General features: G+C 38.5%; 5 protein-coding genes across 5 annotated transcripts; 4 read left to right on the top strand and 1 right to left on the bottom strand.

The window, feature by feature from the left end:
* The first annotated feature begins 2,081 nt into the window (after positions 1–2,081).
* Positions 2,082–10,508, top strand: LOC149819530 (adenosine kinase 2-like). Its single transcript, XM_089985382.1, has 13 exons — positions 2,082–2,257; positions 2,379–2,432; positions 2,908–2,954; positions 3,060–3,091; positions 3,237–3,338; positions 3,498–3,565; positions 8,433–8,509; positions 8,591–8,688; positions 8,774–8,844; positions 8,931–8,997; positions 9,075–9,197; positions 9,934–9,994; positions 10,076–10,508. The coding sequence occupies exons 1-13, from the start codon at positions 2,175–2,177 to the stop codon at positions 10,216–10,218; spliced, it is 1,026 nt and encodes a 341-aa protein (XP_089841508.1). The 5' UTR covers positions 2,082–2,174; the 3' UTR covers positions 10,219–10,508.
* A 3,273-nt stretch (positions 10,509–13,781) lies between these two features.
* Positions 13,782–15,801, top strand: LOC149819529 (uncharacterized). Its single transcript, XM_089984134.1, has one exon. The coding sequence runs from the start codon at positions 13,877–13,879 to the stop codon at positions 15,290–15,292; it is 1,416 nt and encodes a 471-aa protein (XP_089840260.1). The 5' UTR covers positions 13,782–13,876; the 3' UTR covers positions 15,293–15,801.
* A 15,712-nt stretch (positions 15,802–31,513) lies between these two features.
* On the top strand, positions 31,514–33,054 carry LOC149819528 (phosphoenolpyruvate carboxylase kinase 1-like). The gene is made up of 2 exons (XM_089985182.1): positions 31,514–32,348; positions 32,647–33,054. Exons 1-2 carry the CDS (start codon positions 31,571–31,573, stop codon positions 32,700–32,702), a joined length of 834 nt encoding a protein of 277 aa, XP_089841308.1. The 5' UTR covers positions 31,514–31,570; the 3' UTR covers positions 32,703–33,054.
* A 7,940-nt stretch (positions 33,055–40,994) lies between these two features.
* LOC149819527 (phosphoenolpyruvate carboxylase kinase 1-like) lies at positions 40,995–42,830 on the top strand. Its single transcript, XM_089985245.1, has 2 exons — positions 40,995–41,828; positions 42,369–42,830. The coding sequence occupies exons 1-2, from the start codon at positions 41,051–41,053 to the stop codon at positions 42,422–42,424; spliced, it is 834 nt and encodes a 277-aa protein (XP_089841371.1). The 5' UTR covers positions 40,995–41,050; the 3' UTR covers positions 42,425–42,830.
* A 14,864-nt stretch (positions 42,831–57,694) lies between these two features.
* On the bottom strand, positions 57,695–66,661 carry LOC149819526 (cryptochrome-2-like). The gene is given in 6 exon segments (XM_089985462.1): positions 57,695–59,721; positions 59,841–59,895; positions 59,897–60,214; positions 60,216–60,516; positions 61,330–61,497; positions 64,506–66,661. Coding segments are annotated over 6 exon segments (1,185 nt in total). The 5' UTR covers positions 64,816–66,661; the 3' UTR covers positions 57,695–59,688.
* Between the last annotated feature and the right edge of the window lie 5,428 nt (positions 66,662–72,089).

The following is a 72,089-nucleotide window of genomic DNA, read 5'->3' as shown; positions in this document are numbered from 1 at the left end:
TACCACCAGCATTTTATTGTCTATTACTCTGCCCAAACCAACATCTCTCAAAATATTTATGTTGTTATTTTTCAACTTGCCAAGAGTTTTCAGTTTTTTGAGAAAATCCTTTTTTTTTTTTAAATATCCCAAGATATTCATTTGTCAAGAATATTTCGAGAACAAGATTTGTGACTATGGTATAAAATCCTAACAGGTACAAAAGAAAAAATTACCAAAATAGACAGGTTCATACCACGGCCCGAGCCTTCCACAAACCTCGTTGAAAATTCCCATTTTACGGTCATCATAATATTTTCGGATCAGATTATTAATGGAGCGAGTTTAGAATTCAAGAAACCTACAACACAAAGTCTAAGTCTCGTCATGAAGATTCAACAATTAAAAAAAAAAAAAACTGGTGAAGGAGTTGAGAATTCTTACCCACTAGAGTCATTCACAAGTGTTGCAGTCGAGGGGGCTAACCAACCACCGTAACTGTACCAATATCTATATGTTTATATACTGCTTCGATCTCTTCACATATATAGCTTGTTAATTTCAATAGGATGATCGGTAGAAGACGGAATGCAAAGAATATATTCCCATGGGCTAATGCCAGCCACGTAAAGAACTAATCTGGCTTAGCAGGGGGCTCAGCATGGTTGGTAGGAGCTGTCAGTGCACGTCTCCTTGTGGTGGGACGTTGCAGGTTCAAAACCCAGTGGTACCTCGAATAATAACTGGTGGAGTCTGCCTAACCCCAGCTTGCCTTTCAAAAAAAAAAAAAAAACTTATTTGGACCTTAGACATAAGGTCCAGACCGTACCTGACTCACAAGTTCGAACACGTTGGTATCTAATAAACAAATCCTGGTCAGCCAGCCAGCCAGCCATGCCCACCTTCACCACTATGTGTACATGTTGATGATGTAAATAGGGAAATTCGAGCCTAGTTATACCACTAACAGAAAACCGAGAAGCCCTAGTCAAGTGGCGCCTTGACTTGGGTTAGAATCTAAAATCTATTTCCCTTCATGCGCGTATGGATTTAGGGCATGTTCGTTTCACCCCAAAATGTGACAATACGACCCTTTTTGGTATGAAAATGAGCATTTTCCCACCTTGGGCATAACAAACAGCTATAAGGTGAGGTGCATCAGGACCAATGGGCTCACACGTGAAACAATGCATTTCACAGGAAATTGTAGCTGCGCCAGTCTCATGGGGAAGTACTTTTGCATTCTCATGCCTTGTGTCAAAAAATGAACTCTTTGAGTGAGTCCCTTGTGCTTGAAACAAACAGGTTCTTAGGGACTCTTTGTTTAACGCAGGCTTTATTTCATAAAAAATAAGGCATCGTTCCTATAAAGAGTGAAACAAACATGTCTCTGTCTATGAGAAATACTATGCTAGAACCCACATAATAAATACAAAAAAGCAACTTTCTTGTTAAAGCTAGTTCATACCTCCCCCATCTAAGGAAAAACTTTTCCTCCAAAGCAGCAATTTCAAAGGAAAGCGGCTTTCCTTGAGGGATCGATTTTGTTTCACTCTACAGAAAGGTGAATCAATGGAAATCAAAATCCCGCGAAAGCCCCTTCTTGGGTAAAAATGCTTTCAGGAGGGAGGAGGTGTGACACGGGTTTCCCTTGATACCTTTATTTGAGTGAAAAATGTGTGGGGTGCGGGAAAGAGCGCCACTTTCATGTGAAAGATGAGAGTGTAACAAACACCCCCTTGAGAATCAAATGGAATTTGAGTCCAGTTCGACTAAAATCTCTCCGTAGCTGGAGGATGACCAAAGGATCCATTGGAAATTCCACGACTAATTCCAAATACATACCCTTCGTACCGTTCTCCCAGCCCCAGGAGTTTTTTTTGCAAGTGGCACCGTGTTGGCATGTAGGCTTATCCTTCGAAGTCAACCCATGTGTCGAGAAATCATTTTCCATGGGTAAATGTGGGTGGGTAAGTCTGAAAACAAGGGAAGTTGAAGCCGGAAAAGACTCTATTAACTTTTGCCGTTCTCTCGGAGTAGGGTTGGTGGTGGCACTCCCACCAACATCTCTATATAAGTTGCACTAGCACCTATACCAGAGAGACGGAGCTCTCTCTCCAGGTAGCGCCAAGGGAACCATCTCGCCCGTCCTTCCACCGAGCACCTCCTTCGTCCCTAAGAAGAAGAGAGAAGAAATGGCGTACGATGGCGTCCTCTTGGGAATGGGCAATCCCCTCCTCGACATATCTGCCGTTGTCGACGAGGATTTCCTCAAACAGTAAGAGAAAAAACACCGTTTCTTTGCTTCATCTTTTGTGTTCGTTTTGATGGGTCTCTTTCTCTTTCTCTGAAAATGCCTACGGAGTGAATATTCTGATGCTTTTTGTTTCAACTTTCAGGTATGATTTAAAGCCGAACAATGCCATTCTTGCCGAGGAAAAGCACCTCCCCATGTAAGTAAATTGTTTGAACACGCGAGATCTGGCGTTTTATGCAACATATTCGATAGATCTGTGGTACGAAATGTGTTATGTGAGCGTTTAGCTACATGGGTCATTGAAAGTATTGGTTTTGTTGGAGATCAAGTTTCGGAAACGTGTTATGGTAGAGACCAGAGAGAAATTCGAGATTTGGTGGTCTATTTTTTGGATGTGCAAGTGCTGCGGGTGTAGTTGGATAGTATGAGCTTTTAGCACTTTAGCTGTTTGGATCATTAAGTATTTCAATGGTAAACAGCTCATTGGCTGTGTGTTTGTTTATCGCTTAAGTGCGTTAGATCTGTACTTAATTGTTGCTTAAATATGTTAGATCTGTGCTTAGTCTGTTTGTCATGGTATTCTTTAAGCGTAGATCTACGGTACAGTTGCTCGAGTTGATTGATATTTGATAGATTCAGTTGTAAATATGACTGTCTTGATGGCTTTATAGGTACGAAGAACTGGCTTCAAAGGGCAATGTTGAGTACATTGCTGGAGGTAGTTATCTGTATTTATTGTTATTGTGATGTTTATATGAAAACGTTATATGTAGCCTAGATCTTATGGCCAAATGTTTGACGTCATGTTGTTTTGCTATTTTAGGTGCGACCCAGAATACGATCAGGGTTGCTCAGGTACAATGATGGTTCTTGATTGCCTTTTCTGTCAACCATTTTTTTTTGTATCGTTTTCTTCTTCTTGTACGTTTTTATGATGCAAATTGAGTGCTGTATGTATTCCATGCTTATACTGATTTTGGTTTCTGGCAACTGTGTTCAGTGGATGCTCCAAATTCCTGGTGCAACCAGTTACATGGGCTGCGTTGGCAAAGATAAATTTGGGGAGGAGATGAAGAAGAACTCAAAGCTTGCAGGGGTCAATGTATGAGCTACTCTAGCCACTCATTATGTTAGTCTAACATGAGAAACTAGAGAAAATATTGCATGGATGTTCTTTTGATAACTTTGATTGTTTCACTGAGATTTAATGTGATTAATCATCTGCTTCTGGTATCTGTTTTTTCCTCACCCCTTCCTACAGGTTCACTATTATGAAGATGAAGCAGCTCCAACTGGTACTTGTGCCGTCTGTGTTGTGGGCGGTGAAAGGTCTGTTCATTTTTTCTTTAAATATTCATGAAGAAGTCTGCTTAAATTCCACCTCTATCTGTTTTTTCTCTTTATGGTTTTCTGATGAATCATGTTCTTTATTTTTTTTCCATGCCTGTCTCCTCGTATTGGATAATTCTGCAAAGCTAGTTATATCCTGTATCCTATGGCTGCATCCTTTCGACATAAGAACCTTGTTATTCATAATTCCTATTATCAATGAGCATTTATTGGACTGCTTATCATGATGTAAATTGATATATCATGTCTGCTTTCTTTTTCCTAAGGTCTTGAGCTCATGAAAATTGAATTAACTATGTGTGTGAATTTTCTTTTGAACTTTTCACGTTGTGGAAACACTATTAAATCTTAAATTCTCTTTTAGGGCTAAGTTGGCTTCTTCAGTGTTTGTGGATTCTTTATGAATTTTGACCATGATGTGTACATTTTGTGTTCGCTCAACTATAATGAAGAGGCAGGACCTGATCATGGGTTGATTATAATGGTTGCAGTTGTTTTATCATGGTTTGAATAATATGGTGCTCAAATGGATAACCTTCAGTATTCAAAGCCCAAGTGCTTGTTAAACACGGATTTATTGCACTTACGATCGATAATCTGCTTGATGGATTATGAGGAAATTATTTAGTCAGGAACATTCATAAGTGAATGCCATAGATATTAGTTTGTTTATTTATATAAAAGAAGTTGGATTTCCATGCATATGAACAATTGAAGGCTTCAAGTGCTGGAACTCAAACATTGGAAGGTAACAAAGTGTCTGTAGGCATGCGTTGTAAGTGTATGTCCTTTCAATCAAAGAACTTGAATAAAGATCATGGTAAAATCAAAATGTGTCATCAGCTCCATGTGGACATACTGAAAAAAATTAAAAAGTATTTAATCTTGTTGCATATTCTTTTTTTTTTTTTGGTTAAAGTAAATTGCATAAAATCATCATTGCAATTAAAATGAGTTACAAGCTCTATATGTGCATCAATATGAGCGAGAATATTGCATCTTGATCAAACTTTTTCCTTTTGAATTGTCGAGTAGACTTGTTAAATAATTAATCCTCTGTGGTATTTGAACTAGATGCCTATTGGCCAAGATAGACCGACTTACCATTCAGCCATCATATTTGATGTCAACCATTTTCTTCCATATTTTTATGAGTCCAAGCTGTCTCGTTTTAGTTAAAAGATTAATATTTCTTATTATCTTTAATATCTGTAATATTTTAAGGTTGAGGGTGAAGTAGGAAAACATAAGGACTCAAACACTCAATCTCATTCATTACATGCACAACCACACAAATTGTTGTTCAGAAACTATATAATTGGACCCAAACTCAAATCCAATTCACATCCATTTGTGTTCAGGTCATTTTTCAGATCTGATTCAACGTTGGTTATTATGAAACACAGCCCAAACTCTGACCTGATCTATTGATAGATGTGGTTATAGATTGTTTTTTCATGGCAATCCTAAAATGATATTTTGATGCGAGCAGTTTTGTGTTAATGGAGCTGACCGCACAAAGCACTAATGCAGACATCTAAGTGTTGACACAATTTTGTTGCGGTGACAAACAATTACCTGAATGATGGATGTTAACCTGTTCTTTTCCTTTCTGTTCCCCTGGACTTTACTGAATCTTGTAACTTTCTTTCAAGGTATGTTGATCTACATGGAAGCGGGTAAATTTTCAAGCAGTAGATGAACAATTCAGGGTCTAGGGTTGTAGGAATTCAAATGTTGTAGTCAGATTGAAGGGTATCAAAGTGTTTGGTGGGCATGTACTCTATGCATATGGTTTTCTTTCATTAAAAAATTGGATAGGTCATGAAAATTGAAATTCACTATTAACTCTACATGTGCATATGGTAAATGAAAAATTTTATCTCTTTTCTTTATTTGTCAGAATAAGTTGCATACGTTACAAGCTTTATATATGCTTATTTGTAAGTGAAAATATTACATCTTGTTTAATCCTGTTGCTTGTGGATCATCAAGCAGATGGTCCTCTGTAGTATTTGAACTGGAATGCCCCTTGGCTAAGATGGGCCAACTTTGCCATCCAACCATTATTTCTGCTCCTGCCCTTTCTCTTTTGTCTTTTAGGGCACGTTTGCAATCCCTTGTGATTCTTAGATTTTCTTAGCTTCTTGTGATTGTAAATCACAGTCAACACTTTCTTAGTTTAGTGAAACATAAGAAAGTGCTAGTTGTGATTGTGATTCTCACTTGAGAATGCTTCTCCCTTGAATCCTGTGGGAGATGATCACAAGACTAACCTTGCGACCAACAATCACAGCTTTTGGATTCATAATTGTGATTGCTCATCCTACCTGTGACCAAAGCAAATCTGCACTTACTCTCATCAATTTTTAGAGGGCGTCTGATTTTAATGAAAAATGGGACAGTTCATTGGGAAAGAGTGGGTCGATGCTTCTCCCTCATGCCTCTCAAATACAGAGAAGAATCCTATGATGTGCGTATGTATCCATGTTTGGAATCTCACCTATTCAAGCATTTTCAGGGTTGATGCCTTTAGAACAACAATACATCTCATAAATCAGTTACCTAAGGGTGTTTTTGACTGCTTGTCCAAGCATGGACAGAACACATGTCCTGGTCAGGACGGAATAAACTGTCTTTGTCCAGCGTTTGCTTCAACTGTACAAGGACAATGTGTTCCTTGTGTCCTGCATTTGATTTGCACAGAGCAGATATCTTGGACACATATAAAATGGGTTGGATAGCTTTGTTTCGGATCGTACGTAATCCGCCCCACCAAATCATTGTTTGAACAAGTATGGATTGGATTCTAAACCCGTATATGGATCTTTGATTGGATCCAAATACCAAAAAATGTTTAAAATTTGGGTAATTATGAAAGAATGTCAAAAAATTATGGATTTTAGCCCCATATATGGGTCTCGTACTGGATCCAAATACCAAAAAATGTTTAAAATTTGCGTATTTTGGCTAAAAAATAATAAATTCATGTTTAAATCATGAAAACGTAAAAAAATAAGCAGTGTGAACGAAAAGGATTGTAGGTGATGAAATTGAGAGCAAATTTTGAAAGAAGGGAATGCTTTTCTTTGTAAAAGCATAAGAAGGACATATAAGGGAAGAAGTAGAAGCAAATAAACGGAAAAAGTAAAGGAAAGTTGATGAGAAAATTTTGAGGGAAAATTGAGCCAAACACAATTTATAATAGAAAATATGTATGAAAGAGGATGGGAATTGATCCCACTTCTGAGAATTTTGATGAAGTAATGTCAGCTTATGTACCAACCAGTGCATGATCATTGGGCACACATCAAACGGATCTTTCTATATCTCAAAAAATGTCATTACGTTTGGTTTTTGCATATGTTAATGCAATTTAGATGCTTTTGGAGCTGAGTACCAGTTGATCAAAAGTCCACCCATGGTTATCTCACATACTTTTGACTTAATTTACTTTTCTGGACCTCCATCAAGCAATACACTAGCTCGGTCTAGCACCAAGGCTGGATACAAGGCTCTTGCTTGTGCAGTATCTTAAGCCCGAGGCCTTGAACTCATGAGGCTTATTTATTTGTTAAAAAGCCTTGGTGTTTCTCACAATTCCACCTATTTTGTGGTGTGACGATATCAGAACCACCTACCTTGTTGCAAATCTATTTTTTCATGCTTGAACCAAACAAATTAAGATTAATTTCCACTTTGTTCAAGACAAAATTGGCCATCTGGAAATTTGTGTTGGCTTTATTTCAAGGATTAATTAGCTGATATTCTTACAAAATCTTTGCTTGCACCACACTTTTGTTTCCTTTGGTCCAAGCTCAATCTTGTTGATATCAAGATTAGCTTATTGGGGTTGTGTTAAAGCAGACCATAATGATCCAAATCATGATCCTATTGATCTAGGAGCTGATGAACATGAAAACTCTAAAAGGGCAGTTGGTGTAAATACTCTAAGATGAAAGCTGATTATCATGATCCTTATCTAGGATGGTTATCCCAATCTTGCTCCTTACCTTGCAAGATTTGGATTTCTAACTAGATATCTAATGTTGTGATATGTATCACTAAGGAAACTTGTAATTCTACTCTAAATTGAATAGGAGACTAGGTATCTTACCAAATGTAACATTTGTTACCTTATAAATGTCTCAAACTTTCATGGTGGACAAGTGAGGAACTCAATTCCCATCTCTACAACCACGTCCTCTTTCATCCATAGCAGGATTTTGTCAATTAGTGAAAATTTTGTGATGAATTAAAAATTGCCTTTAAGAAAATTTCAAGAAAATATCAGCAGATCTAAAATCTAAAAAGGATGTACAATATATAAAAAATAGAAAAGGTACAAAATTTAAAATAGATCACTTGTGTCATTGATAAAATTTTGATATTTTCTGAAGGGAGGTGATATTTTGCAAATATTGCAGACTTTTCAAACTTTTATCATTTTTAAGTTCACTTTATTTTCAAAATATCACTGATATTTGACTATTAAGTGAATCATGATAAATACATTTGTGCGTCAGATTTACTCAAAAGTATGTGAGTAGTTAGATTTTACTCCTTGATACCAATTTTCTGGTGCACAAATGCGCACCAAAGATTTTTCTCTACACATGCATCATGTACAATCAGCAATGAAAAGTATGAAAGCATGGAACATCAGTACATAATTTGTCATTGTGGCTTGCAATGATAGCATTTCTTCTCTGTTTGTGGGATTCAGAAATAACTTTTCCTCCTATGTGCTTTGCTGTCTCTTTGTGCATGCTTGATAAGTAGCTAGAGCTATACATGCTAATTAGTAATTACTAAAATCTAATGTCTTTCTTTTTCCAATACACAGGTCACTAGTTGCCAACTTGTCTGCAGCAAATTGCTACAAGTCTGAGCATCTAAAGACGCCAGAAAATTGGGTGCTAGGTGAACTACTCACTTTGTTTCTTTTTTTGGTTTATTCTGAAAAACTTTGGTACTTACATGTGCATATGGTACATTGGACAGTTGAGAGGGCGAAGTACATCTACATTGCTGGTTTCTTTTTAACTGTATCACCAGAGTCTATTCAGCTTGTAGCCGAACATGCAGCTGCTAACAGAAAGGCATCTCTTTGTAGCCTTTTAAATTCATGTGTTCTGTATTTCTGTTACCTCTTAAATAATGGATCTTGATATGTATCATTTGCAGACATTCATGATGAACCTCTCTGCTCCTTTTATTTGTGAGTTTTTCAAGGATGTCCAGGAGAATTTTCTTCCGTGAGTCTCTCTTTCTGTGTGTGTGTGTGTGTGTGTGTATTGCAGATAATGCAATATGACTATTGAATGCTTAATGCAATTTTTAGGTACATGGATTATGTATTTGGCAATGAGACAGAAGCAAGAACCTTTTCTCGTGTCCGTGGTTGGGAGGTATGACATTTTGATGTTATTTAGATTATCTTTCATGTGAAATTCTGATGTTCTTTCCTCTTTGTTTTGTGGTATAGACTGACAATGTTGAAGAGATAGCTGTGAAGATTGCAGCCTTGCCCAAGGCATCAGGAACCCACAAAAGGGTGGTGGTTATCACTCAAGGTGCTGATCCAGTGGTTGTCGCTGAAGATGGAAAGGTAAATTCTAGTCCTTGCATGGAATAATCTTGAGGGATCAATTAACCACAATAAGACTCAGTGATGACTGTGGGGTAAGCTGAATACACAGGCAATCCCGTTTACAGGTTCATTTCAACTAGGCGTGTCAACAGGTCGGGTTTGGTTCGGACTCAGGTGGAACCAGACTTGGACCAGATTTTTGAGTATGGTATCGGGTCCGGACCTTGGGTCTAATCGGGTCCACTATAAGAAAAACCATACCCGGACCTGATAAGAACTACATGAACCAAACCCGGACCATACCCGGTAAAACCATATTTTTATCACTTTTACATTGAAAAATTGCGGGTCTTAATCGGAACTCAGGTCTGGTATAAAATTTCACAAACTATACCCGGGTCCATGTATTAATCAGATCTTTGGGTCCGGACTGAGGTCTTAAGCGGGTCTTCTTATTTATCACCATACCCGAACCCTATAGGGTATGGTTCAGGTCGGGTCCAGGTAAACCAGGCCCTTTAACACCCCTAATTTCAACTAAACATTTTTTTTACCCAATTAAAGATTAGATTGGGAATTTGGGTGGACCTAGATTATGATTGGTTTTGCCTTCTAATTTTCTGAGAATGATTCCAGAATCAGTTTCTCTCTCTCTCTCTCTACCCTAGCCTTGAATGAGTTCATTTCAAGCTTGGCCTTTGAAAGTTGTCTTAATAGATGGCTAATAAGTGGGGTTTTGGTGATATTGTAACAGGTAAAATTGTTTCCTGTGATACTGTTACCCAAGGAGAAGCTGGTTGACACCAATGGAGCAGGTATAGTGACGTACCATGCAAGTGATGATAAAGATTTTATGTACATTTCTCTTTTCTTATGTACATAGCACTATTTTGCAGGAGATGCATTTGTTGGAGGATTTTTATCTCAGTTAGTTCAAGAAAAGCCAATTGAGGACTGCGTAAGGGCTGCATGCTATGCAGCAAATGTTATCATTCAAAGGTCTGGCTGCACCTTCCCCCCAAAGCCTGACTTTAAATAGTTTCCTTGCCGAAACCTGATTTTTAGTTGGAGCACCCCACCCACCCACCCGTCCACTCTCTCTAGCATTTTTGCATTTTGAGCTCATATGAGCTGCTCTATTTTTGTGTTATTATCAATCACTATCCACCAGACTCATGGTGCTAGCCTTTATTGCTTTATACATTTTTTGGGATGTGTACTGATTAATACATAATTTTTGTGGTTTTTAATAAGTCTCAGCATTGTCATACCTGAGATGCATACAAATTAGTATTCATAAACATGCATGTTATACATGGTTCCTGAAAACCCAACGGATCTGCACCTCATTGTTAAAATCTGATTGATGGTTCACATGTAATCCGTTATATGAAATCAACCAGGTCATGAATTGTGCTACTGCTGAGATGCTTGGCAATTGGTGCAATTACACAGTGTCTTCTCTCTCATTATAGGAAATGGATTATCACCATCAGCCTCGTTAAGAACATGAGGAAGGAACACTGGGAATTGAGCAGATCATCAGAGAGGGACTCTGTTTTATGGTTAAACAGGAAACAGAGATCCTGAAATTGATGCAGTGAATTTGATTTTTGTATGCATATTGCTCCATCCCTGTAACACTGATGAAATAACCTGAAGACATCCTTCCCGACAAAGCAGATCGTTGTTTGGCACTAGGGAAGACTATATAACTGACAATAGAACGAATGAAGATTAGTAAATATAAAAAAATTCTTTATATGAAAAAACAATAACAGAATTTAATGAGAAGAAGAATACTATTACGTTTTAGAGAATCTTTCTAGAACTTGTTAGTTATAATCAAAGTGATTGGTGTTTCATCCAGGAACACGTTTCATAATCCTCTCAGTTTCTCTGGATTGTCTGATCCTGAGCCATTCGTGATGCAGGATATATACTCATGAGGCCTCGAACCAGTTCGGTGGTTCCTATGGCACGCTACCTTGTTGATTCATGCATGTCTTGGTCGTGGCACTTGCTTATCTTCTATTGAGTTCCACGATATTCTGTGATTGCATGATTTGGAAGTGCCAACAATCCTATGAAGTTTCTTTGATAACTATTTCAGGGAAAAACAGGTCCGAAATCATTATTAAAAAGAAATTGAAACTGCAGCATGTTAAGTTCTCTCTGTTTTTCCCTCGGAATTTGTTCATTTGGAACTTTGCATTTTGAGAAATTTGAGATGTCTAAGTCATTTCATGGAGGGGGGACGGTTCCTCGCGGCCAATATGATGGAAGTTGACCCCAAAGATGATCCTGCCATTGTTAACTGAAAGATGAGGATTGAAAATATCCATAAAAGATGGGGTTGAATTTGTCTCAGGCCCATCAGTCATGGACCAATTGGCAGTAAAATGGAATTTTTTGATTAGTGAGGTTTCCATGAAGTACTGTGGGCCATGCAGTTTTCAGAAATTCAACTTACCACTTTAGGGGCTTTATTCAACATCACTTTGAAGGTTAAACTTTAAACATTTTCCCCTTTTGAGAAGTTAATGAAACTTGGACACCATTTCACGCCTTTTCATGTGGGCCTCGTCAGAATTCTTATTTGTAAGAATTTTCACATAGTACATCCGATCCGAACACACCCTCATTAAGTTAGTCACCATCAATTGGCTTAATGGGTTTTTGCTGAATTGATGTTGTAACTATTGCCAGGGACATTTCCGGGTAATCGTATTGCCACCTATTATTATTATTATTATTTTGAAGGATGACCCTCACTGGGAACCGGTATTGCCACCTAATATCATCAGAAGGTACGGTTCGGTTCGTGAGTAATTGCTCATAATGATTTGTTGTAAAATTGGGTGGATGCTGTGAGATGCAATGCACCAGTGGACACTGAAACTTTAATGGGTGCAGTGGAATTTAATGTGCTAGGTATATGTTCAAATGTCACCCATATCCATTATGGTTTTAGTCACGGATAAATATAAATTTTTTGTTAGTTATTGACAGGTCATCAGCTTGATAAGGCCCTAACCACTCACTACAGACAGAAATCTTGGCATTTTAAAAATCAATAGCAAATATTATCTTATGTTTAACATCAAAAATTTAAAAATAGATTATCACAAAAATTGAAAAAATTGCTAAGATCACAATAAAATCGAGATACAATGAAATAAACATGCTTGGAATTCACAATGAAGTACGTGGTAGAGACATGGTGAGACCTCTCTGACAAATATCGCGAGATTTATACAAATCTCGCTGGTCGATTATATCGTGAGAAATTGCCTGAAAGTTTAAAACGGTAATTTCTTGCGAGATTTTTAAACCGTGACAAATATCACGATATTTATATTTTTAAAAAATATTTATTGTGAAAACCCTGGAGCTTTTTATTTTTAAATGTGTTTTATTTATATTTTCTTATAAAATTTAATTTTTATTCTTGAGAAAAAAAAACGAGATTTATAAAAAAAATTCAAAATCTCCTGATTTTTTTTTCCTGCCGAGACTTTGCCTTTTTAAACTTTTGTCACTATGGGTATGGGTGAGACCCTTAATACACACAAGGCAGGAGCCAAAAATAGAGGATTGACAAGAAAGAAATAAGAAGCATCAAATTTATGGAAAATAGATGCCTGAGATTAGGTGTCCATGTTTGAAAATGAAGGACAAAAAAAAAAGGTCATGGCTGTAATTTTTAGATTTTGGTGGCACCGCTCTGTTGACCGTACAAATGTGTGGGTGAGCAGGATGTTTATGTATCTTGGATTGCCAAATGTTATGGCCAGAAAAAGCCCACAACCAACCACTCGTCTGCTGCTCATCTGGTAGGGGTGGGTGTTCACCAAGTTTACATGACCTCACAAACTCCAAACCTAAACCCCATGGGTGGTGGTGGTGGTATTCTTTGCCGCAAGGTTAAAGCCGGGTATTATACTCTTCTCTTCCGAGACCTAAAGAGATTAACCAATGGAACGATCGAGAGGTTTTTTCCAAAAAAAAAATAAAAAATAAAATATTTTGTTGTGACTAGAAAAAACGTTTTTGAAAGGTAACGTAGCGCTATCTAAGAGAAAAACTATGAAATGTCTTAAATTAGGTTCACGACCTTCACCATGTGATGGTTGGACACACAACACCGTGGGGTGGGACGGGCCTCTCCCTCTCCCTCTCCCTTTTATGAAATGATTTATCTGATTGTTTATATAATTTATTAAAACCAGAGACAGACCATTCTTTTTGCTCAAATCTACCCCGAGTTCAAAAGCCCCCACCATCCCAATGGGATTCAATATCAATACTGGTGCTTAGCTTTGTAATTTACAGGAGCTGGCTCGTGATGAGCTAGCGCTCCTCGTTAACCGAGACCGAGTTCCTGACGAGGAGCATTTTCAGTCGGGGGAATTAAAGGGAACTTGGGGAGAGTTTTTGTTCAACCAACGGCATACGTAAACACGTTTGGATCCAGCAATTGTTCGGCTTAATTTTCAAACTCACCATCAAACTTGAAGATGTATGAAAGTCTTTTTTGTTTTTGTTTTTTTATCATCGAGAATAAAAGCGAGTCAGCGGAGCAAGGGCAATTGAGTAAAATTCATCGCTAGGGCTTTGCAAGTTTCAGAGCGAAGCGCATCGATTCCTCGTGGGGAGGCGAGAAGCGACGAGAGAGGAACAAGTGAAGAGAACCCATGAATCGACCTCGACTCGATCTCTCCTCCGTGGGATCGGTGCTGAAGCGGTCGTCTCGATCCTTCCTCTCGAACTTCTTTGTCTTCCTGGTCGTCTCCCTCATCTTCTTCTCCTTCAGGGTCGCCCTCGAGCACGGCACCCTCCTCCTCTCCTCCTTCCTCGAGCAGCAGACCTCCTTCCACTCCCTCTTCCCTCCCAATTCCGACTCCGCCCACCCTTATTCCGGCGAACCGCCGGAAAGGAGGCCCGAGGCCGCCCGTCGCTCCTTCGTCATCTTCACGAGGGGCGGAACCCTAGACGACGATTTCTTCGCCGAGGAGCGTTTTGACGCCAGGAACGGGGCGTCCGTCTTCGGCTTCCTGACGGAAGATGGTTCGGCGAACGCCAGTCGATTCCTCAACGGGCCGTTGCTGCTGGGGAAGACGAAATTGGGGTTTCCCGAAGATGCCGGCGAGGGGTTAATGTATCGGACTGTCTTGGAAGAAGATGTTGTGGCGGTTGTGGATTCCGGTTCGTTTATCGTGATCCGGGACTTGTTTAACGGGGAAGATGATGGAAGCAACGGGACGAGATCGGTGGTTTCGGAGAGGAACCGGCCAGGCGGTATCATGTTCTACGATCAGCAGGGGCTGCCCTTGGACCAGGCGGACGCAGCCGTCTTGATTTTCCTCATCGTTGGTATGTCTGCGGCTTTCGGATGGTTGCTTTTAGGGTATCTGTTTCTGCATTCGTGTTCCTATGGGGTGGTCTTCTTCACCGTTGTTAGCGATCATTTGGCCAAGCATAATTCCATCGTGACATCATTTAGAGTCGGTTGCCGATCGGGAATTCATAGGCTCACTGTGTTCATACTTCTCCGATGGGCGTTCCGTGAAGTTCTCACGCAGTTTCTCTCTCTGTTTTTCTTCTCCAGCGTGAGCGACGAGTACACGTTGGTTAGACTGGTCATGAGATTGAAATTGATGCCCTTTTCTGTTGCAGTTCCCTTGACGAAAGAAATGGCAAGGGGTGGCGATCTTTCGTTGAGAATTTGGGGGTTTCTCTTCGTTTGGTTCCTGATCGAGGCACTCATTTCTTTCGCACAAAATTTGGATTGTTGGGTTGCACTTACGGAAGCGAGGACCAGCGTTTTGAGTGCTGTTATAAAGGGTTGTCGCTTGACCTCTGTAATGTGGAGCAGAGCGATATGCATAAAGATGTTGGAATTAATAATTTGTGGGCTTGGTGCGAGATTGGTACTTGCAAGATTCGGTGGCGATCTTTTTGCCATGTTCTTGCAGTCGATGGCACAGACCTATTTTCTTGTGGTTTGGTTGGTTTTCTACTTCGCAGCAAGGTCTAAGGCTGGTTCTGCTGTTGGCAGTCAGCAGTGGGGATATAGAGAATTGGAAGATTGTCTTGAAGTCCTTCATTGAACCAGTGACATTCTTTGTGGATGAATCATGGATCGTCACAATAAGTAGTTGTTTGGAGCAGAGGGAAAAGGGGGACACATAGGTGATGCTTTGCGACTCTGGATGCATTTAAGACGACAAAGAGGTAACAATTTTCCACATGGAAGCGTCAATACATTGAAGAGCTTTTCTAAACCTTCCAGGCCATGAAAAATATTGTTGTTTGCAGCTCTTTGTACATATGGGAAGTTTTCGTGTTGAATCATTAGACTACCGATAAGATAAAGTTTGTGTATGGCCAAATGGTTTTGCCTTTTTGATACACGATGTTGTCTGTATAGCTACTCTAATGTCAGAGACTCAGAAACGTTGCATGGTGAGGTGTTTTTCGATTTTATATGTCAGTCATGTAAATCCTCGTTCGGTAAATGTGTTGGATGGATCTTATATTTTTGCCAATAAATTAGCATTTGTAGTGTATGAACAAGGAAAAAATGTATTTTTTGTTGAATAACCATGACTAATTTTGATTTTTTTAATGCATACGGTGCAAATTTTTTTATTCCATTGGGCATTTTTAGAAGGAGAAGAGCAAAGGGATACTAATTTGGTTGTGAATGAGACCTTACAATGTGTTTGAGTCGTGAAGTGAGTCGATATTGTGCTCACATAATCACATTTTATAGTGGAGAAGATTGGCATCCCCATTTTTAATTTTATAACTAGAGGTATAATCCATTTAACATTATCTATTATTTCTAATGGTGCCATGTATGTATCTATAGCCGATGCAATACGGGTAGCCTAGACTAAATTCAATTCAGTCTTGCCTTTGGTTGAAGATTTACTTGGTGATTTGTATTGCTTCATCATGATGAATTTTCTACAAGGTTTCCATTTTTACAGTAGATGCAACTCAGGCTTGGTTAGGACCTGGGATGGACAACCAAGGGCCTGATCTGATCTATGGAAAGACAATCTTCAGAAGGCTTGGCCTGGATATTTGTGGCCTATTATAGAAAAACTTGTGCGAGTCATATGTAATATTGATCTGGGCTCTGAGGACTTTTTTGTGCGACCCGAGTATGAGCTCGTTTTCATGCTGGTTAGGCATGGGCTTGGGTCTAAATTTTGGTCCCAAGCCCAATAACTTCCTGGTTGCCGATTGGGTGTCCTGCATGATGTCCACCACTGTTTCCATGACTTAGTAAAGGCTTTGCTTTGCTCTTTTAATCCTCTTGTAATTTGCTTTCCTTCTGTTTATTTATTTATTTATTTTTCTTTTTGAGCTATTCTTTTCCCATTGCTACATTATGTTTCTATTTGTAATTTACAAAGTTGCAGGTTTCTTTATAATCCTTGTTGTGCCTTTTTACATCTAAGTGGGGGCTTGCTATATGAGTTTGTTCTCCCTATTTGTTACTATTTAAAGCTGTCTCCTCACAATCTCTCATCCACTTAATATTTCGTCAAATTATGCTTCCCCCCACCCCCGCATCCCACTTTCCTTTTCTCCCCCTTGATATTGACTTGTATCATTTTGCTCCTTTATGTTGGTGGTGTTTTAAGTTTGTTTACGACATGCCCATACCATTTGGACTATATTTGAATTTCATCATCTATGGCATGGCCATCAACCTGCCTCTAATGCACTTCTTCCAGATTTCGTAGTCCTTCTAACTTCAGGCATCCAATCACAGTGTGCATTTTAGTCATGCACTTTCTTATCCTTTTGCTTCTTTGTCTCCCAATGCACTGCACCATCACCTACACTACACATATCTTGCTTCACTGTCTTACAGAAATGCAAAAAAACCCAGCGGCTTTTCCTCAAAAAATGGGAAGAAAAACCTCCCGCCAACGCAACAAGCGAGGAGTTTTTTTCTTCCGTTTGATATTGCCCGCACAAAAACCGAAAGTCATCAAATGCCCTCTAAGAAGTATTGTTAGCTGGGTGACCTTAAGGGGGAGGTGACTAGGGATTTATGTGTTGATGCTAGAACTGTAGGGTGCCTTCTCCTTTGCCACTTCTCCTAGGATCGTTGGGTGCTCATCATTTAAAAATTCAAGCTCTCTGATGGTGCTTGCATGTATATTTCTTGGGGTGATGCCCATCTTTGCTGTATGGAGATTGGTATTTGATGCACAAGGTTGTTTCATTAAGTAAATGCTGGCGGAAATAAAGATGATTTTAAATGGAGCAAGCTCATTTCTTCCCTAGGAAAATGGTGTTGATATTTCACCATGGAAACTCGTAATGTGATATCAATTCTATTATGAGTCAAGAGTTGGTGTCTTTCTAGGTGGTCTTGCGGTGTATGCAGAAATTCCGAAATCTCTTTAATAGCGATGACCTGAATGTTGGGAAGAACCATTCTTTAGAGTTTATATAAATTATTCTGTTGGTCTCATACCCAGGGACAGACTAATCAATGCTTGTTCTGAGTTTGATTTGGTGAGTACTTTGCAGTAAGCTTCATGGGTGGGTTAAGAGATGGTGTCCTTATACTTACTAGTCTAGTGCTTCATAGAATCTAAAAGACATGATATCTTTTCTGTGACTGATAGCATGCTATTTCTCACGTTGTGAGTTTTATCCATATTGGACTAATAGATAGCCTCATGATCTGTGCTCGGTGGATGCTGGTTGGTTATGGAATCATGTGCAGATCGTGCATGTGGCTAGGTACACAAGTTCTGTACAGTTTAGGTGTCTAAAGTGATGGAATTTGGGGAGTTGGCATTAGAGTGCCTCACATTAGTTAACAATGAACATGGAGAGGAAAGAATGGCGTATGCTAGACTCTATCTTGAGATGCTCTGTCTGCTTTCACGGTCTCTGGAGTCTCAACTGGCAAGCCTTCCCATTGTTTCATTGGTTTGTCTCATCACTCGTTTACTCTATAACCACACACTATGTATCACACAAACGATAACATATACTTTTGGACTCGGTGGAGTAGACAATATAAGCTTGTAAACCAGAATTTGGGCCTGTAAAACCCTAAGATTTATATAGATCTTAATTTAATTTTTTATGAGTTGGTTTGAGTTACATTTGATACTCAAGAATTTGGAGTACCAAAGGGAATGAAGAGTTGTCTTCTAGTGGCAGCCTTGGTGGTGGTGGTTCATATGTCAATTGGTTGCTGAATGCTGATGGCCCTTTGATAGTCAATGTTGATGGTGTTCGATCAGGATTTATTCTTTTCATTGTTGGTATCTCATTGAACTTTCTTGTTGGTTACTGAATAAGGTTAGAAGATGTATTGCGGCTATTTGAACTGGCAAATAAATAGGCTTTAGGTAGACAAAAACATGAGTTATTGGAGAAGAGACCCTGCACGGATCCTTAATCATGGAGGTATGTTATTCCAAGGAGGTGAACTTAGAGATCCAATCTAGGAGCAGTCTGCAGTACTGCATCAAACTTTTTTAGTTTTAATGTGCAACAATCTTGGAAGAAATGCCAAACATGCACAGTATGCTCTGTGTGTATACGTTAGAATATGTGGCGTGTGGGGAGTAGAGGGTTGGGTGTAAGGGTGGGTGTGGGGAGTGTGATCGTGTTTATAGTCCCTCTGGCCTTGAATTCAACGAGAATATTCTTGTATTTGTGGCATTCTTAAATTCATTCTGGTCTCCTCATCACCTCTGCATGTCCTTATTCATTTCCTTTTTATTCTCTTATCTTGGATGGACATGCTAATCATCTATCCTCCATGTTTTCTTCTTTGTGAATTAGAGGAATGGTGTTTATGTTACATGGTATTTTTGTATTTTCTGTAATTTTAGGGTATTTCATATCTTTGTACTCTTGTGGAAATCAATATTCAAAACTTGATTTCTGCCGCCAGATGGGAATCTATTTTATTGTTATATTCAAAGATCATTGATTTTGTAGTGGTTGGATGTCATGATAGAACTTTGAGGCTCTCAACTACCATCATGTGTTTGTGCGTCTAGAGATGGAAAAGCTATTCAATCTTTCAGTCCTCAAATGGAGAAACTGAAATAGGGCCCTGGACTGTTCTCTCTCTCTCTCTCTCTCTCTCTATATATATATATATATATATATATACATATATATATATTCCTCCTGCCTCCCCCCATCCTGAGGATGGTGGTAAATTTAATTTAAGGTTGCAAGTATATCACTCTGTCCTGCCATATGGCAAGCTTGGCACCGCTTGGGCGAAGTTGACACACACAGGTAAATCGACATGATAACATGAGCTACAACCATAGTTTCATACCCTGCTTGCTTTGGATCGCCTGGTTAAATAGGCATCCGGTTTTTGATGTTTGGTGTCTTGTAGGCTAGTCCGGATTCATCTCTAACTTCTATGTCCTTTACGTAAATGGGCTGGGTTAGGCCACATTATGCTACTTCACCAATATGATTCAAATAGAGTGGTAGATCCTCATGGTGCTTAGAAATAATGGTTTTTTTATTAGGCATATCTTCTTTAGTTTGTGTTATACCTGAGAGAGAGAGAGAGAGAGAGAGAGAGAGAGAGAGAGATTAACCCTATGGTGGTCGAAGGGTATTTGAGAGAGAGCGAGAGAGAGAGAGAGAAACAAGATGGCAATGGAAGCTCCCTATGGTGATCGGAGGGTAGTGAAGCCTTCAGCGAGTTGCTAATGCAAAGAAGGGTGGTGAAAAAAAAAAAAGCATTGAGCAAGGGGTAATGAATCTCCTAGGAGTAAACTACAATAGAAACTCGGCAGCTAATCTCCAATCGTTATGCTGCAGTGGAACCCTCGTTTTAACCTGTAGGAGAGGAGATGGTGAAGACCTGTAGAAGTGGTAAAAATGTTAATTTACAGTAGGTAACCAGGGTTTGACTAGGGTTAACGGACTATGGTTAGGAAAAGCAGGTTTTCTAAACTCAGCTGCTCTCTGTAATATTTCAAAGGTTAAGCATGTCCTTGTAAATAGGGCAAAGGTTAAATTATAGACCACATTAGGTCACTTCATCAATATGATTCAATTAGAATAGTAGATCCTCATAGTGTTCAGAAATAATGGTTTTTCAAACATGCATATCTTTTTTAGTTTGTTATACCTGAGAGAGAGAGAGAGAGAGAGAGAGAGAGAGAGAGAGAGGTTGTATGTACAATCGACATAGCAAATGGGCAGAAGTCCCTTGTTTGTTTGTTTTTTCTCACATCTAACAACATAGATGTGATCTACATATTTTATTTAGTGAGAATTAGCTTTTGGATAGCGTATGCAGTTTTTTCCGGCGACCCAAAAATCAATGGCTATGAAGGCATCAATTTTTTTAGACTCATCAAAACATATTTTTTCAAGAGTTGATTCTTACTAGATCAAGTATGCTATATATATATATATATATATATATATATATATATATATATTGGCTAACATAAAAAAAATGAAGCAAGATAGTAACTCTCAAATATTTTATGGATGGTTGGCACTTGGCCACTTGTTTGAACTCAGTGCATAGTGTTCCTTGGTGTCGGGATGCAACCCAGCACACTTTCGTGTTTTTACTTAGTTTGGGATGTCAATGAATCAGATTTTATCTAACATCCAACCGGATTCCATTTAGTTGCATTTGGTAGGCCAAAAGCATAGCCAATTATAATCGGATGTCAATAAGATCTTGATTTTATGCTACTGAATCTGACAAATATCTGAATTTGATGAATATCCAAATCTGTTTGCATGTAAAAATAGTGGATCTGGTATGAGCATTTCACCAAGAATCTAAATCGGTATAGCCAATTAGTCTGTTTTTGTGGAATATGGTATTAGCCACATCTGATCCAAATCCGAACTGTTTACATCCCTATACTTAGTGTCCTATGGTTTTGGCCACTTGTGCCAGCTAGGTTCAAGCAGATGTCGTGTTGGGCCCTACTACACATAAATCTTACTTTTTTATATATATATTTACATGGAGAAACCACTCCCAGAATCAGAGACCGAGCTGTGCTGCCTTTGCCTGCTGTACTTACTGTCGTTATCTTTGCAGCGTAAAACTCAGTGGGTTTACCCCTTGTCTCCAAGGAGCCGCCAGGCTTTGGCTTGCACAAGAGGTGATGTCCATGAGATTTTAATGTAGAGCACCTGCCTAGCAGCCTAGGTCCCATCCCACTACGCCAACCCCTTTGGGGCATAAATCTGGCTTGTTCATCATGAAACTTCCATGATCCCATCTACGTTTCCAAAACTCATTTGGATACCCTTGCATAAAAGATGTTATGGAAACTCATTTGGATACCGTATGTTTCCAATGCCATGGATGCTTGAACAGATGATGTGAGCACTTAATAACATATCGCATTATTATTTTTGTTTTTTTATTGCAGCTAAGTATACATCGTGAATCCTGTCAAGATTATGTCTTTACAATTAGGTAGAACAATATGTCATGAAACCCAATATGTCTTTGTCTAAATTAGGTAGAACAAAAACAAAGAGAAAAATAATCCTCTTCCCCACATCCCAACCCCTCCCCACATGCAACTTTTATGCTACTATTCCAAACCGATGACAACCATAATCCACTATTTTATATTATATGCATTTGAAGAATGTATTTTATTCTAAAGGAGGAAGGCCCATTAAGTGATTCGGTTCTCGTCATAAAAAAAATCTTATATTATACTAAAGGCGGTTAGTATTGTCTGATTGTTAGATTTGACATCAAAATACTTAAAGGATCCCTAGCAGCATTGGTGGATTATACTGCACATACCATTTTTTTTTTTGAAAGGCAAGCTGGGGTTAAGGAGATCCCTACCAGTTATACAACTATACCATTGGGTTTTGAACCTGCAATGTCTCAACACAAGGTGACGTGCACTAGCTGCTTCTACCCAACAAGCGGAGCCGCTGTTGGTCGCATAGACCATTTTGTAACCTCTCCTTGAGAAAGTGTGAAGGTGGAGTTGAACTGAGTTATGTGAACCACCATTCTTACACGAAGCATAATTGATGCAAAACCACAGCATGACACGAACTTTAGGCCCATTTTGGATCCACACCTGAAACTGGAGCAATACAGAACAGACCTGAACTTTTAGCCCATTTTGGATTATACCCGAACTTGGGCCAGATGAGATAGTTCCCTAACAGCACTGGGTTGATCCTCTATAGATGGGATTCAGAATTTCTGTTTCATCTATATTTGCCACACAAATAAAAAACTTTGGCGGAATCAAACTCTAAAGTTCTCCTTTAGTAACACTACTTCAACTAATGACTCAAACATCATGTTTGGTACGTGTAACGTCTCTCAAAAATCCAACATTTTTAAAACTTTTTCAAACCCAAAATTTTGAGAGAAAAAAATCAATTTTTTTATTTATTATAAAAATTCACATGATTTTCGAAAATAATATGCTAACAAGTTCGTCTATGACCGCATTTCAACCGTTTTAAATACTAGATGGCTCACCTAAGCGTAAGCACGAGTGTATATTAACCTCTCAGTATCAGATTCAGTACAAAATCATCCATAAACACAACTCGATTGAGGTTATTACTCTAAGGATTCTCATGCATAGATAAATGTGAAAATCAAAATTTATTTAAGGTTTAGACAATTGAAGAGTTACGTAAAAATGTAAAGTTTTCAAACCATGAGCATAACCATTGCAGAAATAAAAAAGCAGAATTAAAAAAAAAATTCATTCCAAAATATTACAATTCATAAAACATAAAAATCCAGACAAAAGTTAAATTGTTACAAGTTTATAACTATCAAAAATTGCCTAGGTCCTCCAGGAATCGTAATAGGTAAGAGTGGAGCATTCAACCGCGCAACAATCCGCACTTCGCTTCAATTATCTACGAGGTTATCCGTAATATTATAGGGTATCAACCACTTGCCCGTAGAAAACTAAAACTAAACTTGATGAATACAAATGAAGTTGTAATGGTACCATCAAAGTGTGATTCCCATCATTTTAAAATGAAAGTTAAGAGAATCCACAATGACACATGCACTTAACATTTAACGAGAGTTATCTTTATCCATTGCATAACATTTATAATTGCGTAAATTGTAAGTAAAACTCAAACTCACATTGATTCTCATGCATGATATTAAACATCACATTCATGCATATCCATGACAGGTGTTCACATAAATGAACGAGAACTCATAATTCATAGCTTCCTTCGAAGTGGTGTAAAATACATTAGTTCATAAAAATGTAAACCATTACTTTCTTTATCTTCAAAAGAGCATACTCATGTCCAACTCATAGCTATAATGTGTATTATCTAAATTATTAATTCCAATATTCATTCTCAAAACATTTATGAACCTTTGAATTCATATATAAATATATGGAACATGCCCTAATTCGACCTTTCTCGTGTGTCTCACACACACGAGCACCTCACGTGCAACAATCATGCTCGTGACTTGTATCAACAAGTTAATCACATGACCAACATAAACATATCTTTTTCATTCACATGTAACAATTTATATGCAATAATCATGCAAACCTTAGTAGTATCTACATGTTCGCATCTCTATGTTTATGCATATGATAGCAGTGATTCTAAAAAATCCAATTCATTGTTTCTCTTATTTATTCAAACCCATATGATATAAAAGAGGGTATAAACATCCAGAAACAACCATATGAATATTTATTATTCTATGTATTTTAATTGTTCTCCTAGGACTTAATTGGTTCTTTCTCGAGCGATTCAACTCTATTATGCAGCGGTTGGGAGAACGGACTCATAGTCCCAGGTCTTGGCCTACGCCAAACCAAAATCGTTGATGAAAAATCGGGCATGCATCCCTAACTTTGCAGAGCTGTAATACTATCACCTATGACTCGTTGGTAGACCTGTCATCTAACCTCTGTGTGACGGAGATAAGAGGCGCCTTCAGCCCTCAAAAACTCAACATATCCCACAACCCAAGAGGACAAGAGATCAAGATGAACCCAGCCATCTCAAAGAGCCCAGCTTTACCGATGCCTCAAATGGACTTATGATGTAGGGTTATCTTTATTATTAAGTCATAGGTCAAAGCTAAGTATTATTATCTCACAAGATAACCCTCTTATGCCCTCAACGCAATTACAAGGCAAGCTCTCAAAAAAACAACCAGTATTAAACAATAAAGAAAATGAATAGGAAAACAAGAGGGAACCAAAACTTAAACGAAGAGGGGTTTTGTTCAATCCATAGGACAAATGGCAATTGTGCCCAAAAATTGAATAGCAAATAGATAAAAAATATGGTATACAAGGAATGAGAGAATGTAGGAGTAACTAATATTCAATTTGGGCACTCGTCTTCTCTTCCACACCAAACGACTTAATATTGGGAATTCCTTCTCAACCCCAAAACGAAAGAAGGAAACAAAAATCAATGAAAAGGAAAATAGCTTCAATGAGAGAAGAAATTTGAGGGTGGACTCACCAAGCGAACTTCATAGCCGACGGAAATGGCTTTGGCAGTGGCTTGATCGTAGACGGGTGGGACTCCGATGGTGGTGACCGTGTGGCTCTCGGTGGTTGGCACTCGAACAGGGAGAATAGCAGTCGGTGCTCGAACAGGGAAGAAAAGAAGGAGAAAAGAGAGGAAAAGAAGGTGAAGAGAGGAAAATGGTGTAAGTTGGGTTTTGGGGAAAAGAAAGAGAAGAGAGGGCACCCTAATGGCCTCGCCCATTTCTCAAACGTGTGAATCGCGTTGGGTCTGGATCAAGCCCGGTTTGGTCTCAAACCAAAAGGCATAAAAATAATAATAATAATAAAGTATTAAAAATTTTGACCTATTTAACGAATAACAATTTATTTTTAGAAAAAAATTGTTTTAAAACAAATCCATGATAAAAAATAAAATATAATACTTATTTTATTATGAAAAGTCCTTAAAATTTTATGTTCGGGTCTACCCAATCGGGTTCAACTCGTATAGAGTTCGGGTCCCTTATAAAATCCTTAAAAAAATTTAAATTTATTTCTTACATTTTATTTGCATTAATTACTCATCTAATTTTAAATAGTTCAAGGGTTTTGATACTTTCTAAAATAATAATTTATTTAATTAAAAAATTTCCATAATTTATTTTATGACCAAAATACCTTTCATTAGAATTTCTTTCGAAAACCACCAAATGCATTTAGTTAAGTTCAAAAAACATTGAAAACACCTAGATGAGTTTGTGACCCTCTAAAACAATTAATTTTAAACAATATTTTATTTAAAAATTTTATTGAAATGACCATTTTACTCTTATTGGTCAAAAAGATATAATTCAGTGTATAAAATACCCAAAATTGACATTTAAAAGCTAGAAGCATCTTTTTAACTCAAAGATATGGCTGATTCTTTATTTATTTAATATCTCGAAAATTTACGCATGATACCTAACAAATAGGTTGCAGCCAGTGTTATCTCTTATTCATCCTAAAATGTTAAAAGAATATGGTTGTAGTTGTTTGCTTAATTTAATATGGTTTGCTTAGTTAAAGACATGCATTATATCAGGTGTTTTACATGTTGAAACACATTCCTACAACAATAAAAGATCGACAACTCATATATTGCACTAAAACTTGATTATAACAATTGCAATTGTCTAGCTAACGTGGATAAACGTAAAATGTGTTTGTGTTTTTTTTTTTCTGATAATTCAAGGGAAAAAATTGGTTTGGATTTTTTTTTAATTGTGTGCTGACTATTTTTTAAGTGATTAGGAGATAAAATTGGCTAGGACCTTCCTATCAATGAGAACCACCCCTTTTTCGTGGAATCCTTTCCTGCGTGTGTGTGCCATGGAGCAGTGGCAGAGCCAGGGGTGGGCGAAAATTAGAAACCGGAAAAAAAAAATCAAACAAGTGTCATGTATAATATCAGTAATAGTTTTTTGCACATTATCCAATAATTTTGTTACTTTACCTTATATTTTTACATACATTAGCTTAAAAGAGTCTTTGATTAGCCCATAAACCTAAATTCACATGGGTCTGGACTGTAGTCCGACCTGTATGCAGCTTTAGACTCTCTCTTTCGCTCTCTCTATATGTCTCTCTCCCTCTGCCGCCAAGGCCGAAATAGAACAGGAGAAGACGACCATCTCTCTCTCTGAAACCGATGGCCTGCACCATCAATTTTCGGTGTCTAGATGAAGGGCTGGGAGACCAGAACAGCAACAAGCGGAAGAGATCGGCTGCCGACGACGGTGGTCAGCCCCTCGCCATGGAGATCGACGACCACCCATCTTCAAAGAGGGCGGCCCTCCCTTCCGCCGAGGACCCGAACAGACCCACCTTCGGCAAGCCCACCTATGATGGAGTCATGGCCCGGAACTTCTGGCATTGTCCCTGAGACCCGAAGTCTGCCCACCCAACGAAAAACTTCTGGCTGCCATGGAGCCCTCTTCTTGGGGACGCAAACAAATCCTAAACTGGAACAATGCCAAGCCACAAGGTGAATGGTTTATTTATCAGCCCTAAAATTTGGAGTAATTTATATACAAACACCTAACGTATGATTTGATTTATGTTTAGCTGCGAATTTTTTCAAATATTTAATATATAAACATGGGACAACATTTGCTACCTTTGTAGGTAAGGAACCCATAGGGGGGAGGATGTTTTGACCATGATGTGTTCAGCATAGGCAAAGTAGTAGGAATCAACTCTTGGATAGTATATTTTTTTAAGGTTTGAAAAATTGGTATATTATAGGCTGTTGTTTTTTTAACCTTAAAAAAATCTGACATATACATCATAAGAAACATCATGATCCAGATAATCCAGTCAACTTCTAAACTTGATATATATAGATCAGAGGGTCAGATGAATATTATATTTTTTCGCTAAAGGGTTCCTTACCCACGAGGGTAGCAAACATTACCCTTATAAACACTTATTCTTTTAATATTAAAGCTTTTTTTTATAAGGTTTAATAAGATTCTAGCTAAAAAAGTGACATTCAATAATTTAAAGAAAGAAAAGCTTAAAACTATTATTTATTGAATTAAATTTTTTTTTTAATGGTAAGGAACCTGCCAAGAAATAAAGGTGTCTGTCCACTTAGATAGTAAATCCCTGCAAAAAAAATACGTACCAGGAAAGCCACTAGATTGATCCAAAGAAGAATCGTCCTGTGCAAGATGGGGTTCCATCATCTTGTCAAGAGCCGCTCTAACCAGTTGGGCAACCACGGGGTGGGCTAAGAAATAACTAGTTTTTAGGTGACATAAAAAGTAACTCAAATAGTCATCTGGGAAATTTGTTCAAAAGATAGGTGTTTATCTTAAATATTTGAAAACTGAAGTGGCTGAGGGTAAAGTTTGTATAGGGTGTAGACGCTTGCAAATTACGTCCAATCAACAAGAGGCTTTCTTCTCGTCCTTGATCAGATCACCCAAAATTAGTAGATATTTCTAGTAAAATTTATTTTCTTCTTTTTTTTTTACGAGTTAAAAATTCAAAAAAAATAATTTTGAAATGCAGAAAAAGGAGACAAAATGAGAGGAAAATTGCGAATGAGGTGACCATTACGCGCACATTGGACATCAAGTGATTGGCTAATGTCGGTAAGGAAAAGTCTTCCCACGTCACCATTTTTGAATTTTGACCGCCAAAACAAAAAACGCCATAAACTTGGGAGAAAGCAATTCTTGAGGGGCTCAGCTTGTCTGGCAGGAGCAGTTAGTCCAGGTCACCTTGTGTTGGGACGTTGCAAGTTCCAACCCCAAATGGTATGGTTGTATAACTGGTAGGGGTCTGCCTAACCCCAGCTTTCTCTGTCGAAAAAAAAAAAAAGCATTTCTTGAGGGAATGGAAAACAACGTATTGAAGAGAAAATTATCTAAACAAAGCTAGTTTTCTGGAAGTTTCTAGAACTTCAGTCAACCAAAGCTAGCTTTTTATTTTTGTTTTTTGCCATTTCTCCTTATTTTTTCTTTAATTGAACTTTGAGAGTTTTAAAAGTTTAGTGGTGTCCCACCAAAAAGAACTTTAATTGTAGTAGTAGGAGTGTGTGTGTAAGGATGTAGATAATTAGTATTTTTCTTTCTCAAAATTGTAGGCAATTGTTGCATGCACGTTAGTTGTGTGACTGCTTATGTTGTGCCCATCATTATTATTTTCTCTACTTAATAATTTCAGTTCTTTCAGGAGGGCATGTTTGATGCGCCGTTTCCAACGGGGGATTCGGATGGAAAACCCTCTAAGAACAGCAAAATCAGACAAACGTTGGACGCGGCGGACGGCGTTCTGCACGTCCGCCGAGTCCATAATTGTATGTAATTTTTGATCCACCTCCCCCCTATTACAAAAAGAACAGGAACGGAGGGGACGAAAACTAAAAAAAATGCATCGACTGAAGTGTTGCGCCCGTCTCTCTCTCTCTCTCTCTGTGTGTGTGTGTGTGTGCAAGGCCTCCGTCGGGTGGCTCCTCCTCCTCATCTGCCGCTGGCCACGACGACTCTGCCTCCCCATCGACGCCCCTCGGCCCTTCCCTCCACGCCCGGAGCCTGCCCGACCCTCTCTTCACCGCAATGGATCTCGATCGATGGAGTCTGGCTTCCCAACCCCTCTCTCTCTTCACCGCAGCGGAGCATTCCCGATCGTCTATTCAAGGAGTTGGAGCTTGGCTACTCAAGAGTAAAAGATAGAGGAACTCCGAAGTGAGGAGAACGAGAAAGCACAATGGTTCCTCTGCTCCTCCTCTTCTGTAAGTGCTTTTTTATATTTGAGTGTTTTAGGTCATTTTCCCTATGTTTGAGGGTTTTTCTTTGTGTGGATAGATCTTGGTGAATAAGCATTGTTGGTTTTGTTTTGGGGGTTTATCTTCTGGATTTTTTTTTTCATTTGGCAGATGTACACGTAAGAGCTTCTACGTAGTTAATTTTCTTATGCTCTGTTTAATTGGAAATTTTTTTGTGTTCATTTCAATTGGAAATTTTGTGTTCTTGTTGGGTTTTGTTTTGGTTAGAATCATGTGATTGGTTTTTTCAATTCTCTTTCATCAACCTGGGAGGTTCTTTTGATAAAGATTCTTCTGTCATTTTGTTTCGAGGGGCTATGGTTTGCTTGGGTTGAATGAATATGGGAATCCACCCTTCTTACAGCAATAGGTGCAGGGAGCTTCCAATTCTTGAACACATGGATATCTATCACCTCAACAGGAAAAATTGAAGCTTCAGATATGTCTGCCCTTGAGTTTAGTGGATGGATTTGATACTTTATCTTGGTCATAAGATAGGGTTAAAAATATCAATTTCAATTCTGTGTTGGTGGTAGGAAAATGTTGTGAATGGCATTGCAATAAATTGCGGGATACTGTAGGAGTCACTTTTTGAGGATGTATCATTGAAAATAGCAGGATGAGAATGCATAGGTGCCAATGAACCGTCATTGAAATAACTAATATTTGAGTGTTATTGTTTTTTTATAAATGGGTGGTGTGGAGAGTTGGTGATATGGCAAACCTTTTGAAATTGTTTGGGGTTAATAATTGATTAGGTTGGTTGTTTGTCATTCTTACAGTTGCCAATGAGCCATCATTGAAATAGTTAATATTTGAGTGTTATTGTTTTTTTATAAATGGGTGGTGTGGGGGGAGTTGGTGCTATGGCAAACCTTTGGAAATCGTTTGGGGTTAATAACAACTCTGTTTGATTAGGTTGGTTGTTTGTCATTCTTACAATGAGCCATCATTGAAATAGCTAATATTTGAGTGTTATTGTTTTTATGAATGGGTGGTGTGGGGGAGTTGGTACTATGGCAAATCTTTGAAAATCGTTTGGGGTTAATAACAACTCCGTTTGATTGGGGAAGTAACAATATTTCTGTCTTTGAGCATGGTCGGATAGACCCTCTATAATTATGCTATAATAAGATATTTAATTGGATTTTAGATCTACTTTCGTAATTGTATTCATATCCGGGCAAAAAACCATAATAAACTTGTTAAAACATGTTAAATCGTGAACGGATCGGGTCATACGATCCAAAATAAAGTAATTCGACCAATTATCCATGACTGTCCAAGTTGTTCGCACATCATCATCAAACAACGGACATTTGGAACATAGCATTTGACTACGGTCCAAACAAACATTGAACTTGGAACAGTTATTACAGAACGAACAGAACCAATGTTCTGTTCGGTTCTTTTTTGCTCATTTCGTTCAACCCTGGACAAGTCATCAAACTTACCCTCAGGGAACACTTAGTTTACTTTGTTAGCCGTCATTATTATTATTAAGCACAAGTAGTAGTTGAAAACAAGGTATATCAAATTTGATTTATGAAGAAGTATCCTTAAACAAAACTGTTAAATATGAGAGGGTCGGTGGATACATCCCTTTGGCCAGCGTGTTTGAGGAGTCAAATGACCAGAAAACTTTGATAAATTCTATGGTCTTGGAATATCTGGTACTATTGGAATTGAAAGCACCAAGTGAGACCCGGAATTCACGACCCACTATAGATTAATTAGAAAGCCATCAATGAACCAAGGTATATATATATATACAATTAGCATATTGTAAATCATGTTTCATGACATTAAAGCTAACAAATTAAGATGAATTTGGAAAGGCTATTGAAGGCGTCTAAGATTTTTTCTATTTGTTAAGCCAAGATGCCCCAAAGACGGTGGGTGGGTTGAGTGACCCCAAATAAAAAGGGTGAGTCAGTAGCCAAGGCTTTGAATTTCTTGTGGGGGGCGTTAAACATTGAACGTGAGAACCCCAACCCCAACCCCATCATGTTCATGTTCATGTTCATGTCCACCCAGTGCCACCACAGGCAATTTTTATCACAATCAATCAACGCGGTGCAGCCAAGTTAAAGAACCCATTGCCGTACCATCGAGATTGGGCTCTTCTTTCACACGCCCCTTAAGGAGAATGGGTCGTGGGCTTACGCGACGGGGAAACGTAATCGTAATCGTAATCGTAACCGTAACGGATCCAACACTCTTAACTCGTCGCCCGTGTCTGTCTTTCCAACCAACCAATCAATCACTTGCTAGCTTTGTGAGCGGGGCCCGCAGTAAAAGAAACTTTGGATGGATGGATCATGGGGCACTGAAAACGGGTCCCCGGACGGCCCATCCCAGACGCGATTTCAACGCAAATGGACACGCGTGCAAGGCTCATTGGTTAATTCTCCGACGAATATGCTTCCCAATAAAAGATTCTCCGCCTTCTCCTCTTTAAAAGGAGAGCGCGGAAGGAAAATTCTAGAATCACTTCAGTGGATCGCAAACTCGATCTGCAGAAAAAAGAGTGGATTCCTTAGGATACAAGAGAAGAGAAAGAGGAGATGAGCGAGGCTCTGAAGAGGGACTACCAACTCCTCGAAGAGATCGGAAGGGGGAGGTTCGGGAAGGTCTTCCGCTGCTTCCGCCCGGATTCCGGTGAGTTTTTCGCCTGCAAAAGCATCGACAAGACTGCGATCACGGACCCCGTCGACCGGGAGTGCCTCCAGAGGGAGGTCAAGGTTCACCGGCTCGTCGGCGCCCACCCGAACGTCGTCCAGATCCACGCCGTCTACGAGGACGAGGCGTCGCTCCACCTAGTGATGGAGCTCTGCCCCTCGCCCGATCTCTTCGTGCAAGTCTCCAAGCGGTCCCTCTCCGAGCCAGAAGCCGCCGCAGTGATGGCTCCGCTCATGGAGGCGATCGCGCACTGCCACCTCCGGGGCGTCGCTCACCGAGACATCAAGCCGGACAACGTCCTGTTCGACGGCCGGAACCGGCTGAAGCTCGCCGACTTCGGCTCGGCCGACTGCTTCCACGACGGGAATGGGCTCAGGGAGGTCGTCGGGACGCCCTACTACGTGGCGCCAGAGGTGCTCAGGGGGAGAGAGTACAACGAGAAGGTGGACGTCTGGAGCGCCGGGGTCATCCTCTACGTCCTCCTGGGCGGGATCCCTCCCTTCCACGGCGAGTCGACGTCCGAGATCTTCGAGTCGGTCCTCCGGGCCAACCTGAGGTTCCCGTCTCGGATCTTCCACTCCGTGTCCCCGTTGGCCAAGGATCTGATTCGCAAGATGCTCTGCAAGGACGTTTCTAGAAGGTTCTCCGCCGAGCAAGTCCTGAGTGAGTCTCCACCCTCTTCCCTTTCTTTCCCTTCGATTCTTACTTCCGAAAGAAAAAAAGAAATCAACTCGGTCGAAACAATAGTTGATTTCTTTTGTTTGGATTCTCTAATCCCGCAAAGAAAATTATGTCATGAAGAACGCTAGGATGAGAGTTTTGCTTGGTCTTGCTCCGCCCTTTTATTTATGATTTAGTTTGTCATATTTTTCTAGATTTCCTACTTGATCTGGGTTTCCCTGACATTGTTTCTGCGTCGGTTTTCTGATTATTTCCGCCTTCTGTTACACTTAATTTTCAGGGCACCCTTGGATCACAAGGGGATACGAGCAGAGTTCGGTTGCAGATCTCACTTGAGCCCCGCCCCATCGCAGACAGGTCTCTGTGAAGGCCTAAGTTGATTCTTGCATCCGTCTGAGTGTGTACATGAAGTTTTTTCTTGTAAATGAGTCTCTCACCCTCCTGCGACTCTGCTGGGGAGCGTGAAGAGTTGGCTTGCCGATGTAATCAGCAATGCAGTAGGGCCTTTTGAGTAGTCTGTTTCACTGGTGCGGAACTTTTAGCTTCAAGGAGGGCACCAGGAATTTTCCTCTTTTTTGTTCTCCACTTTCTCCAGTGCCAAGTTCCTATTGGGAACAAGGGACAAAAAAATGGCGGAAACTTTTGTACAAATGATAAATAAAATGCGTTTATGAGTCATTTTCTGGAATTCATTCCTTTAGTTATTTTTTAATGTTGTAATACTGATACATAGTGGCGCACGATGATGAAGTTTTCGAAGATGGGGAAATGAAAGAAAAAGAAAAAGAAAAGGGAAATTGGTTCCCATGTATATGCCTTTGGTTTATCCCATCGGACCTTGATTCGATTATCTTCAAGGAAGGGATCGACCTGTTTCCCCCCTCAATTGACAAACAGCATTTATCGAGAAGATTAATGAAATTTAAATATGTATTAGCAAAGTCAAAATAAAATAGGTGATGCAAACTTATTTTTATTTTTACGCGTGGGTTGATTCTCAACTACCAGAAAATTGCGGCCAATTTCCTTAACAAGCCGTGGACGGAGGGAGGGTCTTGTGTGTTCTCCCCTGAAGACTCACTTTTGCTACAGTGTATTCAGGGTCCGAATGAGCGCCATGTATATATGCACATGGGGCTCGTCTTTTCGTGTGTCGACATCACTTATCATCGGAGTCTGGTGCGGTTGCAAAGACTTAAGTATCCTTACTATTCTCATCATGAAACAAGGGTTCGAGAAAATGACAAAAATATCTTTGATTCAAAAAAGAAAAACGACAATTCAAGAAAAGAACAAAAATGTCTTTCATCCAGAAAGTCAAGGATGCTAACTCTTTAAAGTTTAAACAGCGAAATAAACCTGAAGCGCACTCTCTTTTTCATCGTCATTTCTTCTTCTTTCTTCGTGAAACACTGTAAAACCCTCTCTCTCTCCCTCTCTCTCTCTAGAGAAGAAATTAAAGGAGCCAAAGAGATGGCGATCCGATAGCGATCGTCGTCTTCTTCCTGCTAGAAGTGGCCGAAATGTTGCCATCGTTCAGTGGGCAACCGACTGCGGCGACCCTTCTGTCGCCTTCGAAGGACACCTATAACGGAATCTTCTCTCAGTACACCTACAATAGAGTCTTTCAAAGTATAATCCGTCTACCCCTACGTCGGCAATACTTCCAATCAGGGCTATGCCTTCCAGGCCACTCTGACGTTGCTCAACACGGGCGTTCGCACCCTCAAGTCCTGGCGGGCATTCGTCGGGTTCTGGCACCGCGAGGTCCTCATCTCGACCTCTGGCGTCGTGCTCTACGACAGGACCCACCTCCTCACCAACATCGAGAATGGCACGTTCCTCTCTAGCTTCCCCGTCACGGACCTCAAGACTGTCATCGAGACGGCTGACGACTACAACCTGATTATGGCGAAGATCGTGCTCAAGAGGGTGGAGTTCGGCATCATGATTTACGATTTACACACAGTAGCAAAAAATCGCGTAGCAAAAAAAATGGCAAATCGCTAAATCGAGTAGCAAAAAAAAAAATGGCAAATCGCTACGCGATTTTCGTAAATCATTATATCGAGTAGTGATTTACGAAAATCGCGTAGCAAAAAAAAAATAGAAAATCGCTAAATCGAGTAGCGATTTATGAAAATCGCGTAGCGAAAAAAAAAAACAAAAATTTGCTAAATCAAGTAGAGATTTACGAAAATTGCGTAGTAAAAAAAATAGAAAATAGCTAAATCGAGTAGCGATTTATAAAAATCGCATAGCAAAAAAAAAAAGCGCAAATCGCTATGCGATGTTCATAAATCGCTAAATCGCATTGCAAAAAAAAAAGGCAAATCGCTACACAATTTTCCTAAATCGCGTAGCGAAAAAAAAATTGTCATTTTCTAGAATCATCGTTTCATGACACCAATGGCGGGAAAGGGTGTTACAAAAATCGTGAGCAAGAAACAACCAAAGAAAACAATAAACAAGAACGATCAAACAAAACACAACGACACACAAATTTACGTGAAAAAACTCTCCTCAAATTTGAGAGGGAATAAAAAACCATGGTTGCCGAGAGGAAAAACTTTATTGTTTTTTTTCGACAGTTACAAGAGGAAAAGAAAAAAAAGAATTTATACAAGGCCCCAAAAAAAATTCTTCTGGGGGGGTGCTGCCCCCAGAGACCCTCCGCCAGGGGCGCCCCCTTGGACCCCCGGCCGGTGAACTTGCAGTGGGACCCACACTGGGGGGAGCCCCTAGATCCCCCCTCCTGTAAGGGCAAAAACTCTAAATCAGGCTCCACAACTCATCAAGTTGAACCATGCTATAGTCAGTGTGCAGGTCAATCGGTGTTTGATGGAGCAGTGTAGGATCGTCTGCTGGATGTGCACAAAGGCAGAAATTGAGAAGGGAGAGAGAGAGAGAGAGAGGGTTGATGTTCATGGCCTTTTTCAGGAGGGATTCTTTTTTCGAATAATCCTGCAGTGCAGGGACTGGGTCTTAAATAACCATCTCCGGGGTACTTAAGTCTTTACAACCGCTCTTTTTCTAGAATCATCGTTTTATGGCACCAATGGCAGAAAGGATACTTAAGCCTTTGGTGATGCTGACAAACATGGGGATACGAGCCGCACGTGCTTACATACGTGGCGCTCATTCAAACCCCCAAACACGTATTGTAGCAAACAGTGCATCTTCGGGGGGACATATAAACCTGCTTCGGTGGACAGAAGAGTCCAAGCAAACAGTTGATATACTATTCTGATCACGATTCTCGTTTGCTACCTCTTCACTCTGGTGCATTGCATCGGTGGTTCCCGTGCTCGTGCTCTACGGGCAGTGGATAAGACAACATTTGTGTGTTCTGGCTAGGTTGCCATTATCCTACATGACAAGGTGAAGCATGCGAATTAGTGGCTATCGTCGATGGTCATCCTTCTTCTTATATGCTTTTATATGGTCGATAAGTGGGATCAAATATTTGGTAAACAATTAGTTAGAACAACACATTATTAGTTAGAATGGCATGAAAAATAATGGAGAGTGTGTGATAAAGTAACGAAATATGTTGCCCAGAGATAGAGATAGGTGGTTAACTTGGAGCGGGTAGGATATATGTGCCTTTAGGGCATGTTTGATGCGTCGTTCTCAACAGGATTTGGATGGAAATTCCGCTGAGAACATCAAAAGTAGACAAACATTGGACATGGCTGACAATGTTTCGCGCGTCCGCCGCATCCAAAATCGTATGTAATTTTTGCTCCACCTCCCCCCTGTTACAAAAAGAACAAGAACGAAGGGGACACAAAAAAAAATGCATCGATGGGCGCACTGCAGCCGTCGATGTCTGTCTCTCTCTCTTTGTGCAAGGGCTTCCCTGGAGCGGTGGGTGGTGGCACGCCCGTTGATGGAGACTCCCTCTGTATTTCTTCTTCTTCCTCCTCGAAGACAAACCCTAAAAACCAGAGATGGAGACTTCGCTGCTGCGTTCACCTTTTCGAGCTTCATCAATGGCGTCCGACGCCGAGTCAGAGGAGGCCATCCTTCGAGTCTCCGAAAATCCATGGGATGATGAGAACTGTGGGAGTGGAGTGTGGCTACACCAGCAAAGAGTGCACAGGTTACCACCCAAAGTTTATTGGAAGGGTATCACCAGGAAGGCCTTCCTGGAAAAGAAGAACACCTCTAGAGAATAAAAATGTGAGGTTTGCAACATACATGGGTTTAGTTTCAGGTATTCTGGTGAAGCGCACCTGCACAAGCTAGTATTATCATTATTATCGTGTAACTATTTTTTTTCCTTTGGATTAGCATCTTGTTGCTATTATTATTTATATTATAAAAATAAAGAATGATATTATTATAATCATAACAAATAAATTGATCTAGTGAGGAAAGATTCTCGACTAGATTTAAAAATTAGTTAAAGCTATTTATTACTTGGACAGGTTTTCGGTGGCACAAGTCGACAGCCAATACGACAATCAATGAAATGCTTTCTCATAAGCTAACAGGTCATGAACTTCATCCTCCTTATACAATAAACTGTAGGGTCACGATGGTATTAAATTGCAATTATTGGAGGTCATTGGACAAGGACAACCCGGGTCACAAAGACACGGCGCACTTCGGGACTTGGTATTATTAGTACGAGATGCAAATTTTATAAAAGGATCATTCAATGAAAGTGAGGTACATACCAAACCACTATTAAAAATTACATTTAAAACCGTTATTTGTTAAGTCTTACCATATGGATGTGGCTTTCATGATAAAAAAAAACCCTAAGGATTGACTTTTATTGCAATTTTTTATGTATAAATTAGAATTTATGATCTAAAAATTTTCAAACCGTTGTTTTCTAGCACATTATAAGATCCTATATACATTACCATGGAAATCACATTCATATGTTTCAATTTGCTAAACACTTCTTAAATTGATTTGTGAAAATGGTTTGAACGGTCCCTCTCTCTCGCGCGCGCTATATATATATATATACCTGAAGGGTGAGCTCATTAAGGGTGTGTTGATTACCTCTGATCTAAGATTCTAGGTATTTTAACTAAAGAACATCGAATTAGAGATCCGAGGTTCTCTAGTTCCACCCTCCCCCATTGGATTTAAAATCTGTGGATTGAGAAAATTTGGCAGAAAATGAGGATCTAAAACCTCGGTTTTGAAATCCTCCATTTGCATGGAGGTAGGATCAACGTGTGAACCACATTCCTTGATCCACAAAACCTCAATTCTCTCCTCAGAGATCCAAGGTAATCAAACACATCCTAGGTGACTTGGTGAGGGTTTCATCCTCATAAAAAAATAAGGATGTAGAATCTCGTGGTAGATTCTCTATCGATATGACTTCCTGCTCAGTTGGCGTTAGAGTATCCTATTGGTGTATCATGCAGAAACATACACAGAAAGCATACCTAAAGACGCCATGGTGTGCGAGTGCGGGTGTTCAGCATTTTCCTCGACCAGTCGATGCCCACGATGAGCCCAGGTCTTAGGTCGACAGTGAGCAGGACCTTATACCACGTAAACCTTATGTGGTATTTGGGATAGGCTAATAGCTATGAATGTCTCATAATTTTCATGGCAGCCTACCTCCCTTATATAATGGGAGAAAGAGGCACTTACGTAAATATGAGCTCTCTACATTCACGTAACTCTTACCCACTAACTCTCAATTATGTGACTCACTAATGGTGTCAAACCGGGTCACCCAATGGGTTGGACCTAAATCTGTTATGTCCAACATTATCTCACTTAACCCATTGACAGCAAAAGTGCACTAAATAGAAGTTTATACCATTATCTAGATTTAATTCTTCATGTGGGTTCACATGCTACCCTTTATCATAAGAATGAATCATATGAGTCATGGAGATGAACACTCCTTTATGAAATATCATATTTTCATGTATTACACTATAATTCACCTTCAATGCTTTAGCATGTTGAAATTACATTTATGAATAGGTTGGTCTTGTACCTATTCTATTGGTCCTTTAATATTGTTATTTTGTTATTCTCTCTAACCCATATGCGAGATCCTTTATGCAAAATCAATAATACACAAAGCTATAGAGAATCAAATTCATATACACAAATGTGATCACATAATGTATTGTCATACGTAAGAGGGAATAAAAAAGACTCATCCCCTTTACATGTTGGAAATAGAATTTCGGTGTCAGCTCTTTAGTAAGGGGCTCCGCAGTCATCCCAATTGTAACAATACATACCGGATGATTCTTAGTCCTTTTTTAACAACAAAGTATTTTAACTCTATGTGTCGACACGAGGTTGAGCACTTGTTATTTGAAAAGGACACGACTGCTTCGTTATCATAAAAGACCTTTTCTGAACTCTCAATAGAGTCCACTATATCAAAACCCATAATGAAGTTTCTTATCCAAATAGCTTGTGACGAAGTCTCATATAGAGTAATAAATTTTGCCTCCATAGTATGAGCAGCAGTGGTAGACTGTTTTCCACTTCTCCATGACACAGCACCACCCGCTAGTATGAAAATGTATCTAGTAGTAGATTTTCTACTGTCAATACACACTAGTAAGTATGCATCAGAGTATCCAACGACCTCTAGGTGGTCAACTTTCCTGTAGTTTAACATATACTCTTTCGTAAATAGTACGCGACCTTCTTCGCTGCCTTTCAGTGCGCAATACTTAGATTTGACTGATATTTACCAAGCATTCTCACAACAAACGCTATATCAGGTCGAGTGCAGGTCTGCGCGTACTGCAAACTCTCAACTGCCGAAGCATATAGGACAACTGTCATCTAAGCCTTCACAATATCGTCATGAGGACAATCCTTTAAGCTCAATTTATCCTCTTTCACTATAGGTGTTGAACTAAGAGAACAATTCTTCATCCCATATCTTCTAAGAACCTTAAGGATATAAGATTTATGAGAGAGGCCAAGGACACCCTTAGTTTTATCACGACGGATCTCGATTTCAAGGACATATGTGGTCTCGCCCATATCCTTCATATCGAAATAAGAGGAAATAAAATCTTTTGTTTCATGTAATAGACTCAAATCATTAGTTGTAAGAAGAATATCGTCAACATATAAAACCAAAATTATGAACTTACTCCCACTAGTCTTTATGTAAATGCACTGATCAACAATGTTTTCAGTGAATCCAAAGTTTATAATTACTTTATTGAACTTTTTATACCACTGGCGAGAGGCTTGTTTAAGTCTATAAATTGACTTCTTCAATTTGCAAACTAAATTATTTGAGTCATCTATACTGAAAGCAAGAGGTTGTTGTATGCGTACCTCCTCTTCCCGGTCTCCATTTAGGAAGTCAGTTTTTGCATCCATCTGATGTAGCTCTAAATAAAAATGAGCTACAAGCGACATGATTATTCTCAATGATTCCTTAGTTGATACAAGAAAAAAAGTCTCATTATAATCAATGTATTCTATCTGTGTGAAACCTTTTGCAACAAGCCCAGCATTGTACCTCTCTGCATGACCTTTAGAGTCTGTTTTGGCCTTATAGACCCATTTACAACCAACAGGTCTGACTCCATCAGGTCGAGGTACAAGATCTCACACTTGGTTTTTTGCCATAGAGTCAAGCTCTTCTTTCAAGGCATTGATCCAATGTGTTGATCTTTCACTTTCAATGGATTCTGCAAATGTGAAGGGATCTTCATTAATGTCTATGAAACCATTAGACTCTTACAAATACACCACATAGTTCAGAAGGATAGCAAATTTCTTGATTCTCGTGGACCTCATATAGGTGCTACAAGTGGTTCAAAATGAGCCTCTATATCTTTTTGTTGTTGATGAGTTCAAGCTCAACTGGGTTTGACAGAAAAAAATGAGTAGAAGGCTCTATTCGGTTCTTTTGACTGGTTTACCAGCTGTATTAAGGATATGACTAGAAATCCCTTTAAAGGCGCTTTAGATTTTCATTTTTCTTTTTTAGCAGTGAATGAAGCCAATAGAAATCTTATTAAAGGCATTTTTATATTTTTCCTTTTCTTTTTGGCAGTCAATTAAGCCAAATTAGGTCCTCAAAGTCATGGGGGAGCTAAAATTTTAAGGGTTCTTCTCAAATTAGAAATGTAATGACCAAATAATTCACAAGAACTAGCTTAAGAAGAATTTGGTAGCCAAGACGGTGGGTGGATCCCCAAATAAAAGTGTGTGAGTCAGGTAGCCAGATGCTTTTGAATTTTCTACAAAGCACCAACATGCATCTCCTTCTTTTGTCGCAATCAATGCAGCAGCCCATTAAAAGAAAACATTTTCCGTACAAACCAGAGTAGCCCCCCAGTCCTTCCACATGATATTTGTTTTATTGCATGCAACGGTTTTGAGTGGGGGGCTGAAATAAGTGGGGGCTGTACCCAAGAGTAGAATGCTGGCACGTCATTGTTGCAGAGAACATAAGCGATGAGTTAGTGCATCACTCGATCGGCCGCGTGCCCCGCGATTCTATTCCGTTTACGAAAAATCTGACGCGATTCTATTCCGTTTACGAAAAATCTGACGGTTGTTGACACGCACGCGTGCGAGTCTCATTGGTGAGTAAACATAAAGAATAGTCTCTCCTTTTCAAAAGATCAGCAGAGACAGACGGGCTGTGTAGAAAACAAGGGAGGGTGGATTTGTTACGAGAGAAGAAGGAGAAGGAGAAAGAGGAGATGAGCGAAGCACTGAAGAGGGACTACCAACTCCTCGAAGAGATCGGTAGAGGGAGGTTCGGGAAGGTGTTCCGCTGCTTCCGGCCGGATTCCGGAGAGTTCTTCGCCTGCAAAAGCATCGACAAGCGGGCGATAACCGATCCTGTCGACCGGGAGTGCATCGAGAAGGAGGTGAAGGTCCATCGGCTCGTTGGCACCCACTCGAACGTCGTCCAGATCCACGGCGTTTATGAGGACGAGGCGTCGCTCCACCTGGTGATGGAGCTCTGCCCCTCGCCCGACCTCTTCGACCGCATGTCCAAGCGGGCCTTCTCCGAGCAGGAGGCCGCTGCCGTGATGACGCCACTCATGGAGGCGATCGCGCACTGCCACCGCCGGGGCGTAGCGCACCGCGACATTAAGCCGGACAACGTGCTGTTTGACGGCCGGAACCGGCTTAGGCTCGCAGACTTCGGCTCTGCGGACGGCTTCCGCGACGGGAAGGTGCTCAAGGAGGTCGTTGGGACGCCCTACTACGTGGCCCCGGAGGTGCTCAGAAGGAGGGAGTACAACGAGAAGGTGGACGTCTGGAGTGCCGGGGTCATACTCTACATCCTCCTGAGCGGGATCCCTCCCTTCCACGGAGAGTCGACGGCCGAGATCTTCGAGTCCGTCCTCCGGGCCAACCTGAGGTTCCCGTCGCGGATCTTCCACTCGGTCTCCCCGGCAGCCAAGGACCTGATTCGCAAAATGCTCTGCCAAGACGTTACGAGAAGGTTCTCCGCCGAGCAAGCCCTAAGTGAGTCTCAATCTTCTTTCCCTTGACTCTCTTTTGATTCTTTTCTTGTGGAATTGTAGGGTTCTAGACCGCCAGATCGACCTCATTATCCCGAAATCTTGGCCTTTCGATCGCTTTACTCTGTTTCTTCGATTATGCGAGTCGATTATTCTCTTTCTTCTTCCTAGCTTTTGGTTGATTTCCGCGTTCTATATCTTCAGAAAGTGGTTTTTTCTCTGGCTTTCATCTGGAGGATTTTTCTTGAAGTTTGGAGTTTTGGAAGTTGCTCCTTCGTGTTCTTGCCTGTTTCTCTCCAGTTTTACGGCAACAAGGCGCCTTTGATTTATTTCCGAGTGACTGAACCGTTATTGGGAACTAAATGTCTTTGAGCGAACTGATTGTTTCGCTCAGATTCTTGGGTCTCGTAAAGAAAATTAGGCTCCTAAGGACGCTAAGAATACGAGTTTAGTTGCGCTTGTTTTCTCTCTGTTTATTGTATAGCCTGGTATTGTCCTGCGTCGGTTTTTCTGATTTTGACAGCCTTTTCTTCCTCATTTTCAGGGCACCCGTGGATCACAAACAAAGGCGAGCAGGGCCCGGTTGCAGATCTTGGTTGAGCCGCGCATGACGCAGAGGAATCTGCGAGTCCGTGATGGCTTCTTTCGTTGAACTGCGTATGAGTTTGTACATATTTTTTTCCTTGCAAAAGAGTCTCTCACTCTCTTTGTGGGTTTGCCCGGGAACGTGAAGAGTTGGTTGCGGATGTAGTTAGCGTCAGGCAATGCCATGGGGGAGAGTACCGTTTCTTCTCCGGGCCTTTTGAATACTCTGTTTCTCTTGTGGGAAGCTTCTGCCGGGACGGAGGCCGCCAGGGATTTTGGGTTCCTGTTTTTTTTTTTTTTTTTTTTTTCCTTTCTTGGTAGCCAAGTTCGTATAAAGAAATGACAAAAAAGAAAAAACTATATAATGGCCGGAGCTTTTGTGCTTTTTTTTTTCAAGTTGTGTAATTAATGTCGTTAAACGAATGCAAAAAATCGACAAATGGGCCCCATGTGTTTGCTTTTTGGTTTGTCTCCTTCGTTCCAGTCTTTGCTTTTTGGTTGACAACAAACAGCATTTTCCGAGAGGGGGGATGTAAAACAAGTCATTGATCCCTTGCTGCCAATGCACAAAACTAAACTAATGGCACTTGGGGGATTAAAATAAAATTTGTGAGAAGTGCCTTGTTCTATTTGCATGACCAACTGCTGTCGGTCGCTTTCCACAAATAAGACGAGTACAAGCAAGCAAGCAATTGATGGATGGACCATACAAGTGGGCTTTTGGAAGAATGTAACCGGCTGGTGATCGTATTCATGACGCGTCTCCTGTGACTAGGTTCATCCAATGTACAATCGACACTGAAATGTGACCCCATCTCTTTACTTGTGCAATTGGTTATATTTCATGTATGGTGTATGGCCAGGCCAGTAGATGCGTACTTGGCTCTAGGATGCCCTTGTCCTTGTTTGGCAGAGTCGCTCTTTTCCCTTAACCCGACAAGGGGAGAGGCATGCTACGACGGACGCACTGGGTGGTCTGCAAGCGGATAAGCGGTCACCACTTTGCCCATCCAACAGCACACAAGTGGCGTCAATATTGGACACAAGGTGGAATAGGAAGTGCTACTGGCTAAGCGAGGGTGCTGGGTAATGAATCGAGTTGGCTCATGGCTTGGTTCGGTTCATGGGTTCGGCATCACTAGCTTGTATCGACGATTCGAACCGAGCGTGAAGATGTGGGATGAAATATTGGGTTTGGTTGGTTGACAAGTAGCCAGCCAACTGAAATACATATATGGGACGAAGAGGATGTGCACAGTGTGAAAAAGAAAACAACGTTTTGCACCCGTATATTCTCTGGCCCTGCTCCCCAAAGTTAGGTAGAAATGGGCCAGAGCAGCTTAAGGCTACCACCATCTGGCGTCGTGTTGTGGGCCCCGCCCCAGGCCCTCACCTCACGGTATGGTACTGACGCCAAAAGTGAATGCCCCGAATTTATCACCTAATGATGTTCTCAAGTGTCCAAAAGGTCAAACTAAAAAACGAACGATTTGTTTGGCCATTTCTCATGCGATTTTTTAGGTCTTTATTGGGAAAGTAAATGAATTAGATAAAATAAAAAAAACACACGAAAACAAAAAATGGTATCTTTTCTACTTTGGGCATTTTTTTGCTATTTTATATAAAGACTGAAGAAAAAGAAAAAAAAAAAACAAACTGCGGCCGTCACTAAGCTTGTGGGAATGTTGGGTGCAGCAGCAGAGAGTGCGGGAGTTTTGGCATCTAAAGTCTAAACTGAAGAGGAGATGTGGACTAAGGAGGCCTTCCTGCTTCTTGAAATAATAAAGCAACTAGACATTAAAAAAGGTGACGTCTGCAACATGCATGCCTTCACTTTCAGGTATGCTCAAGCACAAACGCGCAGGTAATTGCCATTATCATTTTTAATTACAAGAACAATTATATTGTAGTCATAACAAGTCAATGGATCGATTCAAAAAATCTGTTGAGCATGTTTATTACTTGGACAGGTTTTGGTAGCCCAAGTCGTCACCCAATACAGCGTTCTGCTGTCACAATGCTTTCTTAAAAGCAACGGCTCATGAACTTCACCGTCATCAGACAAGGAACCGTGGGGATCTACTATATTGAAGTACAATTATTGCATGTTATTGGACAACTTAGTGCGTCCTCCTCTGCATTAAGTCAACATCAAACAACACACTCTCTCTCCATTCCAGTGATTTTATATATTGTAGTCATAACATTTGGATCATGCTCAACATGTTTCATTTAGTATTTCCATGTGTTAAAGTTAACGAAGCTTTATACCATTTCTAGATCACCCTTAATTTCATGAATTGTAAGCTATTGATTTTCACTATCTCAAAAGTTGGATTTTATGAGGTATTAGACAAAATAAAATCTTATAACATACTAAATAAATCATGTTAAACACATCTGTAGAGTTAGATTTACCATTTGGTAGACATACAAACAGAAACTTGTACAACCATAAGGTATCATGATATAGAACCACAATATATTTTTCCAACAACAACAACAACGCCTTCATCCCAAAATAATTAGGGTCGGCGATATAAAGCTCATATTGGTTCATATTCATAGGGTGTGACTAAAATTTTTATGCTGGCTGTCACTGGCCTACCACAACCCTCTGCTTTTATCCCGGCTTGGAACCACAATATATTTTTCCTATATATATATATATATATATATATATATATATATATATATATATATATATATATGTGTGTGTGTGTGTGAGAGAGAGAGAGAGAGAAATGTTCACTGCAATCATTTGTACATATAATCTAGTATAAAATGATATTTCTTTCACATTTTTATAATATTTTACATATTTAACCATACATATATGTTTTACATAGTTTCTTTAAAGTCTTTAAAAATCAACTGCTTACAATGTATCATAATTTCATGAATAAAGAAAATCATATTTTTGTGTTGAGAGAATATAATCCATACTGAATGCATCTGCCAGAGCTTTTTTTGAAAGAAATACATCTACGAGAACTTCCATCCATGATTTACCAACTGGGTTGTACATGTGTTGTAGGCAGACGCTGATTGTTATGAAGTGTAGGAATTGAAATCTCTGGTGCAATGTGATTGCACACTTTTAGCATGCTGCAGCGCCTCATCACCCACCATCTGCTGTTGGGCACCACAGCTGACAGTCTGTATCCCAAAAAATGATGGGTGATAATGTTCAGCAGCACACTAAAAGTGTGCAATCACATGGCACTTGATCCTCCCTGGTAAGTATAGATAGTCTGCGTGGCACATCATGGCCGACGATGTGGAATTCATTAAGAATATTGTAATTCAACCTGCAAACACCAATTGCATGTTGAATAATCTATGTTGTCTCACACTCAATTTTTCTCAAGTGGCCTATGAATATTATGGATATATTCTACTTGATTGAATTGTATAATCATTTATTGAATTTGCTTGCAAGGAGCATTAGGTACTCATAGCTGCATCCCATAAATCAAAATGCAGAAGCATTGCTCCTCGTGGTTTTTGTGGTTAAAATTCGGAAATTAAAGCACATGCCAAAACTCATAGAGCTACATATGCTTTTCATGAGCACGATAAGTCGATCTGTTGCTATTATTCTTTCTACAGTGAATGCAAATGAAGATAAATCAAAACTGTCTTTTTACCATGAGAAAACCTTCCTAAGGATGCATGTCACTTAATAGGCCCACCCCCTTATAAAGTAAATCCCAGGTAATCCACCAACCTCCATACTTTATGGCTACATCATGCTTTGATTCAGTTCAGCTGGGGAAGCACCATGTTAATGAAGCATACTTGTTACTATATTGTGATAATTGTTATCCGATGCATGAATGATGTACATTGATAGGCAAGGATGCATCTTCACAGGGTCAGTCCCAAATAGGACTCTAACTGGTGAGCCACCAGGTCACTAAGTTAGACCGAGTCCGAAAGAGCATTTAGAGCCTAGAGATCTTATTCCACCACAAGTGGGTGAGTGTGGCCATTGTAAAGTTGGGTCCTTACCATTCACTGCCTTTCAAAAAAGAAAAAAGGTAAAAAGGCAGTCTTTGCAAGGATCAGACAAATGAAACAAGGATAATGAGAAATTTGGTAGGTATGGCTAGTTTATTCTAATAACGGTTCTAATGGATTCCAAAAGGCATGGTTGTAGTTACTTTAAACCAGCTAGCAGATGTAATTTTTTATAGTATAATTTAGTGGAAAACATAGTGCAGATTAGGTATTTTCATGCTAGGTGGTTTTTAAAGAGATCTGAAAATCAGTGGCACACGGCACCAGAATTCTACATAAAAAAAAATCATCTTTTCCTGTTAATTTAATTCAATACAAAGCATTTCTTTTGGTAAAGCGATAATAAGTGCATCTGTTTGTCGAGATAAGAAAACATACCTGCAGCTACGCTTTTTAAAGTGCTTGGGACAGCCAAGAAAATAAACTGATGAAAACCAACCGGATCTTCTACATTTATTAAAAAACAGTAGATATACAAATTAATGGATATTGTATTGTTAAGAAGAATGCCAATAAATATGTGATATTTTCAAAACATCCAGACTGGCAATGTGAATAGACTCGAGATACTAGTCATCAAATCCCCAGCAAGTAGGACAAGGCAGCATCGGACTCAAGTGTGGTCTTAGATGCTGAAAATTGATTTCTGTGGGTGATTGGATTGGCATCTCGGTTCCCCAAGTTCATATCCAAACACAAGCTTGCCTTTGCTTCCATCCAGAAAAAAAAATCTAATACAGAACTCGATTTATTACTATAATACAGATGTACAGTCCATTCAATCAAAATAGTGCCCTCAAGGATCAAATGTAGCAGGCCTCTTGCTAGGCCTGGCCGAGACTGCTCTGGGCATCCATATCTTCATCCTGAAACAAAATTAGAATATCACCAATCAATTGAACTTGACGGACTCCCCAGAAAATAAAATGGGCGATGAAACCAAACATTTCAAACAATACGTTGTTGACGTATTCACAAAATCAAATCGGAATGCAAATACGAACCAGTAGATGCCATGGATGCTATGTGCGGGTGCTCGGCATTCTCCTCAGCCTATTGACGCCCACGATGAGTCCAGGCCTTAGGTTGATGGTGAGCAGGACCCTAAACCCAAAGGGAATTACAAGAACGTGGGCAATAGGGCTAGGGTGTTGGCTTTTGGCTGCACTCATCATACAGCCCAACCCTTCCTTTTATAATGAGAGATAGGGGGTGGTTACCGAATGTGGTCTCTCCACATTTGCATAACCTCCACCTCACTAACACCTGTCAACTGCCTACTAACTGTAGTGTCAAACCGGATCACCTTATGGGTTGGACTCAGACCCGAAATGTCCAACATTCTCCAACTGACCCATTGACACTAAAAGTGTACTAAATCGAGGTTTATACCGTTATCTCGATTTAATTCTTCATGTGGGTTCGCATGCTATCCTGTATCACAAAAATAAATCATATGAGCCATGGAGATGAACACCTCTTTATGAAATGTCATATTTTCATGTACTGTAGTACAATTCATTTTAAGTATTTTTAAAATCAATTGGAATTAGAGTTTGTGAAATTTCTTTTAATGAAATATTGTTTATTGGCTCTTGTGTATGCTAGAATGACCCTTTGTGTACGTGTTCATTCAAAGTATATATATTTATTTGAGAATTTTAATACCTTTATGATTATTGGTGACTTCATGCACGTGTCAAAGCATGTTCTTTGAATTCTATGTAGTGCTTTCATTGAGATGTGCTCCTTAAGAATTTTAAATTCTTGTATGTTTTACATCTTGAGTCATCATGACTTTAAAGTTCATTAGTAATGCCATGGATGTTTTGTATGCTCTCATGAGATTGATCTATCGTCTACATATTTGTGTCGTGTACATATGTCTATGCATGTTTTTATGTGCCATTAATGATTGTGCGGCACAAATGTTTTTCTTTAAGATATTGAATATCTAATTGTGCACAATTATTTTAAAAGACACCTTTGATTGGTTATGCTTGTGTATGATTTTGGATTTTTATATATGGCTTGTGTTCATTCCTCCTTGTCATTAGTGTAATTTTGGATTAATGAGTTGAAAATGCTTCTTGCATATTATCATCAATAAAATATTATTTTGTCTATGTTATTGTGAGTATTCTTGTTGTACCCCTTTGTGGGCTTTGTGAGTGTGTTCCTTAGAGAACACTTGTGTGTTGTTCACTTGCATACTTTCTATTTATAAAATATTATTTTTTTATCCTCTTTGGTGTATGCCCTTAGTGAATTTTATGTACTCTTAGTGGCCTTTGTGATCATCTCTTAGTGGATAGTTTCATGAAATAAAATGGGGATCTTCGAAACACGAGCTTAGATTAACAAGGGCAAGTGTCAAAAATGACACTAAAGCATAACCCTTAAAAAGGGTACAACTGGAAACAAAATAAAAATAAAAATGTATTCTTTATTGATATGAAAAACCAATTGCTTAAGAAGCATTGGAGTAAAATACAAGAGGGGCTGCACCCCTTTATATACTGGAAGAGGACTCAATAGAGCTGTTGGGCACAGTCCAACAGCTCTATTAAGAGCTGTTGGACTGTGTCAGTCCAACAGCTCTATTGCAAGTCAAGTCTGGACAGGACTTGACTAGCAACAGTCATTCTAGTTCAAACTGAACTAGATGACATAAAGACAAAAAATAAAAATAAAGGAAAAAAATTACAGAAAAGAAAGAAATGAAAAATGTATTTATATATATATATAATATAATATTATTATATATACATATATGTACAGTTTTACATTTTAACACTCCCCCTCAAACTTACGGTACAATGAGCGAAAGTTTGTCTAAGAGAAAGTGAAATCGGGGAGCAACGAGAGGCTTTGTAAAGAAGTCTGCTAACTGATATTCTGAAGTGACATATGGCAGATCAATTATCCCGTGTAGATATTCCTCTCTGACGTAGTGACAATCCATTTCGATGTGTTTGGTGCGTTCGTGGAATGTTCTGTTACTGGCAATGTAGATCGCACTTTTGTTGTCACAACACATTTGTGAAGCCTTTGTTGCTTCAGCTCCCATGTCAGCAAGCAGTCGTCAGAGCCAAACTACTTCCATGGTCGTGGTTGCCATGGCTCTGTATTCAGCTTCGGTGGATGAGAGAGATACCTTCTGCTGCTTTTTACACCTCCACGAGATTAATGATTCCCCTAAAAAAACACAAAAGCTAGTGGTTGAGTGTCTGTTATTGGGATCACCTCCCCAATCAGCATCAGTATATGCAATTAAATCAAGAGAAGAGGAGGAAGATAAGAAAAGTCCTCGTGAAAGAGAGGACTTGATGTATCTGATAATACGCATGACTGCTCCCATATGAACAGAAGTAGGAGCATGTTGAAATTGACTTGCTGTATGAACAACATGTGCTATATCTGGTCTGGTAATGGATAGATAGGAAAGTGCCCCGACAAGCTGTCTGTAAGGAGTAGAGTCTGCAAGAAGTTCTCCATCATCAATCTTCATTTTAACATTAACAACTTCTGGAGTGTCAACTTTCTTATCATCAGTAATACCAGACCTGAAAACAATATCAAAAGCAAATTTAGTCTGACATAATAAATATCCTCTAGGAGAATAAGCAACTTCAATGCCTAAAAAATATCTCAACAAGCCCAAATCAGTCATTTCAAAATGAGATTTAAGAAGTGTTTTGATTGTTTCAACTCCCTGTTTATCGCTTCCGGTGATGATCATATCATCCACATAGAGAAGAAGCACAATGATCCCTGCATCAGAATCCTTAATAAACAAAGCAGTGTCAGTTAAACAGAATTGAAAACCAATATCAATCATAACACGACTAAACCTATCATACCAAGCTTTTGGTGCTTGTTTAAGTCCATAAAGAGCTTTTTCTAAGCGAAGGACTTTACCCTTAGGAATACTTAGACCAGGAGAGAGTTCCATATATACTTCTTCAACTAGCTTTCCATTTAAAAAAGCATTTTTGACATCCATTTGAAAAATAGACCATTTTTTGATAGAAGCTAAGGCAATTAAGGTTCGGACAGTAGTCATACGAGCCACCGGAGCAAAGGTTTCTTCATAATCAATCTCATATTCTTGGGCATAACCTTTGGCTACTAAACGGGCTTTATATCTTTCAAGAATACCATCACTCTTGGTTTTAATTTTATAAACCCATCAACATCCTATAGTTTTCTTCCCTGGAGGAAGATCTTGAATATTCCATGTAGAAGCTGTTTCAAGTGCATCTAATTCAGCTTTCATTGCTTCTATCCATTTGATATCACTTTTTGCTTGAAAATATGTGGATGGTTCTTCATATGAGTGAATTAATGCAATAACTGCCCTATATGTGGGTGAGAAAGACTCGTATGATACAAACTTTCCTGGAGGCCTCGAGATTCGGGATGATTGTCTAGTTGGAATGTTAGAATATTTCTCAAGTGCACATGGAGGATTAGACTCTTGTCGCCTGAAATATTGAATACTAGTATCTCTATGAACTTCTTCATTTTCAACATTAAGATCAATAATTCTTTGATCATCATCAAAGTTACAGTCAAGTTCATATTCATCAGATGTTGATGTTAGATCTAGCAAAAAGGAGTACTCAGTGACGTCTTTTAATTTTCTAAAATCAAAGAAGCTCTCCTTTTCAAGAAAGGAAACATTTCTAGACACATATAGTTTATTATTTTTGAAGTCAAAACATCTATAACCTTTCTGGTTTTCAGCATATCCTAAAAAGGCACAGGGAAACGCACGAGGGGAAAGTTTTAAATATGAAACATTTGCACCCAAATATTCTTAGTCTAGAGTAGTATGGAGAAATGTTCATAAGTTTTTCAATGGGAGTGATATTTTGTAACGAAGAAGATGGCATCCTATTAATGAGATAGGTGGCAGTTAAGGCAGCTTCTGCCCAAAAGTCTTTCGGGACTTGATTTGCTATTAATAAAGTCCTAGTGGTTTCTATAATATGGCGATGTTTTCGTTCTGCCAGTCCATTTTGTTGAGGTGTATAAGGACAAGATCTTTGATGTGTGATGCCATGCAATTTAAGATAATTTTGAAAATCTGTGGATAAAAACTCTCCCCCTGACTCTGTGCGAAAAATAGTAATATCATTTTGAAACTTGTTTTTAACCATATTATGAAAAGTTTGAAAGTATGAAAATACTTCAGACTTATGTTTGAGAAAGTACATCCACGTATGTCGGGAGAAATCATCGACAAAAATAACATAGTAAACAAATCCTCCTTTAGAAATTACTGGTGCAGGACCCCAAACATCCGAGTGTATTAATTCAAGTGGTCTTGAAGAGAAAAAGGTTCTATTTTGAAATGGTAATCTTTTCATTTTGCCGAGAATACAATCTTTACAATCAAATGATTCAGAGTTACAAAATTTCCCTAGATTTGAAAAATGTTGGATTTTGGCTATATGTGGGTGACCAAGTCTCTTATGCCACAATTCCAACTCTATTTTTTGAATATTATAACAAAAAGCTTTCTTCGGCATTTCCAAAAAATCCATGTAATAGAGTCCTTCTCTATGGCCTTCCCCAATCAGCTTGCCTGACTGGCGATCCTGCACCCAACAACCATGAGAAGAAAAAGAAATATTACACCCATAATCAGAAATTTGAGTTTGGGAACATGTCTAATTTTTGAAATAAAAAAATTTTTTGTTTTATAAATTTTTTCAAAATTTCCTATTTCTTCTATTTCAAGAGAAGTCCCATCAGCAGTAAAGACCTTTGACACTTGTTTTATTTTTAACACATTTGGATAGACTTTGATTATTTGGGGTCATATGAAAAGATGCACCAGAGTCAAGAAGCCAAGAAATTTTACCTAGATCAGAAAAAGATGAGGCTACTGCGCCGGTTGAAGCTTCAAATGAGGAAGAGGCACCTTTGATGAGAGGCTGAAGAATCTCCATTAGTTGGGCCAGGGAAACTGGTGCATCCTGATCTTTAGGCTCCGATCCAGCAATTGCAGCTCTTTTTTCTCTCAGCTCCTTAAGTTTGGGACATTGTGGCCTGTAGTGTCCCGGTTCATGACAGTGATGACAAATAACTTTCTTCTTATCATAGTCACCATTTTGTCGGTTAAAGTGAGGAGGCCTATATGATCGAACATGATTCCCTGGTCTAGACACGGCTAAAACGGAATCATCTTCAATTTTTAAAGAACCTTTCCGGAGACGATTTTCTTCCATTGTTAACTCTTCAATAGTTTCAACAATAGAAGGAATTTTTCCCCGGTGAAGTAGGGCCGATTTAGTGGTTTCAAATTCCGGCCTTAATCCAGTGATAAACTGGTAAAAATGTTCAGCATCGAGTTGTTTCTGACGAAGCTCGATGTCTTCGGCACAATGCCACTTTGGTTCTAAAAGGGAAAGTTCTTCCCAAAGTTCGGACAACCCATTATAATATTCACGAATAGTTTTGTCTCCTTGTGTCATCATTCGAACTTTTTCTTGGAGGTTGCACACGTGTGCAATATCTTTAAGGGAATACATATTCTTAAGGTATTCCCATGCCTTATCGGCATGATCAAATTTGGCAAGACATGAGCATTTTTTAATGTCAACGCTATTGATAAGCCATGACATTATCTTCGCATGAGATATTCTCCATTCTTTCCATTTCTTCTCGTATGAGGTAATAGCCTTGATTTTCTCTTCTTCCGATAGAGGGACCTCTTTATCTCCCTCCTTTTTAGTAAGAGATAGCTTAGGTTCTGAATCAGAACCATCCACAATCCCCCATAAGCTTTTTCCTCATCTATGGTGCTTCATGATTGAAGCCCATGTTACATAGTTCGTATCGCTTAGTTTCATAGGCATGATGGTGACTTTATCATTGTCATTCATCGATTACAAGGAGAGAAAGAATAGGGATAGAAGAGAAACAAGAAGGAAAATGAAAAAGAAAGAAAAAAAAAACAATACAACAAGATGTGAAATCTTCTCCAATGAAGTGATAAAACACTTCTCTTCAAGTGGTGAACACTTTTGCAAACTGGCACGGAAACCGAGGCAGCTTTTCCTCAAGATTTAGTACTTCCGCTGCTCTGATACCATGAAATAAAATGGGGATCTTCGAAACACGAGCTTAGATTAACAAGGGCAAGTGTCAAAAATGACACTAAAGCATAACCCTTAAAAAGGGTACAACTGGAAACAAAATAAAAATAAAAATGTATTCTTTATTGATATGAAAAACCAATTGCTTAAGAAGCATTGGAGTAAAATACAAGAGGGGCTGCACCCCTTTATATACACAGCTGGAAGAGGACTCAATAGAGTTGTTGGGCACAGTCCAACAGCTTTATTTAGAGCTGTTGGAATGTGTCAGTCCAACAGCTCTATTGCTAGTCAAGTCTGGACAGGACTTGACTAGCAACAGTCATTCTAGTTCAAACTGAACTAGATGACATAAAGACAAAAAATAAAAATAAAGGAAAAATATTACAGAAAAGAAAGAAATGAAAAATGTATTTATATATATATATAATAATATAATATTATTATATATACATATATGTACAGTTTTACATTTTAACAAGTTATGTCATGTATCATATGTTACCTCTCATATATATCTTGCATTGGATTAATCTCATTATATCTTGCATTGGATTAATTTATCACTTGCATATATGCTTAAATGTGTTCATATGCATATCTTATATGATTCTTCGTAGATTTTGTATAGGATATGTGGCTTTAAAGTTATTAGATTATTACATCTACATGAATTTTGATTTGTGAGTGTCTATGATTAGTTGTACTTGCGTATGCTCTTAGTTTTCTATATGGTTTTTTGAGAATCTCTATATATGTTTTAGCCTCTTTAATGTTATATGTCATTGTTGTCTCATAATAGACTCGTAATCTAGATTGAGCTATCTCTCCATATAGCTTGCTTATATTGACCATACTCATTCTTCACTCTTATTGATGTAATTTTGATTGTCTTCGCTTACACAAGGTTTATGAAAAATTATCAATTGACATTTGTCTTGGGTCTGACTGACAGTTTATTGGCCTCTGGATCCATGAGTTGATTTACTCTATTGCTTTTGTGGAGCCAAAGATGTTTTGTTGGAGTGAGTTGTGTGCATCTCGCTTTTGTCGGTTTAGATTGTTGGCTTATAGTTCGGCTCTAACCGACGGTTGTTTGATATTTGATTTTGTGAGTGTGTTGTATCACTCATTTGTTTATTTGACCATTGTTATATTGTTGATGCTTGTATTTATGCTTATTTGTGATGGCTATATTATTTGTTGCAACTATGATCGTTTACTATATATTATTAGAAGTTTGTAAAAATTCATTGTTCCTATCTTGATTTCAAATCTTGTTTTATTGATGTCATTGGTTTGTTTTTATTACAAGTTCTCATTACCTCACTTGTTTCTCCACTCATTTGAGTGGCATTTTTTGTTGGATAAGAGATTTTTATTTATTAGTTTTACAACCATGGTTGTGGTGAGTTATGTGCACCCATTGTAGTTGATGTTATTTGCAGTTTTACAATCATTTCTGAGGTAAGGGATGTGTACCTCTTGTGTTTGTATTGTCCAATAGTCAGTATTGTTGGTGCATGGTCACTTGTATGGTTATTTCTAACATTTGTGTTTGATCTCTTGTTTTATGCACTGATACACTTAAATTTTGAGGTTTTGAGTTGGAGGCCTAATGAGGTGATTACCTGTAGTGACCAAACTATTGTTGGGATTTGCAAATATCATTTCTCCTTTTATAATATTAAACTTTGTTATACATGGGATTTTTTAAAATTTCTTCATCCTTTTTCTAAGCTAATTATTGTGAGGTAATATATATATATATATATATATATATATATATATATATATATATATATATTCTCTCTTGTGAGTTTGTTTCTTGTGTATGAGTGTTTGGCCCATAAGTGGCCTTTAGATATTACTCTCTTATTGCCCTTGTAGGCATTTTCATTGTTCTTCTATTTAAATCATTACGTGGTCCAGTAGCATGCTTATACATCATAATATGTCTTGGTTGCATAAGTTGATATATTTTGAATGTATTTATTGATATTGTTACTATCATTGAAATTTAAATTGTTATGATCAGTCTGAGCCTTTGCATCTCTTTGAGACATTAAAGTATCGCCTTTGTATTTATGTTGTTTGGTATAGTTGTTGATCCATGTTTGCCATTGCAAAATATCATTTCTCTTTATTTGTTATATGTGGGATTTTGAATTTCCTCATTGTTTTCGTTGCACATTTGTATGAAAAATGCTACCTTTTTTAAAAAACTTTTTTCATGAATGTTTTATTTTCATTTTGTGTGGATTTAACTCCTTGGTGAGTTGTCTTGTTTAATTGTTCTCTTTTTATCCTGTTTGTAATATTTAAAAGTTCATATTTATGTGTTAAATATGACAAAATGTTAAATATATATGTTTTTTATTTTTTCAAAATTTTGTGCTTAAAATTATTATTAAAAACCTTTTGTCCTAGCACTCATCTTTTTGGATATATATATATATATATATATATATATATATATATATATATATATATATATATATATATATATATGTATGAAGGAGTAGTAACCAATGTCCGCACTTGTGGAGGGGTGTCAACCAATTTTCCGATAACGGTTGGGTTACATCAAGGATCTGCTTTAAGCCCTTTCCTATTTGCGATAGTGATGGATGAGCTTACGAGATCAATTCAAGAAAATGTACCGTGGTGTATGTTGTTTGCTGATGATATTGTTTTGATTGATGAGTCTAGAGCTGGGGTTAATGCTAAGTTAGAATTATGGAGACAGACATTGGAAGCTAGAGGTTTTAAGTTGAGTAAGAGTAAGACTGAATATATGGAATGTCGGTTTAGTAAGCAACGAAGTAGTGATGGGAGTGTAGTGAAGCTTGGTGAGCAAGATATACCGGTGAATGATTATTTCAAATATTTGGGATCCATCATTCAAAAGTATGGAGAAATTGATGGAGATGTAAATCATAGGATAAAGGTTGGGTGGATGAAATGGAAAAGTGCTACTGGAGTGTTGTGCGATCGTAGAATGCCATTGCGGTTGAAGGAAAAGTTTTATAGGACGACTATTAGACCCGCTTTACTATATGGTACGGAATGTTGGGCTGCCAAGAGACATCATATTCAAAAAATGAGTGTAGCTGAGATGCGGATGCTTAGATGGATGTGTGGAAATACAATAAAAGATAAGATTCGGAACGAAGAGATACGTAAGAAGGTAGGTGTTGCACCCATTGAAAATAAGATGCGAGAGAATCGTTTACGGTGGTTTGGACATATTCGGCGAAGGCCTAATGATGCTCCAGTTAGAAGGTTGGAGAAATGGGAAAATATATTAGTTAAAAGAGGTCGGGGTAGGCCTAGGAAGACTTGGATGGAGATGATAGGAAAGGATATGAATGCTTTGAACCTCACCGAGGACATGGCGTTGGATAGAAATGATTGGAGGAAAAGGATTCATGTGGAAGACCCAAAATGAATTTCTTTTTTGGTTCATATCGCTGACCCCAATTGTTTTGGGATGAAGGCGTAGTTGTTGTTGTATATATATATATATATATATATATATATATATATATATATATATATATATATAACACGGACTTGGCTCCAAGGTCGACGCACCTGCGCCGACACGGGTGCGGCTCAGACTCGGTCAACCCGACCCTGGGTGTGGTCAACGCACCTAGGGTCATTTTGGTTGGCTACAAAATTTTAAAAAAAAATCTTGGGGGGGTGGGGGGCTGCCCCCCTATAACCCCCCCGCCAGGGACGGACCCCCGCCCGCTGACCGCATAGCGGGACCCGCGTCGGGGGAACACCCCCCCCCCCCCCTTAAGGAAAAAAAACCCTGAATCAGGCTTCACAACTATCACTTGTCCCCTAATGGGCACAACTTTGACTGAGTCTTTATATATATATATATATATATATATATATGTATTGTACTTTTTGTGTGTTTGGCCATCCTCTCTTTATAATATATAACTAATATAGTTAATTTTGAAATTTTCTTCTATGTTTTATTATATATACATGTGTGTATAGTTAGGATGTTTTGTTAGCTATATTTACACATTGTATAATAGAGCATATGATTGAAGATCAAGAGCACCCTTTAAGGAAGCAGCAAATGGGAGAGCTTGATGAAGTCAATGAAGACATTTTTTGTAATGGATTCTTTCTTTTGTAATTGCAAACTCGTTGTATGTCACCGTAAGTCTAAGGGGGTGGTGTTAAGATTACTCTATCATTTTGTATATACTTTTGTGTATATATATAATATATTATATATATGTATTTATATTTATATATAATAAATATTAATTGTAAAGTCAACTAACTAAAGTTGACTTTACACTAGTTGTTGGGAACTAAGCCCAACTGCTAGTCTTTCTAGAAGTTGGACTAGGCCCAACAGCTAGTCAATCTAGCCATTGGACCTAGTCCATTGGCTAGACAGGACTTACTCTCTCCTCTACTCTATCTCTTCCTCGCTTTTCTCTCTATATATATGGGGTGTGTGTGCTTATTTTGGGTGTGAGACTGATGAGTAATTTTTAGGTTTTTGAGTGTATTTTATAGTGAGGTCTTTATGTATTTTTTTTTTGTATTTTTAATGTTCATTATTAATGAAATCATTCACAATGTTTGTATTGTAATTATTTTAATGTGTCTTGTTTGTGTCCAAATGTTTTTCGGTTTGGCATTTGGATTTCGGTTTGGAGTATCTTGGTTTATGTGCCTATTCATGAGAGCGAAGTTGGGAGGAGAGATGGTGTTATAAATGAGTAGATTTCAAAAACATGCTAATGAGGATGTTGTTGCCAAATCCACTGATTTCATCATTGCTCCCAAAAAAAACTCCCAAACAGAGTCCAAGTGAAGTCGTGGTAAACTTTGAACTGAAAAAGAAGCATTAAGTGTTGATTTTTGAAGTTTATTGCGGAAACAGGAGGCATTTGGATTTCGGTTTGGAGTATCTTGGTTTCTGAGCCATTTCGCGAGAGCGGTATTGGGAGGGGAGATGGTGTTATAAATGAGTAGATTTCAGAAACATGCTAATGAGGATGTCGCCAAATCCATTGATTTCATCACCCTGCTGTCATCACTGCTCCCAACAACTCCCAAACAGAGCCCAAGTGAAGTCCTGGCAAACTTTGAACAGACAAAGAAGCATTACTTGTTGATTTTTTAAGATTATTATGACAAACAGGAGGCACAACTTCATCAGGCCATTCACATAGTCAGCCAGTTCCCTACTGTTTGATTTTTCTTTACTTTTGTTGAGGACAAGGAGGTTAAAAAGTGCTCTTATATAGTATCAAGCAGTTGAATGTTGGGGCGGTTTCAGAAGGGTAGAACAGTCCAATTACATGGTGAGAAAACAAACAAATATATCTTGCCATAGTTTCCATTTGCATTGCCCACAAGAGCTCCGCTCATCTGGTAAGGATGACTTGTGAATGTCACCAAGTTGATAGGACGTCACAAGATCGAAACCCACAGGTGGCGTCCCTTGCCGTAAGACCAAAGCTGAGTGTACTCACCAGTGGGCAGGGGGGACCTCAAGGGTTTTACCAACTGGAGGCCAGCCAATGTGCGGTTGGTGATGGGGGGTTTTCCTTGGATTATCCAAAAAAAAAAGTCCATTTGCATTAAGCACTTATAATTCATACTACATTTATATGTGATTTATTATTTTTTTTCGAAGATATGGTGGAATAGATTTGGCATAGTTGCTCCTAAATTGACCCAATTTACTAGATGTATTTTCCACCAACAATACAGGCCAAGTGGCACATGTCATGGGTCACAAGCCACACATATCTTACATTTAACACTTTGGTGCAGTCCTGTCTTGAAAGATATTAGCATGATAGCATGCCTTCTAAAGGAGAACCATATGCCATTTTCAAGAGAATTGCAAGCTGAAATGGCAACAATACAAGATGTCAACATCAAAAGAATGTTTCTAGCTTCATGAGTTAGAAGCCATGTCTCTGGCCCTAACATGCAATGCTTTGGTGCAGTGTTGTGACCTAGAAACCTATTAGCAAGCATTATGAAGGAAAATCATGCTGTTTTTTCTTGAGAACTGCAGGCTAGAATTTTAACTCTTATTCTTATCTCCAATAAGATCAGGTATGTAACATCATTTGCTGATACTCAATTTTACTGCAGCAATTCAAAGTAAAAGCAGGAGCACTGCGAAAGAAAATCAATCATTATGATGAAGAAAGAAACTTGTTTCCACCAAATCAAGGCTGTGAATGTCAAGCTACATAAAATTGATCCAACAGGCAAAGTTATTTCAAGAAACATACCTCAGGGCTGTCCATGCAATCAAGCTTATGTCCATCAGGTAGGCTTCCAGAGACATTGCCAACCAAGGATGTCACTTTCCAAATCGACATCCAATAGTGTGTCCCAGAAGTATTTCAATCCCCACGTCCATTGAAGCTGAAGAAACTTTATACAGAAACTTGAGACAATCACTCTAACTCTGTTGTGCATCCAACCAGTAGCCCAAAGTTCTCCCATACCTGCATCTACTAATGGATATCCAGTTTGACCCTGAGATCGCCACGGAAAATGTCTCAAGTTTCCTAACAGTGACTTCGGATAAGTAAAGGGAAAGTTAAAACATATGTAACGTGAATACTCTCTCAGACCAAGTGATCTGAAGAAGAAGTTAACACTCCTCTGCAGCAGAATTTCCTTCCTTTGCCCACAATATCTGCTTCATCTTTACACACTGGTAGATCTTTCTTATGCTCAATTCTCCAAAATGTATATATGGTGACAAAAGTGAGGCTGTAACACCCTCAACTTTTTGCCTGGTCCTTGAATAATCTATCAAACGTTCAGAAATAAATTCATCTAGTGCCTTGTCTCCATTGCTCCAACCAGGAGACCAACCTCTACTCGGCAATGCATTGCTAGATTTTTCAGATTCATCTTCCAGACCTAATTCCTCAATTGTATGGCTTTCAACGGTTCCTGCCAAATGTCAGATGATTTAAAAGTTATTCACAAAGTTTTAACGACGAGTAAAATTAATAAGTTTATACAATTGGAAAAGGCTAGAAGTTGTAAAGATTATGCCAACTCAAACTGCCTGCAAACAAGTAAACTACTTGATTTGAGAAGTTTTTGTCAAAACACCAAACCTAAATATTAATAGAACAGGAAACACAAAAGTATGGAAGAAGGAGACACGAGGACATTTGACAAATAAAAGAGCTGAAAGCCTGAAACAAACCCAAATAGTACAGAACCTATTCTTTTTTACAGGTTTAAGCAAGTCCAGCAATGGCCAGAATTTAGAGGACAAGAATCCAGTTTGATCAACAATCCTACCCAGTAACATCTGCCACAACTCCGAAGACAAGAAAGCTATCAGTCTCCTGAAATAGTGGTTATGACTTATGAGCTAAGTATATTCTGGCATGGAGGATCGGGAATACAGAAGCACAACATCAGAATGAGGTAAGCACATCATCAAGCAGTACAGAAAAACTCGGTCTATAAAGAAGCACAACGAAAAAAATAGAGGTACATTATTTCTTCTTTCACTAGGCAAGCTGGGGGATAGCCTATGCCCTTCAACTAAGACAGTACTGATAAGAAACTGACAAGATATGGAGACTGTATTTCTTCTTCCACCATGAAAGCTGAAGGATATTCCCTGACCCTTGACTAAGAGAATGGCACAGTAAGTAGAGATAATAGGTCGGTGATGGTGGATCAGAAAATGCATGTCGATGCTGATAAGAGCCCATGCATCAATGAAGAGAGAGGGAGAGAGAGAACCTGCATCTGCCACCAAGTGTCTTGGTGGAAGAAGAACCACTGGTTCACTTGACATCCCCATGCACTTGTGCCAGTAAGCATCAAATGTTGTAAACGCATGCCCAGTTTCATCATATACTTCCCAAAGTTCATATAAAAGCTGTGAACATGGATACCAAGCTTTGCAAGCTGTGAACAAGGGAAACAGAGTCCAAAACAACTAGTTGCCATGAGTAAAAAGTGTTTAATATGGATAAGGCAAGCAAACTACAACAATGTTACAAATATCAGCACCCACCTAGAATAGAATTTTGATAATCAATCAGACCACTAACCAGCAACAAAACTGCAAAATCTTGAGTGATACAGGGTAGGAAACAACACACACACACACACACACACACACACACACACACACACACACACACACACACACACACACACACACACACACACACACACACGCGCGCGCGCGCTAAAAACTTTGTGCCTTACACAAAGACAAAAAGACAAGAGTACTTACAGTGGAACATTACATGTAAACTAGACGACATGACTAGATGTGTATAACCCTATTAAGGGTACCCTTCAAATCGGAGCAAAGATATAAATCAAGGCCAACTTAGAATCAATCACTTCAAGTCTAGTTCTATCAAATGCCTTGAGAAAGATGATTGCAGATTGATATTGGGAATGCATGTGGGATCTTACACAACTTAGACGATCTATTTGCTCATAGTAGAACAATCAAACTGGATCTTTCATATAACTGAACAACAGGCATTATGGTTGCAAATTACTACATACATAAAGATTGATTGAAGGTCGACTTACAACATAACTTGATAGTACAGATTTTACCCACAATTTATGGCATATGCTATGAGCCATGACTATATTCTGCCTCATGATTTGATTTGCATTCCCATGAGACAAGGTTTCTCCAATAAAGGTACAATAAGTCACAGCAGACTCAAAAGATCAGGTCCAAGTTGCATTCACACAAACCTTGGTGTCACATCGCCCATGATTGGAGGTAAATGATTTCCTGCCTGAGATTGCTTTGAAGCACCTCAATATACTTGCATTCATATGAGATAAATGAGGGGAATGTAAGAACTTCCTAGCACATATTATACATGTGAGCCTAATAACCAGATAAGCTTTCAAGCAAGTCATTGACTCATACCTGCATAAACAAATGCTTCATCTACCTGTTTAGCCCAATGCCTCGCTCGGGCTTGCGTTCAAAGAATTCCAATCTGTCTTTAGTGGTTGAGAAAATATTCTATTTCAGATATTACAATATCCTTTGGAAACCTAGCTGCTTTGATGCAAAGTATTCATCTCAAATCAGTTGTACCTAATACTTGACTAATTTCTTCAGATGGTTATCTGATACTTGAATCATTTTTTGTTGTTTCAGATGTTCACCTATGAAGATCCCTAGTGTCATCACTATAGTAGAGAATACCAATATTGACATGATACAGGCAAATCAGCTTCTCAGCAAGCAGAATAAAAAAATTTATTTTTCTAGGAAAATAACAGAAACTTATAAAAAATAAAGAATAGAACTTTAAAAAATGAGAAATTAGTATTTTTGTAAATGTTTTATGTTTATGTGATAGTTCTCATGATTTTCTAGCAAACCTCTTTATTCTTTTGGGCAAGAGTGTAACATAATTCATCAAGAAGTCATGAAAAAAAATAAAGCCAGGTAACAAGGCATAGTCCCCAAATCAAACAAAAAGGGATGCAAGAGCTCTGAAGAAGGAAACAAGGTACATCAAATTGTCAACATTTTGAATTCCACATTAAAATTATTATGATAACAGAGTTTGAATTTATCATAATGGTATCAAATAAGTTCACAGAAAATAATGGACTTATTTTTGTGACTTAGTTATATACATCCCTTTCTCCTTAAAAAGTTAATTTGTGGTCACAAGCATTTCTTTTACATCTAAATAAAAAATCACTGCTAATTTTCTCTAACCCTTGGGTTAATTTTCATAAACGTGCCATTGTGGGTTTGTTCTAATCCAGAAATAGCTCTCTGCAACTTGTGTACCTTAGTTTCTCTCTTTGGTGCAAAACAAGAAGCTGATGACATGCACCGTGTAGGTCAGTATGTAAAAAAATGAATTCAAATGCTAGTCAATCAACCATAAGGGCGCAAGAAAAACCTAGAAAAAAGTATGCAGTGCTTGTTAGTTCATACCAAGAGTTTGTAGCTCATGGTCACCGTCCTTGCTTTGAATACAACTCTCTGATTTGGCTTGAATTTGATATTGTAAACACTTGCATCCTCATTTCTCAAGGAGCAATGCATTTGCCTAGAACACCTTATTTTCCTCCACGGCTTTGATTTCATTCATCATATCATTCTTTCATTGCAGTCACTAAAAGCTTCCATTACGGTTCTAAAAAAGGAATATCTATCATCATATTGCTACAAAGGCCTTGTCATACTGCTATAATTGTTGTCTTCATTTTGCATAAGGCAATAGGGAGACCAAGACCCTAAGAACTCCACACTAGGATAGAAACAGAGTGCTTCAATTGGGTTATCAGCTTACAGTGTAATAGGAGTATAGGGCACCCTAATCCTTCTTTCCCCTCATAAACTCATCCCTTTTGTTTTCTTTTCCATGCCTTCTGAATATCAAGGAGGCACACCATGGGGTGTTTAACTTGCCTCACCCTCCCTACTAACAACCAATAGGACTTGACCCAGATAAATAATTAAGATTGGAATATTTATAATTCTTCTGGAAGGAGGATAACCAAAGAATCCCCATCCAGTTTCGTGGCTTACTCTAATAACATTGGTTGGATGTGGCAGCTGGATCAGTAGAATCCTATCACCCTAACTGAGGGGTAACAATAAATGCAAAATGAAGGCTTAAGAGAAACTAAAAATGAAGAGAATCAGGGCAACAAACTAAGCATGCATGCTTGAGAATGTTGGGCAACATTTAATCAACAAAATAAAGAATTAATTACACTAATTGGAGCAAAAAGAACTTCCAACACGTGCATTCTCTCTCTGCCACACCATCATGTGAACGAAGTGGTAGTTGGAGTGTCACGCACATGCACACGCACACGCACACAGAGGTTTAATTTAAAAACAATTAACAGAAATCACTAAATATCCAACAAGATAGCGAGCAAGGATGAATGCAACATACCATAAAGATGATTGTACACAACTTGGTCTGCACCTATGGCACTAACGCATCTCAAGAGTGCATCAAGACTATCTTCAGCTTTAATCATAACAAGCGCAGCGCCTAGGGACTTCAGGGACTGATCCAGATGAATTAAAGATTGATTCAACCACCACCTAGAGACCCGACCGGGCAAGAACTGTCCTTCTCTTGGGTACCAGATATAAACAGGAAGAACACTTCCAACACTAGCAGCAGCCACTAAGGCAGGATTGTCCTCAATCCTGAGATCCCTCCTAAACCAAACAACAGTTTTACAACGGTCGCCCATATTCGACTATCAAACCACCAGTTTTTCAGATTCCTACAAAATGTTCATGCCAATAATATACTGCTAACAAATGTCTCACATAACCAAGAAAGTAAGGCATTAAAGAGTGCAAACTCAATGCATCTCAGGAATCCCATCAAAAGCTCTTCTGGTACATGGTACTACTCAAAAGAGAGCTTAGCAATTATCCTAGAGTTTCACAACAGATGACCTGATTCAACAATAAAAGGGAGGCCCCCTTGTCAAATCATCTCTGCTCATCAACCCTAATGCCAAGAGAAACCTAGTCCCTTCCCCTTGGGTTAAAAGATTTATCCAATGTGGTCCAAAAATCTCCCAGATCAACTCGAATGCGGGAAAAGCCCCCATAGATGCCGATGTCTACAGCTTACCTAAATCCCAAGACCCCAACAAAGTGTAAAGGATGAAAAAAAAAAGATAAGGGCAAAGAAAGCCGTAAACACCAAAGTTAACCCGATCTCTGAGTCGACTCCTTCTATCTCGATCCTTCAGCGCCATCGACAGTCGAACTCAGCATCCAAGAGGCACAGCGACAAAAGAGAGGTCAGCCCTTCTTATTTTTAAAACTCAAAAGAAGAGGCCGCCAGGCGACCCTGCTTTCATTAATTCTTCATACCGAGGGTCTGGTTTCCGGTTGCAGAGACGCCTTCCACGAAGGGAAGGTTTTCTTTTACCTGGTCGCCACTAATCCGCGAACCTTATTTGTTTGTGTTGTTTTCTTTCACATATTAAAGGGTCATATCAGGCAGACTAATAATAAAAAAAAAGATAATATAAAATTCAATGTTTTTTTGGCTACCCGCTTATCACATTTTCATTTCGGCAAACCCTTTATCTTAAGATTTTTTTTGGTCACCCATCCAGCATAGAAAACCTAACGGTTTACAACAGCAAGAGTAATCAAATCGAAGTACAATATTTTTAAAAAATAAACAAATACAATAAATAAAAGGGAAGGGAGGAGCAGAAGAAACCATTTTTTATTTTATTACCTTAGTAAAAATATATATATTTTTTGCCCGACGATCCATCTGGCTAAGGGTTTAAACTGGATGGTTTATCGCACAAAGAGGCATACAAGGTAAATAAACAAATTTTTTTTTCGATCGATCTCCATCTGAGAATCTGATCATCTCATCCTTTTCGACAAAGAAAACAATATACCAAAAACAAGAAAGGACAACAACATTACCTTGTTTTTCGTTCATCAGATGCCGGCCCTTCACTCGAGTGACTACCCATTTTCTGACACCGGCGACCACCCCAGCGAAAAACTGGTGGTTGTCTGCCTAACCCCTGCAAGATCGAACTTCAGAGAGAAAAATAAAACACAAAAATAAAAAAGGGTTAATCATCATTTTTTTCTCTTCATCGCATTTTTTTTATCCGACGACCAGACCAAATTTAGCATGCATTAGAACATCCACATTTCTTTTGGCCGACTGAGAACAAAAACGCAGGCAAAGCACCGATCGTCTGCTATCTTTTCCAACAAACACACGTAGAGCACCGACTGACTCATCCACCATTTTCTTGCTGAGAACAAGCAAAACATAGAACAACACAACCGAACACAAGCAGAGTGTCGGTCGCTTCTACTTTTTCGGCGAACACAAGCATAACCCAAACCAACTCTGCATCTCTTCTTTTTTTTTGCACAAATAAGCAAAAGAACACAAGAGAATACAAGCAAACAGAGGCAGAGAACTGGTCGAATGTCGACAACCTCTATCCCTTCTCCAACGAACAAAAAAAATCAGATCGGTGTTTTTTCGCTGACATAGACAAAACAAAAAGGGAAAACTGACGAAAGCTTCGTCGAGAAGCTTCCAGTTTTCTCGAGATCAAGGGTAATTTATACTTGGTTTCAATCAAAAACACAATTTTCCCTTGTTCCTTAATGAGAATTTTGGTCCTATCCCCAGACGCGTGAATTTATCGGTTGCCTCTGGTCTTTTCAAAAAATTTACAATCATATCTCCTACTGTTTATTTACTGATTTACCCCTACTTTTAATTTAATTATTTGTTCTGTCGAGTATTATAAAATTACTGCAGTACCCCTAATATTTGCTAAAATTTATCTCTGCATTCCTAAATTTCAACAGCAATCCCTGTTTATTCTAGAAATTCTCGAAAAGGACTTGCATTCAGAAATTTTCCAAAACAGGGTCAGTTTTTCTGTTTTTTATAGAAAACCCTTGTTTTACTTTAAAATTCAGTTTACCTGCAGATAAACCTTTCTAAAACTTTAGAAAAGGGTTTAAAAGTGCATATTACATCATTTATTTTGAAATTAAGTATTTAATTGCCATATTAGCATTGACACTTATTATTTTATAGTTTTTAATGTATTTTTTTGGCTAATGTTATTGAGATTATCTACTTATTCAATGTGAATCTACTCTTATCATATCTTGCCATTTAAAAAAAAAATCAAAAACAGAAAAATAACAAGTAAGGTGTGTGCCATTGAATTAACCAAAATTGATAAGCTTAACGACACAAACCTTCATATTTGGAAGAGGAGGATTCCTCTTGTTCTAACACTGGAGGGCATCGAGAATGTGTGGTGCCCTCATTACTGAAATGAGAGATCCTGGCACTGCAGCCTCTGACGAGGACAAAACCTCTTATACTAAATACAAAAGGGACAACATATTGACAAAAAACATCATGTTAACTTATATGGATGATGATCTTATTAGGGTATTTGAGGATTACCTTACAACTAAGTTCATGTTTGAAGTCGTCTCTAGGAAATATGACACAACTTTTAAAACTCACATTCAACTTCTGTTAGAATAATATAATACATGTCGTATGCAAGAAAATGATAATGTTGTTGACCATGTCAACAAAATGCTTATTATGGACAAGGACTTGGCAATTGTTGAAAATGTAATTATTAACCGGATGCAAATATTTACCATTCTACATAGTCTACCATCCTCTTGAAAAATGATACAAACCGATCTTAGATTAAACTCTAAAAACCTAACCTTGGAAGAGTTTCCTGCTTAATTAAAAATTGAGCGGCAACATATGCAACAAGAATGGAAGAGCGAATTACACTTAGCTAAAAATGATCCTCCTCAAGGTTATAGCCCTCCTAGACACCCACAATTTAAGAAAAAAAAACTTTAAAGAAAATGACAAATTTGATAAGAAAATAAGACAAACATTACGCAAGCCACAGGCAGCCGCCTCACAAGTAAAATGATTCAAGTGTGGAAAACCTATACACTTCAAGAAAGATTGTAGAAGTCAGTCAAACAACAATACTGGAAGGAACAACAGAAATAACCAGCGAAAGGAGATGTGAGATATAATCTGCGTGATATCGGAATGCTCGTATGCGGGCCAAGCTTTTTCCGGTTGGTGGGTGGACTCTGGGGCAACACAACATATAGCAATGACCAAGGAGGGAATGGTGGACATGCTCGAGTACCAGTCTAGTGAACATCGGGTGTACATGGGCAACAACACTTACTCAGATGTTATGGGTATCGGGACCTATATGATTGAAACTTCTAGAAATAATATATTATTGTCCAATATTCTATTTGTACCATCCATATGGCAGACTTTAGTGTATATCCCGATCCTAGTTGCCAAAGGTTTTGAGATTAGATTTCATCCAGGAAAGTCACCATGGAAAAACATGGATGAGTTCTATTTGATGGCATCTTTGACCAAAATCATGAATTGTTTAAAATCAATTATTTTGATATAAATAAAGATTCATCTATTTTTACTTAAATTGATATTGTCTTCCATATGGATGTAAATGTCTGGCATCAAAGACTTGGACACATTAACTTAAAAAAGATGAAGAAATTTGTTGATTTAAAATTAATCCTTGAATTTAATGAGTTTTCATTTCACAGATATGAACCTTGTATCTATAGAAAAATGATAAAGAAACCCTTTCCACAAAATATTACTAGAGCATCAGAATTATTAGAAATCATACATACTGATATTTGTGGTCCCTTCAGGACTCCAACTCATAAAGGAATGCAATATTATATATTATTTATTAATGACTTTTCTAGATACAGTCATATATATCTTATCACTTATAAGTATAAAGCATTAGATAAATTTAAGGAATATCACCAAGAGGTTAAAAATCAACTTGGTAGGAAAATTAAAGTTTTACGGTTTGATCGAGAAGGAGAATATACGTTAAATAAATTCTTTGAATATTACAAAGTCAATGGAATTAGACAGCAAACTACTACTCCTGGCACACCTCAACAAAATGGTATGACTAAAAGATTTAATATGACACTTCTTGTTATGGTTAGATATATATTATCTAACGCTTCATTACTCAAAGTATTTTAGGAAAAAGCTATACATACAACAATATATATTCTAAATAGAGTTCTATGTAAGGCTATTGTCTTAACACCTTATGAATTATGGACGAAAAAAAAAAACAATTTAAGTCACCTTCGCAGATGGGGTTTTGTAGCTCATATAAAAGTTCTAGAGCGGTTAAGAGATAAACTTGACACAAGATCTATAAGGTGTATATTTATTAGATATCCTAAAGGATCTAAAGGCTATAGATTTTACTACCCAAATAAGGGTTTAATCAAAAGTGGAGATGTAATCTTCTTAGAAGATCAAAATATGGAAGATGTTATTCTAGAAATACATGAAAACAATCATCTTGATCTATAGTATGACTCTGATGATATGCAAGAACCAATAATTAACGATGAATCTTCTAAAATCTTTTCTTCCACGTCATCTCAACATCCTCAGGTTATGCATAAAAGGTCTAAAGCTCCTCCGTCTTACTTAGGTGACTATTATGTCTATCTATCGGAGGAACTTTGTTATGCTTTAGACATTGATGACATGATAGATAGCCTGTCATATGGTGAAGCAATAAGCTCACTTGAGTCAACGGACTGGGTGAAAGCCATGGATGAAGAAATTGAGTCCATTGAAAAAAACCAGGTTTGAGAATTGACTGAGTTGCCTGAGAAATAGAAAGTCATTGGATGTAAATGGATATTAAAGAAGAAATTCAAGTCCGATGATAGCATTAACAAATTTAAAGCAAGACTAGTTGCTAAGAGATTTTCTCAGAAAGAAGGATTAGATTATATTGATACATATTCACCTATTGCAAAATTCACCTTGATAAGGATAATTCTTGCAATTGTAGCTCACTACAACCTAGATCTATATCACATGGATGTTAAAACTGTTTTTCTTAATGGTGAGCTAATTGAAACAATATTTATAGAACAATCTGAAGGGTATGTAATTAAAGGCAAAGAAGATAAAGTATATAGGTTGAAAAAATCCCTATACGGACTCAAACAATCACCACGTTAGTGGTACTTGAAGTTTCATAAGGCTATCATATCTTTAGGCTTTGTGGCAAATAAATTTGACCACTGTGTTTATGTCTGAAAAAGTTGGAGTAAATTTGGTATTCTCTCATTGTATGTAAATAACATTCTTCTGACTGAAAATGACAACGATATGATTGTCAAAACCAAGCCATGGTTAAATTCTTAGTTCTAAATGAAAGACATGGGAGAAGCATCTTATATTCTTGGAATTAAAATCACTCGAAATAGAAACTCCAGACTGTTAAGCCTGGTCCAAGAAAGGTATCTAAATCAAATATTCAAGAAATTTAAAATGAGTTATTGTAAGCCAGTTAGAACACCTATGGCAAAAGGTGTTAAGTTGAGTAAGAATGATAGTCCAGGTGATGGACACGAAAGACTAAATATCCCTTATGCTCAAGTTGTTAGAATCTTGATGTATGCTATGCACTATGCTTGATATCAGCTTTGTTGTTGGCCTCATTATCGCTACCAGAGTAATCCTAGTTGGCCACACTGATAAGCAATAAAAAATTTATTTTGATATTTAAAAGGGACTATAAACTTTAAACTATGTTTTTAAGTTGATTTTTTATAATTTACTGGATATTTTGATGCTGACTTTGTTGACAACAAAGATGATAGTAAATCAACCTCTAGATATGTTTTCCTTCTCGGAGGAGGAGCAGTTTCCTGGTCTTTTAAGAGCTAAGGCTGCATAGCACAATATACTCAAAAATCTAAATATATTGTATACAATGCAGCTGCAATGTTTGCCTTTTGGATAAGCCGCTTCATTAATGATTTAAAGTAAGAAATAACCAACGAGTCAGTCCAGATTTATTGTGATAATCAGGCTGTCATCTCTCTTATGAAGAGTGGAGTTGATAATTAAAAAAGTAAACATATAATGGTAAAATACTATTATATTCATGATATGATTGAAATGAATGAAATCAAAGTCAGTTATTTACGTACATCTGATATGATTGTTGATCCTTTAACAAAGAACATATCAGAGAAAATGTTCTCAAAATATGTATCATGTATGACATTAAGATATATCTAACAAAGACATATGTCTCGATAAGAAACTCAAAATATAACTCATTTCAAGAATGTTGATGTAAGAGAAATACTCCAATAGTGGGAGGCTAAATCATGCATCTAGTTTTTGTTTTATATGATCAAGTGAGAGATGTTGATCCGTTAGAGATCGTCGTGGCCATGTATCATGGAGGATCTCACCCATTAAAGAGAGAGGTGGGTCCACTCTTCCTATAACGGGTAAAACCGCCCTGCTTGAGGACCTTATCCAGAATGAAGCTTTTTATTCTGGATAAGCTCTAAGTGAAACTGTGTAACATTCATGATGGGGTAAACAACTATTCAAGGGGAGGCAAAACTCCCAACAGATAACTCTCTCTTCTACTATAAATAGAAGAGAGGGCTCACTCACCAAATACACATCAAAGTAAGCTAAACCCCCCTTGAAGAAGGTCATAAACACCAAAGTTAGCCTGATCTCTCAGTCGACTCCTTCTATCTCGATCCTTTAGATATCATCAATCTCTCTTGAGAAATAAATAATGAGAGAGAAAAGGAAACCCCAATACCCCAAGAAAGGGGAGAGAATAGAAAAGATCTCAAGAAATAATCAGTGAGAAAAATGTCGGATGGGAAGTGACATTGCTCGTGACTGTCATAAATAGAACTTCAACAAGGAGAAACAAAGAGGAACAACTTGAGTCTAATCTAGAATCATTAACTCTTCTAGTTTTGGTTTTAAGAGACATCAATATTACAAATTTATTCCTGTTGTTTTTATAAACTAACATAGATCTCCAATGAGTGATATAATAAAAAATACATTTTCAAAAACCATCATAACAGA

The sequence above is a fragment of the Nuphar pumila genome, chromosome 13, assembly GCF_984573655.1.
Source record: "Nuphar pumila chromosome 13, dmNupPumi1.hap1.1, whole genome shotgun sequence".
NCBI classification, from domain to species: Eukaryota; Viridiplantae; Streptophyta; class Magnoliopsida; order Nymphaeales; family Nymphaeaceae; genus Nuphar; species Nuphar pumila.
Note: the sequence above shows the minus strand (reverse complement) of the source record. Positions and strands in the feature narration are given on the sequence as shown.

Coding starts and splice junctions, on each gene's coding strand:
- LOC149819530 (XM_089985382.1), top strand. CDS start 2,175: ATGGCGTACGATGGCGTCCTCTTGGGAATGGGCAATCCCCTCCTCGAC. Junction 8,689..8,773: donor ATGCAGCTGCTAACAGAAAG/GCATCTCTTTGT, acceptor TATCATTTGCAG/ACATTCATGATGAACCTCTC. Junction 9,198..9,933: donor TTGTCGCTGAAGATGGAAAG/GTAAATTCTAGT, acceptor ATATTGTAACAG/GTAAAATTGTTTCCTGTGAT.
- LOC149819528 (XM_089985182.1), top strand. CDS start 31,571: ATGAGCGAGGCTCTGAAGAGGGACTACCAACTCCTCGAAGAGATCGGA. Junction 32,349..32,646: donor CTCCGCCGAGCAAGTCCTGA/GTGAGTCTCCAC, acceptor CTTAATTTTCAG/GGCACCCTTGGATCACAAGG.
- LOC149819529 (XM_089984134.1), top strand. CDS start 13,877: ATGAATCGACCTCGACTCGATCTCTCCTCCGTGGGATCGGTGCTGAAG.
- LOC149819527 (XM_089985245.1), top strand. CDS start 41,051: ATGAGCGAAGCACTGAAGAGGGACTACCAACTCCTCGAAGAGATCGGT. Junction 41,829..42,368: donor CTCCGCCGAGCAAGCCCTAA/GTGAGTCTCAAT, acceptor CCTCATTTTCAG/GGCACCCGTGGATCACAAAC.